Raw genomic sequence first — 72,089 nt, forward strand, 5'->3', positions numbered from 1 at the left:
TGATAATACATAAATATCCAGGAGTCTCTCAAATTTCTCTGTGTTCCCACCTAGGAGTGTAAATATGTTCAGTATAAATATTTATGATCTTATTTTCCACAGACTCTGTAGTGATTTCAATTTTTGCATTCCTTGGTATATGAAGTTACATGTTTTCTTTCATGTTTTTGACAAGATTGGGGTATATTTAATCAACTTTACTTATTCTTTTAAAGAACCAACTATTTTAAGGTCTTTTTTGCTGACTCCTGCTTTTTTTATTGACACCTAACAGACTTAAATTATTTTTCTTTGCATCATGCTATACTTGTTGAATTGTTATTTCCTGAGCCTTTGTTGTTTTTAAGAGATCTTTTCTTTTTTTTTTTCTTTTTCATAGCTGACTATGATTCTGCCTTCAAGGTCTGGAAATGTATCTTCTGATCTATTCAAGCAATTTTGTCAGTTTTGACATAATTTTAATTTCCTAGTTATCTGTTTCAATCTGTTTCTTAATATTTATTTCCTCTATTCTTCATTCAGCATTTCCATCATTTTCCTGTGCTCCTCTACTTTTTTAAAAAATCTATGTCTCCTCTAATTTTGCTCAGCAATTCCCTTATTCTGGTTTCATTTCTTTTTTCATCTGAAGTTATTTCTGATCTGATTTCCTCAATAATCTCGTGGATTTGTTTCTTTACTTCAGTTCCTATTGTTCCAGAAATTTCATGTGTGTGTCTCCTATTTTTCTCTATCTCATTGTCTAGTGCGCTTGTTCAGTGTGAGCTGGAGGTCTGAGATTGCATTTTGCTTCTGTTTGTTCCCATTTTCTATTTCAAAAAAGTTTTATTTTGTTTTCTCTGCTGATCCATGGAAGATATTTTTACCAGGTAGCATTATCACTCATTTCAAGGCATCTCCTCTAGGATATCTTCCATAGGTAGGATGTTTTTGGTTTGTGTCTATCCTACCTTCCCAGTTCTTTAGTAATGAAATGTTGGTATCTGTTTGGTCAGCCCACTGTTCTGTGATGCTGGTCTGTGGTGAGATTATTAAGCCAGAGCTTCACAGTATTATTACAAAAGTGAGAACAACTAATTACAATAGATATGACATGCTAGCTAAAGTAGTATAACTAATAGTAAAAATAGCATAAAGCATAGTTTAGAAATTGACCAACTATGGTAACTTTTAATTTTCTGACTTAAACTACAGTAGCAAAATCTAAAGTTATATAACAAAATTTATCATAAATTAAGATCTTGTGTACAAAATTTTTCCCTTTGGTTTAGTGGATTTATCGTGTCATAAAGAAATTTACAATGGGGAGTAGGTAAAAGAGATAACGGAAAAAGTAGAAGCAAGAATAGAGGACAAAGAATGATGATGCATGCTTTGAAAAATTAGAGAATAGGGTAGAAGAGAAAGAACGAAGGAGTAAGCAAGAGATTATCTGAACTTGGTCTCAGGTTTTGGGAATGGGATTAGATTTTTGTGACTAGAGTTCCCCCTGGTGATTAAGAAAAGATAAGAAAAAAAGGAGAATGAAAAAAAGTGAGAAAGGAGGTGGCCCTAACCACCTGCTGCTATTTCATGTGTCTTGGTCTCTAAGCACAACACAGTTTAACCTAAATGACAACCTGTTGGCTCATACTGTTACTGTTACTTAAGAATTTTCCAATTGCAAGTCCAGCGTGCACATTATGTGCGCCCTAGTCGGTGTCTTACTGTGTGGCGGACCTACCTGGTGGTTGCCTGGTTCTGCTGATTTAGGTAGGAAGAGTCAGTCTCCTAGACTTTTCCCATTGGCCAGTAGCCAGGTACTACTGCAGGACTCTTACAACCAGGCTGTTAGCCTGATCTCACTGATGGATTCTTTTTAAATTTCTAATGTACAGATATTAAATTTATAGTGTTATAAATAAATTTGATTTCCCTCAAGGCCCATTTCCTTCTCTTCTGATCAATTGTCCTTCAAGGCTAGCAACATTATTATTCAGAAAATAGTGACAAAGAATATATGTACATGTTCAATATCCATACAATTTTCTTTATATACTACTGATCTACACTTGATTCAATATATGAATATAGAAACCATGAATATAGATTATGATTTATAAGCAAACTTTTACTGGACATCATAAAAGGAGAGTCCTTTCTGTGCATAAAATGATGACAATAATAATACAGAGGAACGTGCTGATTTCAGATTGTGAGAAACTCAGGAATAAAATAGGAATACATATCTACAGAAGAATGAAAATGAATGATTATTAAAATATGAAACAAAATATCAACTATGACAACTAACTATATAAAGGACATATTATTCTGTTACAGTTATAAATATTTTATGATTGTTAAGGGTACAAGAAAATATTCATAGGCTAGTGCTATGATGAGTAGCTAAGATCTTCCTGAAAATTGAGCACATCATTGTGAAAGCCTTACACACCTTTAGATCACTTCTCTATGTAATTTCCTTTTTGGAACTATAACTTATAAAATAATCATAAGACTAAACATACATTTATATACAATGATTTTCATTAAGGCACATTTTATAATCATGAATAACCACATAGATAAAACATCAAATTACACATACGTTGTTGCAGTTATTTGACAGTGCTTTATCCAGTCGCTATAGCAGTATTTTGAAAGAATTACTAACAAAATAGAAGTATGTTCTTGATATAATACTAGACAAAATAACATAAATTATATCTGTAACATGGTAATGACTTGGGTACATGTATTTAATATTGTAAGTGTGTATGTTTATCACTATATATTCTTAGTCATTTCTGAGTGTCGTGATTTTTAGTGAGTTTTCTACTATTTGCTTCTACATTTTACAATTTTTCTACTGTATTCTGATAAATTATTTAGATCCTACTAATTTCAATTTTTAATCTGTAAATGGGATGACAATCACTGAATATCCATCATTGTTTTACAGATAAGTAAGGAAGGATTAGTGCAAAGGTGAACAAAGTTGGAGTAAAACTGTGCAAAGATCACAGCCTTTATGAAACAGAACCGAGACATCTAGAAAACAATAACATCAGAAAGAAAGAGAGCAATAGCTCTTGAAATGAAGGAGTCAACAGGAAAATATAGAAATCACAAGAGAAAATGTAACAACTGCAGACAATATTGAGAAAAGAACATCTGGAACATTACACCTGGCTTCCAGAGAGGAGGGGGATGTATTTGTATAACATAAGCTTGGAGAATTTCTATAGCCCCATTGAAATCATGAAATTCTAGATCCTGAAAAACTTACTGTTATCTTAAACTGTAAACATAGTATGGAGTTGTACCTTCAAAATAATTTGTTCTGCATTGAAAGATAACTTTGGAGAATTTCACTGCAGAATTATACTATATCAGTAGTTACCATTCTGAAAATAAATTTGTTTTTTTTAGGCTGAGCTCAAAGAATCAGTCAGAGAACCATCAGGGTTTCTGATGTCACCCACATAATGTGGGTTAAGGTGAGACAGTTATAGAGAGATTAAAGTGTATTAATAGTCCCTGTGAAAAGTTTAAAAACTGATAAATTCATGTTGTGGAGAACATCATAGTCTCACCTTCTGTTGTGATAGCTGTAATGGTCACATATGGCTTTCTAAGTAGGCTAGGTCTGAAAGTGCTGGAATTAACTCCAGCAGGCATTGCATAACATCCCCACCATCTGACTACTTACACAACAGAACTCAGTGGTTGGTTTGCTTTTGCTATCTGCCAACATAATCCTGAGATTTGGCCTTTTGCCACATTCTGGAATGAATGAACAGAGGGACCTCTGAAGCAACTAGGGTCTTAGAAAACCCACAGCACTGAAAACTACTCAGGTATACACGGTGCTTGGGTGTACAGAAGGATAGAAGACTAAAAGCAACTACAGTGCATAGAATGCAGATCCAGAAACTTCTCCACTGTATATCATTGCGCAGGATAAAGGATTCAGAATTCTAACAGCAAAAAGTGGATATGGAAAATCAGTAGGTCCCTGCTGCAACTCACTAATCTTCCGCCATTACAATATCACAGATCCATAAAGAAACAATGCAGTTAAATATCTTAATGCAGAGAAATTTTGGGATTCATTTATTTTTTCCTTTGAGTTCTACATTTTAAAAATTTTTGTGCCTTTCTTTTACTCTGTGCTTTCTTTTTCCTTCCTTTTTTTATTCTTTTACTGTTTTATTCTGCCACTTTACCTAATTGATTTTATTTTTAATTGAATTTTATCTCAAATTGTCATCTTCCTTATAAATTTTCTTTTTCCTTTCAATTTCTATTTTTTTTTGCTTCTCCTCCTTGACAGTTATATTATTTTAATACGAACCTACTAATTATTAGTTATTTAATTTACTTTAGGCTATTTTTTGCTGATTTACATTGTCATTTGTTCTTTTTTGTTAGATATTTAATGTAAGTTAATATTTGGTTTGTAATTATGTCTATATTATTAATTGCTAAATTCATTTGTATTATTAAAATAGATATAGTTCTAATTGTTATTGATTTTTAGATACATCAATACTCGTTTTCTATTTGATTCTATTAATATTGCTAATTACTTTTCTATTGTTAATTGTAAGATAATCATTGATTTTTACAATATCTGAGCTGACTTTGTGTCAACATTGCTACAAATCCTTTTCTCCTGAGTATAGGTAGGGACTAAATCCTCAGAAGAAGGACACAATAGAAGATCCTAAAATACTGTTTTGACTAAGTTGTAAAATGGGACAAAAACCAAGCATTATTAAACCAAAGGATACAATACAGTGGAATGGAATTAAACTGAAGAAATTTTGAAAGAAATGATACATCTTTGCATCCTAAGTTATTTCTAACTTGCATCACAGGTACAACACAAAGAAAAGAAATGAAAAAAACTAGAATTCTTCAAAAGCAAATATTCTCCAAAAACTAATTTAATGGGCACTGATATAGAGAAAGTTATAGCCAAATTACTGAAAACCAAGGTCTTAGGGATAAAATCAGAAACATAATGAAATTCACAAGATACTTAGTGCACATAAAGAGTAAAATAAACTTATAAATGATTCAGTTAATAATTTTTCAGTGAATTTAAAGAAAAACAGTCAACAAAATTATTGATTTAAATAAAGTAACACAAAATATGAAAAGGAGATTTAGAGAATTTGAAATCATACAAAGAAACAAAGCATTAATTCAGGTTGTGAAAACTTCAGTGGAAATCATGGGGACTAAATTTTGGCCAGAATGCTGGAATTTGAGAGCAATTGTTAGGTCATAGACAAGAAATGACATACTCAAAGACATCAAAAAACAAGAAATCAATTTAGAGGCTACATTCAACATATGCTGAATGACTTAAAAAGCCTCATAATTACAGAAATAAAAGTTAAATTTAAAGATAACTAAAAAGGTATAAAAAGCATATTTTTGGAAATCATGCCATTATCTTTTTCCAAATCTAGTGATAGGATACAGTCTTCAAGTATAAGAGTTATATAGAATTCCAAATAATCTCAAACTGAAATGCAAATCTTCATGACACATCATAATAAAAACTCAAGAAATGTAGTAAAAAGAGGTAATACTAACAGCTATTGGACAACAAAAGCAAGTAAACTTCAAAGGCAAGTGTATCAGAATTACAGTGAATTTCTGAGCACACGGTTTAAAACCCAGAAGCACATGGCAGGTCTTAAATCCCTTAAAATTGTTTACTCAGACTTCTCTGTTCTGCAAAATTATTCTTTAAAACGGGAGAAGTAAATAATTTCCATGACAATAAAACTATAAATTATGGACACAGCAGTATTGCAGAAAATCATAAGAGAATGAAACAAAGAGAGGAAAGCCACCAGCACCAAAAACCCAGAAGAAAGTAACAACTAATTGAGAAATTAGGTAAACAAAAAGAAACATGAACTGGTCAACACAGGAAAATAATTCAAAGACAGGATTTAGTAAAAATTTACAATAATGAGTTTCCATGTAAATGGCCTTAACTCTCAATCAAAATACACAGACTGGCAGAATCCATGAAAAATTATTGAACTGTATGTTGCTTGCCATAAGCAGACATCATTTCAATGAAAATGCATAACCTGAAAGTGAGAAGGTAGAAAATGATACTGTATGCAATTAGAGCCAGGTAGCAGGACTAGCTATCTCACTTTCAGCAACAGTAGACTTCATGATAAAATGAATCAGAATAAACAAGTATAACAGCTATATTCGGGTAAAGGGGAAGAGTTAAACAGGAAAAGAGAACAATGTCAAGTATATATACATCAAATGTTGATGCACCCAAATTTGTAACATTAAAAACTACTAAACACAAAAGGACAGATAGAAACCAATAAAACTCTAATGGGGACATCAATGTACCAGTCCCATAAATAAAACAGTCATAAAAGTTTATAAAATCAGAGCAAATATTTTTTAAAAATTATAATATGCTAATACAAGCTGCTGCAAAGTATTTAATACAACAATCAGAGAATGTGTATTTTTCTCAGTAGCATATGAATCTTCCAAAATATAGACCATCATTTAGGTCATAGAGCATGCTTCAATAAATACAAAAGAATTGAAATAATCTTATGAATATTATTGAATAAAAATGCAAATCAGTAGACTTCATGGTACAGCAACACATATCACATATACTATGCAAGCCCAATGAAAATAAAAATACATTACTGAATATTCAGTGTACCGAGAAACTGATTTTTTGTAGAATCAAATAGCAATGGAACCATGTCATATGAAAACAAAAGAGCCCAAATGAAAGCAGTCCTAAGTGGAATTTTGTACCTATCCATGCACACATACAAAGAATAAAGTAATCTCAAATAAATAAAGAAACACCTCAAGATTCAAAAAACAAGAACAATCTCCATCAGGAAGTAGTAAAACTAAAGAAATGATAAAAATCAAAGTTGTAGCCAGGACGATGACTCACACATTAAAGCCAGCACTTGGAAAGCTGAGTCTGGATCAGTCACCAGAAATCTGAGGCCATCTTCAACTAAACATAGAGGACAAGGCCAGTTTGAAGTAAATACCGAGTTCAAGGCAAGCGTCAACTACATAGTGAAACTATGTCTGAAAACAAAACAAAGCAAAGCAAAACAAAAGAAACAGTACACAAGTTAAAATATATAGGAGAAATAAAACAATGTGAAACATCTATAAATCAAAGAAACATTTCTTAGAAAATGCATGCAGTATAAGATTGATGAAACCTTTTCTGAATTTACCAAAGAAAGAAAGAAAAAAAATCAGTGCAATTAGAAATGAAAAAGTGAAATCACAACAAATTGTGTCAAAATGTAGAGGATTAAGAGACATTATTTTGAAAACATGTATTCCATTAACATGAATAAACTAGAAATAAAATTCCCAGACATACATGAATTTAAAAAAATTGAACCAACAAGGTATAAAAATTCTTACCACACCAATAACAAGCAATAACTGTAATATCAAAAAGCCTATCAATTTATAAAAGTCTAGCACCAGATTGGTTCATTACAGAATTCTATGAAAACTTTGTGGAAGATATACTGTCAATATTTCTCAGACTAATAAATCCGGTAAGGAATGTTGCCAAACTCATTTTTAAAAACCATCATTACACTGATACTGGAGCCTGAACAAGACTGAATAAAAGAGAATATTATAGGCCAATAAAGGTAGTGATCATAGACTGAAGCATTTTCAATAAGAAAGGCAACAAATCACTAAAAACATCATACATCTTGAACAAGATTGCAAAATCCTAGGGAAAAAAGAATGATGCAGTAAATGTGAATCACATAACAAATTTCACGAATGAAAGGAATAAAATCACATGATAATCTCAAAAGATGATAAAAAGTCTTTGAAAAAAATCCAACATACACTCATGATGTTTGACATAGCTCAAAATGGATAGAGGAAAATGATCTCAAACTCATAAATGCATTTAAGACAAACCATGACCAACACCACACTAAATGGGGAAAAGTAAAATCATATCTTCTAAAATTAGGAACAGTCCACAGATAAATCTTCTCACTACTTGTGTTGAATATCTTACTAATAATTTTAGGTGGAGCATTCATTCAAGAGAAATAAATAAAAGGGATATGAATGGGAATGGAAGAAATGAAACTACTTATATTTACAGATGACATAATGTTTTAAATAAAAACCCACTACATCAGAATTTCTGTAAAACTTCACACACAGACACACACACACACACACACAAAATCAATGTTCATATATTCATATAAATAGAAAAGAAAGGAGAGAGAGAGAGACACAGAGAGACAGGGGGAGAGAAAATGAATTATACATTGGTTGTCAAAGTCAATTTGTTCCAAATTCATGTTTGAATGACAAAAAGTTTGAGAATATATCATATTATCCCATAGTAAATAATGGAAAACTATACAATTGGTTCTAATGCCCCAAAATTATACTTATAAATTCATTTTTCTGAGACTTTTACAACTTTCACGATGCCTTGTTTCTTAAAGTTTATCATGGTTATCACAGTCTTCTTCTTAACTTTGCTGCTATTATGACTATCTTCCTTTGTTCTCGTGGTAATGGTATTTTATGTAGTAAAAAACAAAACAAAACAAAAATTCCAGAAAGAAATCGAAGAGGACATCAGTAAGTGGAAACACATCACCTGCTCCTGTGTAGACAGAACCAATATTGTCAAAATTGTCATACTCCAAAAACTATTATACAGGTTCAGCTCAACCCCAATCAAAATACTAAAGGCATATTTCACAGATCTAAAGAAAAGCATACTTCACAGATCTAAAGAAAGCAATTTTAAAATTCATCAGGACCTGGAAGAGAACAACAAAAGTAACTTTGGGCAATAAGAACAAAGCAGGAGTTATAGCAATACCTGACTTCATGCTTCACAACAAAACAGTAGTGATACAAATGGCCTGCATAGGACTGGAATCAAAACAGACACATGGGTCAGCGAAACAGAATTGAGGGCACATAAACTCCACCAGACACATTCAACTATTTCATATTTGATAAAAGTGCCAAAAGCACATGTTGCAGGGAAGAGAGTCTATTATAACAAACAATTTGGGGAAAACTGGCTGTTACATGAAGAAGGGCACTGGAAACTTATTTTTTAACCATACACTACATTAAAATGGATCAAAGATCTAAGCATTAAAACAGAAACAGGAAAGCCTCTGGAAGGTAAAGAAGGTAAAACAAATGAAGATGTAGGTATAGGAAAGGATTTTCTAAACAGAACTCAATTGCACCAAGAATCAACAAATAGTAATTTACTGGACTAGAAAGTTTCTACACAGAAAAAGACAGTCTACAGAATGGGAAAATTTATGCAAGCTGCTCCTCAGACAGAAGACTAATGTGTAGAATATAAAAAATAAATAAAAAATTAAACCATCTATAACTAAAGACTATTCTGGAAATGAAAAGAAATGAACAAACACTTCACTGAGAAGAAAATTCAAATGGTCAATAGATATAAGAAAAAAATGTTCAGTATTTTTGGCCATTAGAAAATGCAATTAAAACAATGCTAATATGCCATCTTATTCTGGAAAAAATGGCAATTATTAGACAATAAAGCAATCACAAATGGTGACAGGACTGTGGTTAAAAAAAAAAAAAAAAGAACCTTCCTTCACTGTTGGTGGGAATGCACATTACCATAAACATTATTGGAATCAGTATAAAGAAAATAATAGAAATTAGAAATTCCATGGGATCTCACTATCCTTGTTTTAGATATCTCCCCCAAAGACTTTAAGTCATGATGCTATAGTGATACTTGCAAACTGACATTTGTAGCAACACTATTCATAATAGCTAAATCCTAGTAATAGCCTGTATATTCATTGACAGATGATTGAATGAATGTTATCAGTGCATCAAATGAAGTGCTACTCAGCGATAAATAATGACAGAATTGAGACATTTGTAGCAAAATGGATGCACCTGGAAAATAGAATGTTCAGGAAATTAAATGAGATTCACAAGTTTAAATATAATACAGAATCTTTTATTAGACTGAGGGAAAGTAAAGCAACAAAAGTGATACAGAACGAATAGAAGGGAACAAAGGGATGTATCTTGTCCAGTAGGTAAGTGTTCCAAGGGAACAAGAACATGAGGTGAAGAAGAGAAAGGGAAATAAGGACAAAGACATACTATGCACAGGAACTTAAGAAGGAATAATGTAAACACTATACCATTACCATGAGACCAAAGGAAGCTAGTCATAATTTCCCCAATAAGTAAACACTCTATGCCATAATATGAGCTAAGACAAATAATGTCAACAAGTATGAAAAACAGGATAGGGGACTCAGTGTGGGAAATGGAGGGAGAGGGTATTTGATTAAAAAAAAAACCAAAACAAAACAAGTTTTAATATGGAAAGGTAACCACTACCAAGATGATCGTAAATTATATGAACTTGAAATACCTACTAATTCTTACAAAAAGAACAACAAAGAAAAATCATGATGAATACTGTAATGATGTAACGCAAGCACTATATGTTGTCTTGGTGAGAGTGGCAGTTAGACTGAAGCCTTTTCCCCTTGTGTCCTCAGTGAAAAGCAGTTTATTCACACTTGGCTCCTACAGGTTATTTTCAAGTCAGATAATGGCTCCACTATAAAGAGCTTTAAATACTTAACAGAGTTTATTTGAACTTTACTGTTTGAGTAATGGGAAGTTCAAGCTTGGAGCCATTTGACAACTGAGGTATCAATATATAAATCACAGAAAGTTACGAAAAAAGACAGAAAATAAAAGATCTTTTAAACCACTGAAAACAACATATCTAAAAGTATATCTTGACTTAGCATAAATATCTCACATAATTTATGTTTTTTAGTCTTGTCATTCAATCTGTATTTATAACTAAGTTTACAAAATATTATAAATAAATAAAATTAATACGTGCAAAATAGAAGGGGAGTGGAGGGAAGAGATAAAAAGAAGTGATATATATTATGTGCATATATCAATTCCCTACAGTGACAATAATCACTATGTACTACAAACATACTAGTAGAAATCAAATTTTAAAAATAAAGGAAAAATCCTATTCACAATGACATGCAAAAAATGAAATACTTGAAAATTTGCTAAACTAAGGAAGCAAACAACTTCTACAATGAAAACTGTAATATTGTGAAAGAGAAAGAAGAGAACATTAGAAAATGTAAAGAAAATCTGTTTCCCTGCAATGGTACAATTAATATTGTAAAAATGACCATACTATCAAAAATGATATAAAGATTTCATTAAAAATCAATCAATATAACAACAGCATTACTCGCAATCTTGCCAAAACATTCCTAAACTTTATATGAAACTGTTATAAAACCAAAATAGCCAGAGCAGTCTTGAATGATGAGAACAAAGAGGCAAATAATAATCCCAGAATGAAGTAATAATACAAAACTATAACAATGTAAAGAACATGCAACTGTCAGAGAAACTAACATATTAAGCGATAGAACACAATAGGGGATGCAGAAACAACCCCAATCATTTTCATTCATCTGCATTTAACCAAAACACTTCACAGTTAAAATGGTGGTGAGAAAATAATGGTGGAAAACCTTATTATCCACTTGCAAAATAATAACTTCAGACCCATATCTTTCACTCTGTATTAAGGTCAAATAAAAATGAATGAACAACCTACAGATAAAGACAGAAATACCGAATCTGCTGGAATTAAAATAAGTAAAAATCGTAAAGAGATAGGCATAAGCAAGCATTTTCGAACAGAATCCTGATTGTCCAAGAATCACCAGTAATTAATTAATAAGTGGGATTGCATCAAACTAAAAGTTTTTGAAACCCAAAGGAATCAATGAACAGAGTGAAGAGTCAAACACATGATGTGAAAAATATTTCCAATGACTCAGAAAAGACACTAATATTTAGATTATGTAAAGAACTCTGAAAAATTAAACATCCTCCCAAAATATATAGCCAATTAAATGATCAATTAAAATGAATAGACACTTATCAAAAGAAGAAGCACAAATTGCCAATATGTACTTGAAAAAAAAATGTTAAGCACTTTTGGCCATTAGAAAAATGCAAATTGCACATTGATAGTCCATATTTCTCCAGATATAATGACTATCATAGAGAACACAAAAAACAACAAATGCTGATGTGCTTACGGGGAAAAGAACTGTTTTATATTCTAAACAATATAAATTTGTACAATAACTTCAGAAATCAGTATATTCTTCAAAAACTAAAATAGAAATTCCTCTTAACCCTGGTATGATTTTCTGGGTATGTTTTGGAAAGATACAATACATTTTATTATGTATGGGGCTGGCGATTTAGCTTAGCGGCATAAGTGCCTGCCTTGCAAGCAGGCAGTCGTGAGTTCAATCCCTGGTAACGATTAAAAAAAATTTATTATGTATACAGCAACAGAATTCATAAATCTTGGAAGGAATCTATTTGCCTATCAAGGTATGAATGTATAGAAAAGATGTGATATGTATAATAGAAGCAGTTCTCTTTAGTAATAAATTAATTTGAATAAATTCTGAAAAAAATAGATGGAAGTTTAGACCATAACCATAAATGAAATTAATCAGGCATAGACAGTTGAAAACTACAAAACTTAAAAAAAAAAAAAAACTCATTCTTTGAAGAAAAAGGTTAAACCTGGAGTCAGCAATTTAATGCATTTGGTAATAAAATTCTCACTCATGCTCCTCCTCATTTATAGTTTGATGTGATTTCTTATTATTATTTGTTATTATTATTTACCTATATTTACGACTCAAAACTGTACACAAAAAATTCTCAATTTCCAGTTTCTTGAATATCAGAAAATCTAAGGATCAGGAAGGAAAAGTTTCAGTTATCATTGGAACTTAGAAATAATGATTCTCAATATACATAGCTTTGAATCTCTGAAATTTCCAGCATTTCCTATTTTTTCCTCAGTATCAGGACCACTTTCCTTGTAGTCATCTTTGTTTCACTCCTCAATTTAGTTAATTAAATAAAACAAACACAGGAGAAAATAATTTATTCTTTATTCAGAAAGTTAGAGGAAATTTTAGGATTGATGCTACCTTTGTTCATTTATACATTTATTTAATATTAATTCAGTAGAAATATATTAAAATGTTTGCCTGAAAGTTATTTTCAAGCGAATATGATCAATCCAATGTTAACTGAATTATCTTCCATACCTGAAAAATGTAATAGCCTTTTAACAACTAAAAATATTCTCTAAAGCTCATTAAAATAAAACTTTTCTACCTTTACTGACAAAGAAAGGGAATTTACTTTTTGTGGGGCCTTTGCATTAATTAACATCAGAATTCAGTACCAACAATATCCCTCACAAAAAGAAAAAGGTGAGGAATCAAATTAATGCAGATATTGTCAGATTACCTTAACCCAGAGAACACCATTAAATTGAAAAAAAAATTTGCATATTGGAAGAGAGAAAGGGGGAGGCATGGAGAAAGAGGAGAGAGAGGGAGAAAAATGGAGAGAGTGGAGAGAGGGGAAAGAGGGGAGAGAAGGGGGAGGGGGGGAGAGGGGGGAAAGGGGGAGATGGGAGACAGGAGAGAGAGAGAGAGAGAGAGAGAGAGAGAGAGAGAGACAGAGAGAGAGAGAGAGAGACAGAGAGAATAAATGTAAAAGTCAATAAAATAAAAAATCGTCTTTGGAACAGAAAGAACATGAGAGTGAACAGGAAACAAAAGACAGTGGGAACCAGGCCTGGTGGCACAAGCCTGTAATCTCAGCACTCAAGAGGCTGAGGCTGGAGGATCCCCATGTGTTTAAGGGCAGCCTAGGCTACATAGTACATGCAAAGCCAGCTCATTCCAATTACAAAGTGAGATACTGTCTCAAAAACCAAACAGCAATACCAAAAAGACAATGGGGAGTCAATGAGTGACATAGAATTTACCTAAATGTGTTTAATAATTAAAATGGTGATGTGGATTTTGTTTGTTGATACTGAAATATCACTATTCTACAGATGATATTGAGTGGGAAAAGATTCTAAAACATGAAAATATTATGTATAACATGATATTATTTAAACAAATTTTCATATGATCATCAATGCATAGAATTGCATAGAATTTGTCTTGAAGGGTGTTTCATTAAAATGCTGTGTTTATACCTGTAGTTTGAATCGGGTTTATTTAGGCTTTCTTATTTTCATTATACTGTTTGAATTATCACAATACATGTTTATTTCTTTTTACAAAATATTTTTTAAGAGCAGCAGAGCATCTGTAATGTTATCTGCTTGGTATAAATCTTCCACCACTGTGTCAGACGGCAACCTTAGAGAAAATCAACTTTCTGCTGGGTCTGGACATTTCAAATTGCTGGCTCTTTTTGTCCTTAAATTTACTAGAATTTTATTTCAGTTAAATTTCAGCAATCGTGTGTCACTCTGTCTTAAAATTTTGTGAGTTCATAATATTTTATTTTTTATTAGCATTTAATAAATTCACAAGAGTACGTTAAGCACTGCTTATCTGGATGCCGTTTTAAATTCAAAGTTTCCATGGAAGTTATTGAAATCTATTTATTTTCTTATGAGGTATAGGATGGAATAATTGTGGATATAGTGCTAGAAAAAAAGGAATGTAATCACTTTTTTATTTATTTAAAGAAAAAAAGAAAGAAAAGCAAGACAAATCAGAAAAAAAGAAGTAATATAAAATTTTAAAGAAAAATACTAACATTAAGAAATTACTAGTTGATAAATTACATGTTGTCTTCTTAGGAATAGTTGTTCAAGTTACAAATTCACAGCATAAAAGGTGGACACTCAAACACTGACAGTGCAAGCCATTCTGTTCAATGATCTAATAGAAACCTAGTAATATGGTCATCTATCTTACACACTTGAACATCCATATAGTTATATCCTTTAGAGCACTTTCCTTCCCTTTCATTTTTACAATATCTGTAATGTATTTCTGAACTTATTATCTTTTCACTTTTTAAAAATTAGGCTTTTACGCTAGAATGTGTCTGTTAAAATTATGTTGCCATTTACTGAACCAGGAGTCATTTAATATCACTTGCTTGTTTCACGCAAACAATAGTTCTGTGTTTTAAGCAGGTAACGTGCTCTGTGAGAAGAACCACAATGATCTTACCCATGTTTCTACAGACATTCTTATGTAAGAGATTGTGTTTTTAGATCAGAATAATACTATAGATCACTTACTTAAATATTTATGTAGCACATTATATGACTCCAGGACAAGGAGTGACAAGTGGTTAGAAAAATGCATATTTTGTAGAACAATCTTAGGGTGTTACAGACAACCCATTCCCAATTCTCTAATCTGGCTAATTACTACTGACTATAACATCTTGCACCTGAACACAATTAGAGTGCTCTGATATAAAATTAATCTTGACAGGTAAAACGCAGTCAAGAACAGGAAAGAATGTTCTAAAGAGATTTTTATTATTTTTCAAATTAATGATGAAGGAGAGGGACTGGCAAAAAATACAAGTGAAAGATTTCACAAAATGATACATAATATTTGTTTAATTTACTAATGAAAAACAGTACTGTAATTTGATTTTTCACTTAATACTGATTGTACTTTTCAAAGATACAGAACACACAGTATTAACTCAATACTATAAAGTAATTGCTCATCACATCACAAATGAAAAATTTAGTTTAGATCATGAAACCTGTATTCTATATGATCAAAATGACATTATGTAATAGTATGCTATTTGTGGGGGGAAATAAATGTTTAGTTTAATAAAAGTTAATAAGATAACTATAATAAATGGTATATAAGCTGCATACTACTGTTAAGAAATTACACAAAACAAGGCTCAATTTAAAAAAATCTCAAATTCAAAATTTCATCAAATAGCCAATACTTCAAAACGCAATTACAGATATTATTACACTTTTAATGCATAGTAAACTTTGGGAATTTAACTAAATTCTAAGAATGTCAGTGACTTGTCCTGAAGGAAAAAGACTTGGCATTGAAGGAAAAAGATGCAAGAGAGAGCAACAATGGGATATTAGAATAAAACATAGAGAAAACAGTAATAAGCCTGTATCCAAGATTTTCCAGATATTGACACTTACCCAGGGCTTTTGTCACTGTAGAGGCTTGTGGAAAAGATGTTTAGTTTTTGACAATTGATTTTGTTCTCATGATATGAACAGTTTACAGAATATTATCATTGAAAGGAAATTCACAGAAAAACTCAGCCAATTTAGTTTAATGAAGTAATTGGCACTGCCTTTGAGCCCTCAACCCAATGTGAATTCTGGAAAAAAAAATCAAAGCCATCTTTCTCCCATTAATTTAAACAGGACATAAACAATTAATTCCAAATGCTTCTCCTACTAAAGTACTAATGAGCTACTGAATTATATGAGTTTACTTTAGATGCTATGAGATAAACATTAAAGATAACCACAATAAAAATGGATAAAAAACTGACTACATAACCACATTTTAATGTTGAAGAGGAAAAGTGTGTGTGAAACACTGACATTATGCAAAGATTATTTTGTAGATTGTCTCAAAGTATGATTTCTCAGCAAGTCAATATGAGGGACAGTATGCCAATACTCCCTCTTACATGTCTTTCAATAACATTCAGTTTCCCAGATGTGATCATTAGTCCTGATTTTTCAAATTTGTTGCATTAAAAATGTGTAGTAGATTAGTAAAACATATCCCTGTGTATATATGGGTTGATATATAGAGGCATGATGTTGGATACTATATGTATTTCCTAGTCCATTCCTCTCTGGCACACTTCCCTACTCTGCTTCCTCATCACTATGAATAAAATGTCATTGCTCCACTACATCCTTCCACTGAGAATTTTCTCCCTTAGAGACTGCTGACCATGTACTTAATCTCATAAAACCATGTGCTGAATTAAACCTTCCTTCCTTTAAATTTTGGGTATTATGTACTGTGTTTCAGTGTTAGAAAAGCTGACTCAGATCTAAACAGCAAATATTTACTTGCATTTGACTTTTACTTGCAAGCTGAAACCTCACACTGCGGGACACCTGAGTGCTGAGAGTGACAAACAAAGGCAATTTTCATTCTTTTTGTCACTTTAACCTAAGTAATATTTGCAATTCATTGTCCTTTATATTAGTTTGATGCTTTTATTAATTAACAGCTGATGAATTATTCTGTTCCTTTAGCAATTTCTCATCATTATTATAGAATTAAACAAGCTTATCCACACTAATACTTTTGTTTTTATAAAGTTAACATTTCAATAACACATTAACCTGTTAATAAATGAACTGGTGCTGAAACTGTTATTTATCATTGAAATCTGTAACTTGTGCAGTAGAAGAAAAATATATTGACTTGTGATTGATATTCACTAAAATCTCTATAAAAAACAAATACATACCTTTTTTGAAATACATATAATTTCTGGCATTGTAAGGTTGAATCAGAAAAGGAATGGTTTCTCAATGTGGCATATTAAAAGAGAAGAAATAGTCTGACCAAATACATACCTTTCTTTTTCATCCTCTCATCATGCATTATCCCTCAATTTTCCCTTTCTGTTTGCTTTTCTATTTTCCTCATTTTCCATTTTATTTTAGGTGTGTAATGTTCGATAGACCATGTTACTAATTCCTCTGTACAGTGATTTAAGCTTTTAGAACAGAAAATACTACATAAATCCAATAACAAATAAATAATAAATAAGAGAAATAATTGGCTATATGTACATGAGTTTAAATAGATCTATGGTGCATAGTGATGATGTTGGAAATAAATCAGTAATGTGGTATAACTTTTAAAGCTCACCCTGTACTAGAGGGCATAAATAAACATGGAGATCTAATGCAACAATCTTAATATAGCACCATCACCAGTGGCATGCTATTCACTGTAATGCAACAATCTAAAGACATGTTGTGAATAAGTCTATAGGAAAAAGTTCATAGTTAAAGGGTGATATTCACTGGCCAAGTATCCTAAAATTATTCCTACACATTTTGTATGAAAAATAGTGGGATACTCCAATGCAAAGCATATCATCTTGTTGAGATTGAAATCTTTGGGTATGCCTTTCAATAGAAAAAGTAATTAGACAATTTAACATGAGTTGAACATTAGCTGTGTACCAAAACTTTACATTCATTATTACGTTTAACTTTCACAATGTTCTTACAGGGTATATATTATACTCTCCTCAGAATAAATGGTAAAATTGAGGTACTGGGAGGAAAATTGACTTACATATATTCATCTGAGTTGAAAGCAACTTAACCCAAATTTAATTTCCACGGTGTCTAATTGCAAAACTTATGTTTTTTTTTTTTTTCACTCCACCATGATTCATTAATACTATACTTTGTTTCTAAACTAGTACAGAATTTGCCATTACTGAAGAAATTTGTCACTAATGGTTGGATAAAACTAATGAAAATGCCATCTTACATAAAAGCATGGAAACACCTGCAAAAATGTCAATGTTTTTAAGAACTATTGAAATGATCAAAATATCAACAATGATCCAGAAGTATTTATTTAAGGAAAATAGCTAAATGCCATTCAAATCAGTGAGTTTTATGGTACTTCAACTTTTTCTGTGCTTACCTATGTTTCCCCAGCTATGCTTTAACTTAAAAAAAATTAACAGACTCACAAGTAATGTAGCTGGGTGATCTGAAATTCACCAGGCAAAGGAGGAATCCAAGTGTATCTGGAGTTTGTTAGAAGCCTTATCCCAAAACAATTATTTCATTTGACCTGTCTGGCCTCTATTTGAAAAGCTATATTCTCAAGGCTCAACTTTATTTGACCTGACTCAAAGTTCATTTTGGTCAAATGCCCCTATCCCTAGAATGTCAAAAACAGTCAGTAACAGCTGATTAACATTTCAGTTGCCTGAGATGGCAAGATTAGTTGGAAGTAACAAAAGAATGACCATGCAATTTGAAAGGAAATAAAAGAATACAATATCACTGGGAATTTGAAAATCAGTAGTTCCAGCAATCTAGAAAGTTACATGAAAGCTAAGGGCTGTGGACAACTCCAGGAAACACAAAACAAGGTCCCAGTGTTTCAGGATTGGTTTATATCTTTCCTCTGGGAAGACAGAGAGCATGTCATCCAAATTATATAGAGCTCCTTTGCAAAGAGAGGTGACTTATTAATCTAAGACACTTAAGAAAATATCCATTCAATCATTATTTGACAGCAGAGACAACCAATGAAAAGCTTAATTGATGACACATGACAATAAATGCTGACTTTACAGAATCCAGGAGGCTAAACTAACCATAACAACAAATCCTGGAGAAGGAGCTAATAAAAGTTAGTTTCCACATGATGTATTCTAAACACATGGTTTCAAAAATCAGTTATAAGAAGCTGAAGGAAATAAACTATGGCATCTATAAAAGTGGAAAAAAAAAACAGTCAGTATAATTATCCCTGAGAAAACCCAGACATCGAGACATGCTAAGAAACTGCTACAAATCAATTATCTTTAGTGTGTTGATAGATTAAATAACGGTCAACTTGTAAAATCCAGCCAAATTGAATTAGAATGCTGTTGGAGGTAGAAGGTCCACTGAGAATTGTTGCCAAAAACATAAAAAGAGAACTGGAGGGGAAGAAGGTGTGCTGTTGATTCTTCTGGGAGAGCTTTTATTAAGCTGTTTTTCCTGACATGAACTTAGCTATTATCATCAAGGAGCTCTGGTCCTTGATGTCACTGAGGATGGCTGCAGTTCTTTTTGGGAGAGCGCTTGTCCCTGTCTTGAGCACCGTCATATCCTGGCTCCAGTGCATATCCCTCAGGTTGATTGTACAGATCCTTCATCCACATGGCTTATACTTTCTAGCTTCCACCAGTGAATTTTAGACCTTCCCATTGCAGAATCTTGAACAGATTTCTATGAGACATTGTCATGGGTACTAGGCCTCCATTTGGACTCATAAAGGACATTGCCATGGGCTGTAGGTCTTCAACTGAAATCATGGAGGACATCACATAGGATCCAGGCCCTCGACTGGATTCTTTGGGACTCCAGTGTATGGACAGATTCCTGCACAGTTTTGCATTTGTCTCTTTGGGTGAATGTTATAAAATAATCCTATACAATTTGTGTCCTGTATTAAGTTTTTTCACTTGAAAATCCTGAATACCACAATGTGTATAAAAATCTGAATGAAACTATGAACAAAAATTTTAAAAAACTGAAAAATTATTCAATAAAGAATTTTAATTAATTAGAAGTTAGAAACAAAAAAAGTTAGAAGTTAGAAACAAAAAAACAGCAGAATTGTCAGAATAAAGCAGCAATAATTAAATCAAAAGTTTATTTCAGAATTAACCAATAGATATGAACTCAGTACAACACATCAAAAAGAAAAATACATATTCTTGTCAAGTATACATGGAGTATTCTGTACACAAGGTCACAAATCACATCTAAAACAAACTGAACAAAACAAGTAATTTTAAAAATCGTGATGTTCAACTACATTAAGAAGGAACTATAAATCAGTAACAGAAGAAAATATTGGAAATTCACAAACCCAAAAAAGAAATAAATGTAACAAATATTCAATACGATGAACAAATCATAGAGAAATTAGAAAATACTTTCAGATTAATATGAATAAAATATTTCAGGTGAATAAAACTAAAGCAATAACAAATGCTAGAGACATTATGAGGGAAAAGGAGCATTTCTATAGTGTTGATGGGAGTCTAAATTAATAAAACCAACATGAAAATCAATGAGGAGATATCTCAAAAATCAATGAGGAGATATCTCAAAAATCTAGTAGTATGAATTTAATTTAACCCAAGCATTTCCTTTCTAGTTATTATCCCCACTACATTCATACCCATGTTTATAGCAGCAAAATTCATAACAGATAAATTTTAGAAGCTGCCTATATGTCTCTCAACAAATGAATGGGTAGAAAGGACGTGATAATTACACACAATGCATTACTACTCAGACATAAATAAAGTTGAGTCATTTGTAAGAAAATGAATGCAATTGACAAAATAATCAAACACATGAGCTTAAACATTGCATTGTTTCTCATACCCAAAGTATAAATAAAAAGCAAAATAAATTTTAGATAAAAGAAAAATCACTACATAGAACTTTCTCAATAAGGGAATCAAAGGATGGAAGGAATGGGGATTGAAGAAAGGGATAGGAGATTAAATTAATATGCTTCATGTACATATACCAACTCCACATGTGGAGTGTAAATGTTATGTATTATACACATGTACAAATAAAAATGGTGTTTAGCTATGTAGATAATAAAAAGATCAGTGGTTGCCAGAGCGTCTGAGAGAGAAGAATACAGAGAAGATTTTCTGCATGATACCAAAATGGCATGTAGATTTGATTCAATATACATGAGTTGTCACTATACAAATCGATAAAATTAACAAAAACAGGTGAAAAAATTTAAACAAAATATTAAAAAAGTATAAGATGCAGCTTAACAGTGCTTAGGAGGAAATTAGTAGATATTTTAAAAGCTAGAATTTAATATAAAACATCAAGAAAATAACTTAAATTTCAACTGCATGAATTGGTAAAATAAGAAAAGCAAAAATTCAATGACAATATACAGATTAAGTTCAATAAATGAGATATGAAATAATAAAACATTTGAGTAAATTAATGAAACCAAAAGTAGTTCATCATAACAACCAACAAAGTTGACAAAACTTTAGCAGGATAGACCAAAAAATAAGAGAATACTTAAATTAGGAAAATTAGCAAAAAAGGAAACCTTGTTACTTATTATAATTTTAAACTATTGGCAGGGGAATAATATGTGCAATGGGGTTTCAATAACATATACAGTATACATGAAGTGGAAAAAACTTTAGAAAGATTCAAACTACCAAAAATGACTTAGTAAGAGTTCAGAATGTCAAAACAGCTTTACTAATGAATTTCCCCAAATATGAAAATAATTATTTTCACTAACCCTGCAAACAGATTTCCAAAATTATGATTGAAGAAATGTACGCCCATCTCATTACATTAATCACTATCCTGTTATCAAAAGTAAAGATTCCAAAAGGAAAAATAATACACAGAAAATATACTTCACCAGCATCCTTCACAAATTATTAGCAAAACAAATACAACAAATAGCAAAAATTTTAAAAGTTTGCACCACAAATAAGTGGAATTTCTCTAAGAAACGCAATGTTGGTTTAACACAAAATTTTACCAATGCAGTGTGTGACTGTAATTGCGATATGTCAGCTTGACTTGAATAAGACCCACCTATTAGATTAGATGTGTGGATGACTGACATATAGATTGCATACCAAGGGGAGAAGAGTCAGATATGTGTAGCATCAACCAATAATACTGTAGCCTAGAGTAAAGGAAAAGAAGAAATAAATACGCCTTTTTCCTTCAGAGGAGCTGCAGTCTTCATCACTGTATGGAAATTCATCTATAGTTCCTTAAAGTCAATACAAACTCTTCTGCCTTCTAAGCAGAACCTATAGCTTTCATGTGCAGATTCACACCAGACTGCAACGACATGCCGGGCTTTTGAGTTTCAACAGGCTCTTACAATTTTCCAGTGTGCAGATTTCCATGTTGCATTTTCTACTTCTTATCTGGCAGGGGGCCATTGGAACTCTTCTTTTTCTCATCCTATAAGTCTACATAGTAAATCCTATATATAATTGTAAGTTAATTTACTATTAAATCTATTTATTTAATAGTGAATCCTAAAATATGCACAGTACATTATGTTAATGAAATAAGAAACAAATGCCACTTGACAATCTCAATGTACAGAGAAAATATACTAATAAAATCAAAAATTCTTTCATGATTAAAAAAATACACAAATTAGTAATAGAAGAGAATATTTGCAATCAGATAAAAATCACCTACAAAACACAGAGCTAACATAACTTTTAGCACTTATAGTGTTATTGTTATCCCCCTAGAATCTCACAAATAAAATGTTATTACCTTAATCCAAATATTTTTGACACTGTAGTGGAGAATCCATTCAAAGTAATTTGGGAAAAAAATAAAAGATAGAAAGAATTAACATTATCTCTAGTTAAATTGACATGATATCATATTTAGAAAACTAAATGAACTACCATCAAAATAAAGATAAATAAAAATTTTAGAACTAGTAAATGAATTGCATTATTCTGAAGGATAAAAACAATATTAAAATCAATTTCTTTTATCCGCATTAACAAGGAACAACTCAAAAATAAATTTAAAGACAATTACATTTATGGGAACAATGGAAAATACAAAACATTTAGGGATAATTTTAACAAAGGAAGCAAGAGACATACATACTGTAAATCCAAGTATCATGAAAAGAAGTCAAAGATCTTCATACACGAAAAGAAATATTGTGCTGAAGGATTTAAAGCCTATATTGTAAAGTTGGCAATATTGTTCAAATTGATCTGTAGATTCAATGTTAGCTTTACCAATGCCACAGCTATGTTAATGCAGAAATCAAAAAGCTGATCCTAATATTGATATAGCAATGTAAGAAGCCCTAAATAATTTAAAGATCTTAAAAAAGTGAACAAATTTTTAGATCTTGCACTTATGAATTTAAAAGTTAGTAAATCACTGAAATATTAGGACATAAGTACAAATTGATAGAATACTGTAAATTAAAATCCAGAAATACATTCATTTTCATGATGATTATTTTGGACACGGGTACCAATAATTCAATATGGAAAGAATACTTATTTTAAGTAAAGATGCTAGGACAACAGGTTATCCACATGCAAAAGAACATAGATGGACCTCTACTTTACATCAGGAATAAGAACAGCTGTAAAGTTTTCAAATACTAAATGTAGGATATAAAACTGAAAAAAAATCATTGTAAAAATCATAGAAGTAAGACATGACATGGTCTTAAATTAGGCAATAATTACACAGATGTAACAATGCAACCACAAGAAAAATAGAAAAATAAGTTTAGTCAACTTTACATTATTTTTGTGATCCAGAAAACAACATAATGATAATCAAAAAATGGCATCATGACCACAATGCTTGCAAATCATATGATAATCAACTAGCATCAAAAATGTAGAAAACTTAAAGATCCTGTTGTAAAAAGAAAAAAATAACCCAAATTGAAAATGTAGGCATTCTAATAGCTTCTGTAAAAAACATGCAGTTATCTAATACTGTATTAAAAGTTGCCTAACATCATTAATCACTAGATAAACAAATAAGGTGTAACTTAAGAAACATTAGGATAGCTATAATCAAAGGAGGAGGCAATTACAAACATTGATGATGATGATAAGAATTCAAATCACTATATACTGCTGGTAGTATTGTAAAAATATCCATTCATTGTGCAAACTTGTTTAGCAGTTTCTGAGAAAATTAACACAATATTACAGTGTAATCTTGAAAACCCATTCATAATTATATACCCAAGAGAATTGCAAAATATGTTCACAAAGTATTTTATATGTAACTATCCAGAGTTCCCTAAGTCTCTCACTTATGAACATTCAAGTTGCAAAATTTCACAGATAACAGACCTTGCATTATGAACATTAAGAGATGCCAATAAGAAGTGGAAATAGCTCATGTCTGCCTTATCATTTTAAGATAACTGTAAAAGTAAAAATAGTTTATAATTGTGATGCACTGTACCATCATTTTATAGTACTGGTAAAACAAAAAGTTTATAGTATTTTGTGCATGTGTGCATTGGTTTTCATGCTTTATATTGCATATTTGTGTAAAAGTTGTATAAAATTCACTTTGTTTTACTTAGAAATGTATCTGACTATGAACATTCTCCTTGAACTCCTTTGTGAGTTGGCGACTTACTGTAGCATTACGTAAGAGTCAAAGGTGGAAATTAACTGAATGCTCATCAACAAATTGATAAACAAACCAAATATGAATCTTAGTTACTTTCTCATCACTGAAACAAAATACCTGGCATTCCCAGATTAAAGGAAGAAATATTTATTTTGACTCACAGTTTGTGGAGGCACCAGTACTTGGCCGGCTCCAAAGCAGATGGCATAGCAGAGGGATATGGCAGAAGAGGCTTGCTCGTGGCATGGCAGATGAAACAGGTAGAGGGGTCAAGAAAGAAGGAAAAGAAACAGACTTTTCAAGATCACACCTCCAGTGACCACCTCCTCCAATTAGGCTTCACTTCCCAAGTCACATTTAGATATGAAATCATCAGCAGACTAATCCATGATGATTATCACAACCCAGTGATGCAGTCATCTACCAAAAACCTCACCTATGAGCACTTGAGGCTTTTGTGGAAAATCCAGATATAACCTATTACAATATGATACATCCAAACAAAAGAAAAAGCATTACTTGATAATGAAACAGAAGTACTGCTATACACTAAAACACAGATTAACCAAGAAAACATTAGGATGACTAAAATCTTCCAAATACAAAGGCAACATGTCGGTGTCACTCCCGGCCGGCAGGAAGGACACACAACAAAGTCTGGCAGTGGACAACCTTTTCTTTTATTTTCCTTCTCCGTACAGCCTGCCCCGGGAATCCTCCCGGCCGAAGCCTCTGTTGGTCCGCTCCCCGCGGCTCCTTGCGTGCTTCTCCCTACAGTCTGTCCCGAAGCCTCTACCGGTCCGCTCTCCGCGGCTCCTTGCGTGCTTCTCCCTACAGTCTGTCCCGAAGCCTCTACCGGTCCGCTCTCCGCGGCTCCTTGCGTGCTTCTTCTGCTTCTTTTTTCGTGGCGGGAGAGGCACTCACTTTTATAGGGTTACAGTGGCCAATCAGTTCAAAGCGCGCGATGCGGGCTGATTGGCTAACATCAGTTGTTGCTAGGCAGACTATCTTACAGGGCGGGTTGTGAAGCAGGAGATCTTACAGGGCGGGTTGTTTACCAAGCAGGAAGCAGGAGATCTTACAGGGCGGGTTGTTTACCAAGCAAGAAGCAGGAGATCTTACAGGGCGGGTTGTTTACCAAGCAGGAAGCAGGAGATAAGCGCCATCTTAGCACACTCGATGGGAGGGGTAATCTAGCTCAGGCTTTGCTCTTTCCTACAGGCCTCACATCCGCCAAGTAAGGCGACCGGGCTCGGCCACGGCTCCCAACAGCAATACAATATATGATTCTATTTATTTAAAATGAGCAGATATGATAAATACATTTTTCAGAGAATGGCTGAAGTGGGGAATGTAGAGTAACTGCAAATGGGTATAGGCTTCTTTCTGGTATGATGAAAATATTTTAAAATTAGCGGTGATGATTGCACAATTCTGAATGTAATAAAAATCCACTTAATTATCAAAATTTAAGATACTTAGTTTAATGTTATATTAATTATATCTCACTAGAACTTCTATAGATAAGGAAATAAGAACTTACCAATCCTGATTAACTTTAAAACTCTCAAGATAAAAATGCAACTAACAGAAATAGGATTCAGCAGCAAGGTGAAGGAGTGATAAGAGCATTTTGTGAGAATAGAATATGAGATAGTCACCACAATGCACTGTATTAAAGTCATCAGAAGTGTGTGTGTGTGTGTGTGTGTGTGTGTGTGTGTGTGTTTTCAAGGTAAAGTCAAGAGTCTACATCAAAGCATAAATTTAGAATAACTCCATTTACAATAATAAAAAAATGAAGTTGAAGTCAGAATGTCTTACCAAGGTTTTTTCCCCTTGCAGTGTAGCATTTTATTCAGGAGGCAAAAGAAAGAAAAAGAGGCTCCTGAGATCCAGCCATGATGGGACTTAGGCAGCTTAATCTTCTGTCCTCTTGGTAAGGGCCCCTGGTGTAAGCCAGGAGGATAACCAGCAGCTCCCATAAGCCCAATGGTGCATGTGCTGAGAATCAAACACCCTCCCTCCACCACATAGATACTGGGGATAGATGTCTCAGCATCTCTTGGGAGGATGACTGTATGCAATATAGACAATACGGGATTTCCCTCTATCTGATGTTTGAAGGCAAAGGTTTTTTTCACTGTTTTGTTTTGCTATGTCTCTTTTGCTCTATCCAATACTCTCAATTGGTTTTATAATGTTCTGTTTTTGGTTTGATTTTGCTATACCTAATTGACTGGACAGCTATTGTAAAGATAACGAGATATATCATAGTACATATTACTACCATCCCAGTATCCTACTGTGAAATCTTGTACCAATTTCACTACATTGTCTCAATTGGTTTTGTTCTGTCTTGTTCTGTTGTATTTTTACTACTTTCAAAATAAAAATTTTAAAAATGTATTAAACAAAATAGAAAGAAAAAGAGCACTAGCTATCCCACACTGAGTTCTTCTAGTAAGGATCAATGGAAAGAAAATAAGTTTTAAATGGATAGAAGATACTGTATTATATTTAGGGGCCTGGGTATCTTATGTCCCTGAGATTGGATATTCTAAAAGTATATATATATATATATATATATATATATATATATATATACCAAAATTAAAATAAACAGAGCAATCAAGAAAGGAGAATAAAAAGTGTTAGTTGCATCAACATGGTATAGATAATTAAATTTTAAATAATGTTCAGAAAGAGAAAGCAAGGAACTTTCTGTAAGCATAACATTAGATGTACACAATATTTTATTGTTGATATTGTCATTCATTATTTGGTTCACTAACTGATTCTTTCATTCCTCAAACTTTAGTATTTAAGAAGCTAATGCAATTAGCTTTAATTGCTTGGAGAGGAGGGAAAGAGGAACTTTAAATAATTAAGATTGTTATGACTATGTAACCATGTAAATCAATGAAATCATTACATATTGCAAAAGTTTATTAATAAAAATTAAGAACACAAATAAAAATGTTCCCAAAGAACCAAAGATAAGTGTATATCCATATATTCACAAAACTGTTGGTCTTAATTTTAAATGCCACAAAGTTCTGAAAATATACATGTTGGAAATCTGAAAGCAACTTTTCTCTAACTTTGAGAAAGTACAAGGCGGCATACGTCATAATATGACAAATTATGAGCTTGATTGTTTATTTCTGGCAAGAGTCTAAAATGAAATATCAAACAAAAATTTTGAGAGCCCATAGAAAAGAAAGATGTGGTTGTCCAGAGCCAATATTAATTCACCAAAATCATGTCATGCCAAGCTTATACAAATATTGCACAATTTTGCCCATCCCCGAAGTAGAAAATCACTTGTTAGAATTTTTGTGCGTTTAATGATTTTTTTAAAAATTACATATCATTACATAGCTGATGTATTGCTAATTAGTTGCTCAGTATTTTATGATTTTATTTAATGTTTTAGTATTCATGCAATATATATATATATATATATATATATTTGATTCCTTTTATATATCAAGTACTATGAACTGAGCATAAAATCACAAATTATCTATTTAACTTGAATATATCCATAATCAAGTTTAATAAATATATGAAACTTAATACTTGATATTTTATTATACACATAAGTACTAATTCATTACTTTCCCCTATTGATATTTTAGAAAATCATTTATATTATTAATGTCATGAGTTTTGCTTATTTCTCTAGAGCAATTTCTAAGAAATGTGACTATAAATTGAAGAGATATAAATATTTTATTTAATTTTTTCTGTATCAGTACAAGTTTGCAATTCATACTCTTTACATTCCTTGCACAGAGTTGTGCTGATACATACTACATCTTAAATGTTTTTCCATACCATTCCCCCATTTGTTGATCCTCATTCCATTTGAGAAGAATGTATCTCTCTACTTCCTGTTACCTATCTTATTTTTCCACTTTGTATAAGAGATATTATACTTAAGCTTATGTGTCTGATTTTTTGCTTAGTATTATGCTCTCAAGGTGCATACATTTTCCTACAAATGACTCCACTTTGTCTTTCATTATAGAAGAGTGTGAAATTCACACATTTCCAATGTGTGAAAATGCCACATTTTCTTTATCTGTTCATATTTTGATGGACATATAGACTTCTTCCAAACTTTAACTACTATGAATTTTGCTGCAATAAATATGTAAATGTATGCATCAATGTAAAATGAAGCCTTTAAACATTTTAGAGGGATATTAAAAGGGGAATAGCTAGAGTGATTCGAAATTCCCTATGAATTCTATATATTCTAATTAAATGCGCAATATCTAGGGATGGAGGAAGTGTGGAAGGAGGAAAGGGGAAAGGCAAATAAAATGGACAAATGTGAGTGATATTTATATGTACCAAGTCTTCATGATGATTGAATTAATTATGTTTCACAGCTATGTACTAATGAAAACCAAAAGATTAGGCTGAAATAGGAATGAAAATTGAAAAAAACAGTAACAATCTCATAAAATAGGAACACTAATAGAAATAATTTTCGTGAGGACTTAGTTTCAAATGCCTAGTATTAAAGGAATAGATGTGACTTTTGCAACGAGCTTATTCATTATATTCTATCACCAATTTTTAACTAAGAGAAATAATAATTGTCGATCATAATAAACCTCTCCCTCAAAAAAACTGTCTTCTAGAATTATCTCTCTGCCTACTAGGAAAATTGATAAATTACAATTTACTCTCTGGCATCAGTAATTCTTTCCATAACTATGCAGTTTAATTTGTTCCTTGGCTCATATTTTAATATTTTTGCATCTTACACTGCCATCATGTTTATTTTTTCCAAATGAGTTAAATATACCTAGTCTTTTTCTAGCAAAACAACGTTATTTTTCTATTTGATTTGTTTATCTTCCTTTTAACAAATTCCATTTCAAATTTTCAAACTCAGTCTTCTCTCAAACAATATAAACTAAAAAGTAGGGGAAATGTGATTTGCATTCTCAGCCCCAGTGCATAAGACTGTCATCTACAGGATGTGGCTCGATGAAGGTTTACTGAATGATAGAGAGATTTCTGGAGAAGATAAAGTAAAGCTAAAGATTGGTTCTTGAACATAAGAATTTAGAATAAGTTATAAATTGAAAATAAACATACTTTAATCCCATTAAGAAGAAAATTTTATTCAGTAAATTTAGTTTACAGTCTTGCTTGTTATACACATGAATTAAAATTGCAAACATACTTCAAATATACAACCAGGGCCACATAAATCTGATATTAAGTTCTGAATTGACTCACAATTATTTTTTGGTAATCGATACCAATCAGAAGGTGTTTTATTCTAGAACATTGAAAGAATTTTGTATTGGTCCAATCCTATTTAGAATTTCATTTAATTATTTTGATGCAACTGTATATAATAATGATATATTTATCCAGTTTGAAAATTATCAAAACAGAAGAAAATCTGATATTCAAGTTACTGATAGTGCATTTTATATAAGGCATTGGTGATTTATATACATTATCAGTGATTTTACTTAATTTTCATAATGTCATTTTATAGATGAAGACATTGAATCTCAGAGAAATAGTTATTTGTTCAAGGCAAACAATAAATAATGCAAATAATACAGACAAGAATCAAGTCTCCTTTGATCAGATATTACACATTATATAACAAAGGATGGCAAAGTGACAAAATTTCACCTCAAAAATGCTATAAAAGATGCAAATTCAATAAGAACGAGCACAAAGTACTCCTAGGTTTATTAAATCAACTGAACAAAATTCCAAGCAAAAGAAAAATCACAGATAAAATATTAAATCAGCCAAGTAACTGGATACAAAATGAGTAGCTGATGACCATCCTCATACAGTTCAAACCAATAACCTCTAGCCAGATCTGCATCCTGGGTTTCCTCAGCAAACAGCCACAGAAGTGAGTACAAAATGATTGAGCTAATGATGGATGAGATTAACTTTCCAGAGTAGAAATAATCCTGGAGGAATCAGCTGCTTAAGTGAGAAATAAGGATGGCTCAGCAACCGTAGCTCCATGGAAAACCCACAACTAGTGTGACCTCCTAAAACATTGTGTGGTTTTACCCTTGAAGTGACTTCTTCCTTACAGAATAAACCTAGAAATGAAAATCAGTGCACCATTTTGCTAGGGAGATTTAATTAGGCACTGTTTGAGGAAACAGTTGATTGTGTGGGACTGATTCACAGAAGACCTATACTTCAATTTCAATCCAGTACTGAAGTGCTACTTAACTACAGAGACTGGGTGAGAGACAGGGACAGGAGATAAATATGGAGGGGCAAGGGCTAGACAAAGTTCCTCAGAGGAGTTCAAGCACAGTCCAGGAAGGACAATGAGTTTGAAGATCATAATATAAGGGTATAATCCATGGATGTGGATGTCAGAAGTAGCTTGATCTGAAGATGATTTCGACTTCTGATTTGCAACATATATACATAGGAAATGAGAGTCTGAATGCTTTCCCACAAATACCAATGTGAGCAGGGATGTAATTTAGTTTACAATGGTCTGGGGTTTACAGATAGAGTAACCCCTTTTTCCACAGGGGTGTAACTTCACTGGATTCCAAAGAATGCAAACTTTTCTCTTAGATATATGTATAGAAAATGATTTTATATGCATTTTCTCCTTTTATTTTTTGTAGCATTTCTTCTCTATGAAAGTTTTCTTTGAAACCTATTGTCTCTAACTTACTTTCCATTATTACTCACCTCTTTTTCTGTATTAGTGAAGTACTGGGGAATATTTTAAACACGTTTTCAATGATATGTTGAAATACAGTTGTTCCTTTAATGTTTATATCAACACTAATGTTTCTTTCCTCACAAAGCAATGTTAGTACTTTGAGTATGTTAAGTAGGTGGTTACATCCTCAGATACACCCACAGATTAGGGAACATGACAAAGACAAACCCACTTACAAAATATTACACAGTAGTGGTACAGATACTCACAGCAACTGATCTGTCAATTTCAACACACCATAAGAATCATGAGGAAAAAGGCAATAAGGCGTTTCATAAAGTTCATAACTCCTAAAATTTGACACCATGATTATTGACAAACTTTTAAAAACTGATAATTCAAATAGATATTTTATTATTTTGATAAACAGTTGAATAAAACAGATTACACAGGAAATGAAATACACTACTAAAGAGATGACAGTTCTGTAAAAAGACCAAGAAGAATCTCTAAAATGTCATGTTGAAATATTAAAATTATAGCACAAATGACATTTTCTGCAATGGGTAACATGAGTCAGGAGAAAGAATATCAGAGTTTGAATACAAGATGGATTTTCTAGGGCATCTAGACAATAATAAAGAAAAGCAATAAGAAGCAAAAGATGATCAAAGTCTCATTAGCAAATGTAAAAGACTGAGTTTACGAATCACTTGTCTGTGGGTTTGGGCATGTTGACACACACCTGTAATCTTAGCACTTGTGAGGTAGAGGCAGTAAGTTTGCTGCAAGTTCAAGGCCAGTCTGCACTACATAGTGAATGCAAGTGCTACCTGTACTACAAAATGCGACCTGTCTCAAAACAAAACAAAAGTAATAACAAAATAAAAACATTGATCTCAAACAGATTTGGAAAATATAGTAGAAAATAAATAGAGTAAACATTTATTCATTGAAATTGTATTAAAATACTTACCAAATCTGGGGACTGTGGCAGATAACTGGGCAATGGGTCAATTAGAATCCTAAATAATCATGAGCAGCAAAGACGCTCCCCATGACATAACATAATCATATGTCAAAAATTTAGCAAAAGGAAAGAACATTAAAAAATTCAGGAGAAATGCCAAATCATTTATATTGGCCAACCCAGAATGACTTCAGATTTCTCAACGGAATTCTAAAAGCCAGGAGAGGTTAGTATGCTGAATGTCAGGCCTCTAAAAGAAAATGTATATCAACCTGGATTACTGTATCTCATAAGTTTTTCTATCAAAATCAAAGAATTAATAAAGACTTTCTGAGATAACTATGGACTAAAACAAATTTACTTATCACTAAGTGAACATTGCAGAAAGCATTTTAAAGTGATCCTAAAAACAGAAAAAGAAGCCAAACACAGCCAAGCAAGCTAGGGAAGAATAAATCTCTTGGGTACAATAGATAAAAAATAATTAAAATTAGGAATGATGCAAACAGTAGAAAACTAGCATAATTACAGATATTAGTATATATTTTAATAATAATACTTAATGTAAATGGTCTTCATTCTCCAAATGAAAGATATATATTGGCAGGTTGAAAAAAGTACCATGACCCAATCACAAATTGCCATCAAGAAACACTTTTCACAGAAAAGACATACATATTCTGAAAGTGAAAAGTAAGTGACACTTACATCCAATAAAATAGACTTCAAAATAAACCTAAAATTACAAAAGGTCACCACACATTTATTGATAAATGAAATAATTCACTCAGAAGGGATAATATTTGTAAATATATATGTATGAGATCAGTACATTCAAATTAAAAAAAAAAAACAATATATTACTAAAGGTTCAAATAGTGTTCAGTAAAATCATAATTGGAAACTTCAAAATTTCATTCTCAAAAATTTTACATATCTTCCTAAAAGAGCTTAAAACATCATCCTACAATAATACATCCATATTCATGTATATGTCAGGGTAATTTGTAATAGTAAATCCTGTAATTCACAACAACAGACAATTTTATATACATAAACAAATTACTAGATAAAGAAAATGTGGTGCCTATATATAATGGAATGCTACTCAGCTATATAGAGAATGAAATTAAGGCATATGTAGGAAAATGGATGCATCTGGTAAATATAATGAGTAAATTAAATTGACACACAAGTTTAAATACCAAATGATATCTCTTATTTGAGTAAGGCAAGTTACAAACAAAAAAGCATCATAAAAGATGGATAGAAGGAGAAAGGGACATTGGTCTTCTGCAAATGAGAAAGGTTGTAGGAGAACAAGGGTGAGTGGAGATTGTGAAGGGAGGATGAACAAGTTGAATAAATATATGCCGTGCATCAGAATCTAATAAGTTCAGTGAATGTAACACTAAATTCTATAAATATGAACTAAGATTAGTAATATCAACAAAATGAAAATGGGGTAAGGGGATTTATAAGTGAGGGGGAAGTGGGAGGGAAGGGGAAAATGATTAACAAGGGAAACAAGTGATATAATATACATCTGTACACTCCAAAAGATGATTGTAAATTGCAAGTTGTACAAATATATGTTACTAAAAATAAATTTTAAATATATGTATATAAACCAGGCAAAAAAAAAAAGAAAAATCAGCAAGTGTCACTATAGATCATATCAGATTTGTAGACAAATATTTGAAGAATGTTTCATCTAACAACATTAGAGAACATACTCCTTTCCCTAACCCACAGAATTTTCTCCAAAATAGTCCATATTCCAAATAGGCCATAAAGCAGATATTAATAAATACAGGTATATAGAAATAATATTTTTGAACATGATAAAATGAAGCTGAAAATCAATAGCCTAAGAAACTACAAAATTCTTTACATACTCAAATATATGAAGATTGAATAAAACACTGAGTAATAAATGGATCTGTAAATATAATAAGAAACTTAAAAAATCTTTAGAAGGAAATGATAATACAAATATAACCACATACAAATCTGTGGAACCCAAGAAAGTAGTCTAACCAACTAGCTTTACGGATTTGAGAGCCTAGATTTTAAAAATAAGTAACTCCAAATAAAAAAGCTATTAATGAATCCCAAGTTTCTAAAAAAAAAAAAAAAAAAAAAAAAAAAAAAAAAAAAAAAAAAAAACAAGAAATAACTGAACTTCAGTTCAATACAAAGGAAGGAATAATGCAGCTCGAAATTTGAATTAATGCAATTCACACAAAAACAACAATGGAAAGGATCAATGAATCACAATTATTTCTCTTCAAAATGATAAATGGTGTTCACAAACACTTAGTCAATCTTATAAAAAGAAAAAGAAGACTTAAATTTTTAAAAAGGACAAAAAGCAATATTTAAGAAGCTACTTGTTATGATTTGTGTCTGGAGGTGTCCTGCAAAGCTTCATGGATTCATGGGAGCAGATTTTCTCAAAAGTAAATGAAAATAGAATCTGCAATTGAAAGATTAAGGGTTTGGGGATTAAAGGTAATGATTGTTGGATCAGTTCATTGATTGGATTGGCATCACCATGATTCCAGCAGATAAAACTGGCAGAAAGAGGCTTGTTCTCCTGTTTTTGCTCTTGCTGCTTTGCTGTCTTCCAGTGCCATGAACTGTGGCTTTTTTGCCATATGTCGCCCTGCCATATAGCCACCTTATTATGGACTAAAATATCTAAAATCTCTGAGCTAAATAAACCTTTACACCTCTGTCTTTGGATGTCAGATACTTTTTCTCAGCAATGAAAAAAGTAACTAACGCAACACCCTAGAATCAAAAGGATTATTAGAAATTATTGTGAAACTGTATTTCAATAAATTTGGGGACATAAAACTATAAAAATTATCAAAATCCTATTTCCACCAAAACTGAACCAAGAATATATTTAAAAACTAAACACATCAGTATCAAGCAATGAGATTTATATAACAATAAAACCGTCCCAAGCAAGAAAATCAAATCCAAGACCCAATGGGTTTACTGCTGAGTTTTACCAGACCATTAATAAATTAACACCAATGCTCCTCACAAACTGCCGTGAGGTAGACAAAAATTTTTTCTCCATTTTTTATGAATGTATATTACTCATGTCAAAACTGGATAAAAATTCAATTTAAAAGAAAATTACAGACTATAATGACCATGATGTAAAATTCTCAATAACATTCTTGAAAAAAATATATCATGCACCATGACAAAGTGGCTTGCATCCCAGGGATACAAGGATGTGCAACCATAAAAGTAAATATATGGAATGTGTCATGTGGATAAAGCTAGTGGTAAAAATATCTACATAATAATTTCAGTAGATGTATCAACTTCCCAATGGATTTCAATATCCCTTCCTGAAAAAAAATTTATAAAAACATCCATAGAAGATTTTTTTTCTCAAATTCATAAAAATAGTATATCTTAAACCCATAGCAAGCATTATGCAGAATGGGACAACATTCAATTATTTTCTTTAAAATACAGAATGACACAAGGCTGTTCATTTCATCACTCCTGTTCATTATAGTACTTAAAATTTCAACTAAACTACCTATGGAATTTAAATAGAAATGCCATAAACATAAGAAATAAATAAAATTATCTTTATTTACTAACAAAATGCTATTGCATATAGAAGAGCCTGAACAATTTACCAGAAGACTCTTAGATCTGACAAACAGATTTAGGAAACTAGAAGGCTCCAAAATCAATATACAGAAAGCAATACTTTTCCTGTACAACAATAATAAATGAACTGAGAAAAAATTCAGGAATAATTTTATTTAAAATTGCTTCAAATAATAATAGGAATTGACTTAACCAGAAGAGTAAAGACATATGCAATGGAAAATTAAATTGAAGGAAATATTACAAAGTGGGACAACTTTTGAATTGCTCTGCAGTGATTTAAACAAACATCTTACTAAAAGCAATTCACAAATTCAATGTGATGTCTATTAAAGTATCAACAATAATCTCCATGCAATTTTAAAAATCTTAAAATTATGTAGAACTGCAAATGACTCATTATGTGCTAAGAAATCATAATAAAAATAGTAATGCTAGAAGCATCAAAGTAATCGATTTCAAATTTCACAGCAAATTTGTAACAAAAATAGGATAGTAATGGAAAAAAAAAGAATTCCAAGATCAAAGGAGTAAAATAGAGAATACATTTTTTAAAAAACACACATAAGTACAACTGTCTGATTCATGAAGGAGTCAAAACACACATTGAATAAGCAGCATTCAAAAAAGTATATCCATATGTAGTAGACTGCAAATAATTCACTGTCAATCATCCTGTATAAAATCAAGGAGAATCCAACATTTGAACATAAAAACAAAAGTTTGGGTCTTCTAGTAGAGGAAAACACAAAGGAAACACTTGAAAGTAGAGACAAAGTCAATAACTTCATGAACAGGACTCAAATAACAAAAGAAATCATAGGGCCAAAAAATGCAACTATGTCAAATTAAAAATTTTCTCTGCCAAAAAGAGAAACATTCAACAGTGTTAAGGGAAAGCTTACAGAAAAGGAGCTAATCTATGCAGGCTACTCTTTGGAAAGAGGACTACTATCTAAACATACACAGTGATATCTCAGTTATCTAACAACTTTAAGATCGAGTTTTCAACAGCAGAGTTTGAAAAAAAATCTGCTTGGTGTTCATAACTTTAATTAATAGCCAAAATGAAAATCCAAATTGAAAAAATCCTGTATGAGCTGAAAGTGTGTCAAAAGTCATTTCTCACTACAAACACAAAAGTGTGATACTTAGTCTAAGTGACACTCTCATCCTGACAACAAATAGTGTTTATTGTTGCACATTAAATAACACATCACTGTGCTTCAGATTGGGTGCTTTATTTGCATAAAGTATTATAATTATGGCTCCAAACAAACTTTGTGATAATAGAACTAAAGCTAAGAGGAAAACTGTGAGAATCACTGTAAAATTAAAGAAAAAAGCATTGCAAATGTTGTTAAAGTCCTGGAAAAATAAATGAATATACAAGTGTAATTTTGGAGCCGCAAAACCAGTTACTTGGTTTTCATTGCTTCTATTGGGAAAAACGTGTTCTCAATTTTTTTTGTTGTTGTTGTTTGAACATGAATTTGGAATGAATTCAGTATGACAATCAAGTTACCACACAAAATTTAACAACAAATTATTAAGGATCCCAATTAACATATAAGCAAATGAATTGAACAGATACTTTAAAAAGAAGTAGAAATTCACAAATTATATGAAAAAATATTAATAATCTATGATCATAGAGAAATACAGTTCAAAGCTACACTGAGATTCCTTCTCATCCAATCAAAATAATTATCAAGAAAAATAAATAAATGCATGCTTACATATATAATGTATTCATAAATATATGTATGTTCATGATGATGCAGGGAAATAAAGTGAGACACTTCTACAGAATGGATGGGAATATAAATTTGTGTAGTCCCTGGAAATAAGTATGGATGTTTCTTCAAAAACTGAAGGTAGAACTATTATATGGTACAGATATGTACTGCTGTCATACATATCTGATAGAAGTGAAATCAACATCTTCTAGGTATCCTTGCATACACATGTTTAATGTGGTAGAATTCACAATAGACAGCATGTGAATGCAGCCTAGGTGCCAACCAACAGATGAATAAATCTGCAAATATAATATATAACACAGCGCAGTATTATTCAAACATTAAAAAAAAACAAAATTTATAAATAACCAAAAAAAAAGACACAAAATAAACAAGACAATCTAGAATAGGAGCAAATTCAGATGCAAAAATCTCAGATTTATTTTTACTATGAAACTGTAGTAATAGAAACAGAATTGTATTAGCATAAAATTGTATACCAGAGAAATATATACCAATAGAACTGAATACAAGATACAGAAACAACTTCATGTAAATTCTACCATTTGAGCTTTGAAAAAAGGCAAAAAATACACTAGTGAAATAATGGTTTATTTACCTAATAAAGATGTGAAAAATGGTAGTGCACCTGAATAACAATAAAATTAAATTCATGTCTCTTAACCTGTACTAAAATGAAAATGGATCAAAAACTGAGATAGAGTAGGCAAAAGTTTTTCAGATTCTCCAATATCTCTTCCATCTGTTAGACATATTCTTTGTGGTGTAGAAGCTATTTAAATTTATATGAACTAATTTCCTAATTATTGGTGTTATTTATTATGAAACTGTAGTAATGTTTACAAAGTTCTTAGTTATACTATGTCTTTAGAGTTTTACCTATTTTGTCTTCCTGCAGAGTAAGCACTTCTGTTTTAATATATAGGCTGTTGATTCACTTTGCTTTTAGGTTCTGTATAGTTTGAGGTAGGTGAATCTATATTCAATTTTTTGCATTTGAATAACTACTTTTACCAAAATCATTTATTATGTTGATTCATCAAGTTTGGTTACAACTATACATATCATCTTTTTCTAATGAAAATATTTACTTTAGCATAATGGTAGCTAGCTGTGTGTCCCAGTAGCTGCACTGGGGGAATGCAGGATGTGGTATTGGTATTTGTTCACATTGTAGATGAATGTCAAGGTATATGGACAAGTGTCAAAATAGCAACAGGAGAGTTTTTACCCACTTTACTCTCCATGTTAAATTTTGTGCATTCATATTTTGCTTTATTAAATATTTTCTTTTGATTTTTCTTGTATAATTAGCCCAGATCAGTGCAATGTTCTATGAAAATCTGTTTTCACAACATTGGAAGGAGGTTGAAATTAAATCATTAAGTAATTTGTTTACCAATGTTGATGTGGATCATGTAAGCCAAAGAAGTTTCAACAGTGAGATGAACAAAGAATTGACACAGAGAATTAAAGAATGAAAACTTTGATATAGATAAAGAAAAAACAGTAGTATAAATAACGCAAAGTCAAAATGCTAAAAAATAGTAGCTTATACCTGAATAGTCAAAATGCTACAAAATGGTAGCATATACGTGAAGGATCCAATGTTAGGATTAGGTTGGAAGATGTTGCTAAATTTTTACCAGGGATAAAACCTGACAGAATGCCAACACTGCAGTTTAATTTTGGAAAATGCTTGTAACAGATGTTATGCTGAAAGATGTTGGGAAATATACTGGTAATGAAAAATAATTAAAACATCCTATGTGCACCAATATTAATACTCAAAAATTATATCCATCATAACACCTAATCTGAACTAAAACCCTTTATATGTCTGTTCATATAGCAGGATTTTATTATTCTAATTGTCATAATCTAAAGGATTTATGAAGAAGTGACAGATGTGGCATTGAAAGTTTTAGAACAATGACACTCAAGAGATTTGATTTCCTTCAAAATTGCCTATGTTTTGATGACAAAAAGACATGCCAGGAAAGATAAAAATGTGATAATCAGAGAGCTATTCACTATATTTGACAGCGTTTCAAACTGCCAAGCAATTTATACATTATCTGAATTCATGACAATTGACAATTTGCATCATGTCACAACTGTTGTAGTTTTTGGGCAATATATGGCAAATAAATCCTCCAAATATGGTACAAAAATATATACCCTGGTAGATGTGAACACATTTTACACCTTGAATTTAGAAAATTTATCCTGGAACTCAACCAGCACATCTTTATATGTGCAGTAATAAACCATATAAGGTTGTACATATATTATTTGTGTCTATTACATAAAGTAACCAAATTGTCACATTTAACAACTGATTCAATAGTTACCCATCATTTCTAAATTTACCAAAAGAACACCAGGTGACTACTACAGGAACTAGTCACAAGGACAATCTGGAGATTACTGAAAAAACGTGGCAAATTTATATAGAGAAGTGTATAGTACCATATTTGGAATTCTGAAAGATGTAACACTGGCCTCATGTAAGGCAAAGAAAATCAAAGTAGTATTGATACTGTCAACATTACACTATGATGATAAAATTTATCATAAATACAAGCATGGTGGTACATGCCTATAATTCTAGCACTCAGAAGGCTGAGGCTGAGGCTGGAGGACCCTGTAAGGTCAACATCAGTCTGTGCTACATAGTGAATCCAAGACTGATCTGCACTACATAATGAGACCCTTTCCACCAAACAAAGATAGTGAATCCTCAACACAAATGAGACCAGAAGTTGTCACAATTCAACAAAAGTAAAGGAGGAATAGATGCTGTGGACAAGTAATGTAGCAACTATGATGTCTCTCAAAACACAAAATGTTGGTCAATAATTGTGTTTTACTCAATCCTAAATTTTTCAGATATAAATAGTATCACAGTTTACAGATAAAGTAACAAGCACAAAATATCGTGCATATATTTTCTTAGAAAAATGGGAATAGAATGTATAAAAGATCATTATGTCAGGGGAAGAACAATGTGTATTTACCCAAAGTACTGTGCAAAAGAATTCTGGAGCAGACCATTGAACAGCCAAGTGAAACACCATAAATATTTCCTAAAAAAAGTGAGAGCAACAAGTATATCCTATAAAAAAGACAGGGAAACAAAATACTTCTAATATTACAGTAAGTAATACTTGTGTATGAAACATTCTGTTTTCACGTGTGAAGACTGTCTTAGGTGTCATATTGAAATAAAGATAACCTTCACTGTGGACATTCATTTGTATTTTCACTGTTGTTCATATAAGAATTTATTTCTGTGGTTATTTTTTAGATTTTACAAACAACAATGTTTAAAATCATGATAATTCTTAAAAATGCTTAATATATAATGAAGTGAAATATTTTATTTTACTTGCAGTTTATTTTCCTGCTAAGAACACATTGTATAATACAGTAACAAAATAAAAAAAAAAAACAGAAAGACTAGTGAGATATAAATTATGTTCTAGAAAAGACAGGAAAGCAAAACATTTGCTATCACTATAAGTAATAATTAGATATGAAACATTATTCTCATTTTTGAAGACTGACTTAGGTGCCATAATTGAAGCAAAGAATATATTTGTTGTGGAACTTTATTTGTATTTTAATTGAAGTTCATGTAAGAATTTATTTCTGATTTTTTTAAAATTTGTAAAAAAACAATTGATATTAAAAATATCAGTGTTTTTTTATAAACATTCAATACTTATTAAAATTGAGTAATTTATTTTGAATTCCTATTTTTCTGGGGAGTACACATGATAAAATATAATAAAACTCAGAAAGTTAACATAAATATTCATTAATAGAAATACTATCCCAGATAAATATTGGGATATACACACATTTTAAGGAAGTTTAACCTGAAGCACTCCTTAAAGAAGCTATTTTTCTTGAAGCTTGTGTTTTTGCCCATTTAATATCTAGTACATATAAATAATCACTCAAAATTAGAACCCTCAGAACAAGACTCTAACAAAAACCATGAGCAAATGTAATGAACACACACTTCTTCAAAAAGAAGTCAAAAAGGCCAATATATGCATGAAAAAAAAATGTTGAATATAATGGGCCCTGAAATGAATGCAAATTGAAACAATACTGAGGTCTCATTTTATTTCAGAAAACATGACCATCATCAAAAATTCAAATAATAATAAATGCTAATGAGGCTTCTTGGAAGAAGAAACCTGTCTACACTGTTGATGTCAATGTAAGTAACATAACTACTACTCAGAACTGTATCAGTTCTTTCAAACATTAAAACTAGAAGTTGCATTTAACCCAGTTAATCCTCTTTTATCTTCTCCAAAGAGTAAAATTCACCATACTATAGTAATACATGAATACTCATGTTTGTGGAAGTAAAATTCATAATGCTAAATCTTATAAATGGCCTATATGCCTATCAATAGATGAGTTACTAAAGAAATTGTGATATTTAAAAACAATGGAGTAATACTGTATAAAACAGAAAGAAAAACTTGATTCATTTGTAGAAAGATGGATTCACAACTAGATAGTAATGTTAAGTGAAAAAAGTAAGAAACATTGGCTTAAATATTGCATGTTTTTTCTTATATGAGAAACCCAAAATATAAAGAGACAATAAAATTTTAACTATAGGAATTAGAGGGACACGTTTTTTGCAAAATTGAAGGAAACCAAAAGATGGAGGGCAGAAAGAGGATGAACAAATAATTAATAAGTGTTATGTATATGTACCAAGTCCCCACAAGGAATGCAATCATTTGAATATGAAAATATATTAGTAAAATTTTAAGAAAACAAATCAAAATTTAAAACAGATTTAGATTAAACAGAAACACTGAATCTGCTGGAGGAAAATGACAGAATTCCTGAAGACATAAACATAGACAAAAAATCCCCAAACAGAAATCTAATGGCATGAAAACTAATTTGAAAAATCAATAGATGTGATTATATTAAATAAAAAAAATACATGGGAATTAATTAACATTCTTTTAAATTAAATAAGAAATCAAACAATGTCTACAGTTAAATGAAAATAAAGATACAATATACTGGAACCTGTAGGATGCAATGAAGGTAGACCTAAGTGGGAAATATACAGCTAAGTATAACATCAAGAAAACAGAATAAGCACAAATAACAAACCTATGGAAACTGTAAACTTATAGATAAAGAACAGCTAGTGAAATCATAGTTCACAGAAAGGAGTAATTATGAAGAACAGAATAGAAATTAACACTATTGAGATTAAGGAAACAATACAAAGAATTAATGAACTGAAGAGTTGGTTCGTTGAACATGGTTAATATACTCCTAGAAAAAGCTTACCAAGAAAACTCAGATTCATGTCATGAGGAATAAACATGTTTATATTACTATCCATCTCACAGAAATTCAGAAAATTATCAGCAACTACTGTGAAAATCTTTACTCACATAAGATGAAAAACACAGAAGAAATGAACATATTCCTAGAAACTTATGAATTACCAAAGCTGAATCAAGAAGATATCAAAATTGTATCAATTACTAAAATTGAAAGTGTATTGAAAACTTACCAACAAAGTGAAACCCAGGAACTGATGGTTTTACATCTGAATTCTAAAAGAAATTTGGAGAGGATTTAACACCAGTATTCCTCAAACTCTTCAATGAAACTGAAAGGGAAGCAATTCTCCATTTCTGGAGGCAATAAAAAACCAGAGAAAGACCAAACAAAAAGGAGAACTACAGGTCAATCTCGCTGATGAGCACAGATACAAAAATTCTCAATAAAATACTATCAAACGGAACGCAGCAAATCAACAAGAAGATTATACAACATGACCAAGTGGGATTCATTCCTGGAATGCAGGGATGGTTCAACATATGAGAATCAATAAACATAATATACCACATCAACAGAGCCTAAAAAGAAACCACCTGATCATCTCAATAGATGCAGAAAAAGCTTTTGATAAAGTTCAACACTCATTCATGATAAAAAATCTGAAGAAAATTGGAGTAGATGATCTCTAGCTCAATCTGATAAAAGCTATCTATAACAAAACAACAGCTATTATTTTCAGAAACAGAGAAAAATTGAAATCTTTCACTCCAAAATCAGGAATTAAATAACGTGTTCTGCTATCACCACTTCTATTCAGTATAGATCTGGAAACATTAGCCAAAGCAATTAGACAACAGAGATTTAAAAGTTATGAGGATGGAAAGGAAAACGTTAACTTATCATTATTCACAGATATTGTACTCTGCATAGAACATTCCAAAAACTCCACAAAAGACTACTAAATAGGTAAATTCAACAGCATAACTGGTTACAAAGTCAACACTCAAAAATCAATAGCTTTTTGTACACAAACAACAAACTCACTAAGAGAGAAATTACAGAAATAACACCTTTAACAATGACATCCGAAAAAAGAAATAGTTAGGAATCCAAAGATGCAAAAAATCCATATGTTGAAAACTACAGTAGTCTCAAAAAAGAGACTGAAGATGGTATCAGAAAATGGAAAGATATCTCTTGCTCATGGATAGGAAGAACCAACATTGTGAAAATAACCATACTGCCAAAACTGTTACATACATTTAATGTAATTTTGATGAAAATATCACTAGCACATGTCACAGATCTACAGAAAACATTCCTAAAGTTCATTTGGAAACTGGAGAGTCTTAGAGTAGCAAAGGAAATACTGGGCAACAAAGGCATGTAGTATCACAATTCCAGGCTTGAAATTATACTACAAAGCTACTGTGATAATATCTGCATGGTCCTGAATTTTTTTTTTTTTAAAAACAGACCTCAGGATCAGTTGATTGAAATAGAAGATACAGACACAACTACAAAGACACTTAGTCACCTTATTTTTGACAAAGGAACCAAACATGAGCATGGGAAGAAAGATAACTTTTTTTAATTAATAGCACTGGAAGAATCAGGAAGAACATGTTAAAGACTGAAACTAGACGCATGCCTATCAACATGTTCTAAACTAAAGTCAAAATGGATCGAAGATCTGGATATTAAAACAGAAAAAACCTAAATTTACTGGGATACATGATATGTAGAAATCCTGAAGACATATGGATAGGCACCGAGGTCATAAATAAAAGGCAAACTGCATGGGAAAGGCTTCAAAGAATCAAAGACTGAGATCTCATCTTATTAAAAAGCTTTTCCTGATAAAAACAAGTCATCGACAAAGTGAAAAGACAATCTATAGAATGTGAAAAATAAATGTTTCTCAGAAAAAGGACATCTATCTAAAACATATAAAAATTGAAGAAATCAGGCTCCCCAAATTCAAAATCTCAATATAGAAATGGGTAACTGATGTGAACACACATATCACAGATGAAGAAATACAAATGGAAAATAGATATATGAATAAATGTGCAACATCACTGGTCATTTGAGAAATGCAAATTAAAAATAGAACACTGAAATTTCATCTCACTTCAGAAAGAATAATTGTCTTCAAGAAATTAAATACTCACAAATGCTAGTAGGGTTTTCAGGAAAAAAGAGGATCTTCTATTCTGTTGGTTGGAGTGCAGACTAGTATAAACACTCTGGAAATAAGTGTAGACATTTCTCACAAAACTAACTTTGATGATCCCATTCAGTTCAGCTATTCCTCTTCTGAATATTTTTGTAGAAGACTTGAAAATATCAAGCAACTGCAATAAATGTACACCCATGTTAGTAGCAGAAAAAATTGTAATAGCTAATTCTTGGTAACAACACAGGTGCCCATCAATCAAGGAATGGATAAAAACATGTGATATTTTTATACAATGGGGAATTACTAAGCTATAAAGAAGAATCACATTGAGACTTTTATAGGTAAATTGGATGCAACTTGAGACCATACTCGAAAGTGAAATAAATCAGTCTCATATTGTGTAAATAATGTATTTTCCCTAGTACAAAAAGCTGAAAGAGTAAATAAGATCCAAAATGCCCAATTGATTTTATTAAAATAAAATGACAAGAAATTGCTCAAAAGGAAAAAAAAAAACTGGGGTAAGGGAAAGAATATATAAATATACTGCTAATCTCTATTAATTCATCAAAAAGAATAGTTTTGCTTTCATTGTTCAGTTTTTTGATCAATTTTATTCCTATATCTTATAATCTAAACAATTAAGTTATTTTTTATTTTAGTTTATTTTGGTACCGGGTATCAAACTCATGACCTTGTACTTGGTAGGCAGTCACTTGTGCTGCTGAGCTAAATCCCTGGAAGAACAACTACTTTGAAGATAACAACATGCAATATATTAACCAATGCTAGTCTCATGTAATTTTGTTATTAAATTCTGTATCATAGATTTTATGTTTTGTTTTTAAAAGAAAAAACTGGATACTAAACTCTTCATAAATAATACATCTTTTTTATGGGTATGTGAGTTTTGGAAACGATAATTTTCCTATAAAACATTTAAATATAAGAATGAATAACCTATGAGTCTTATTTTATATGTATATACATTTAAATTTCTCTATAATCATTACAATGTTTGCATGGCATGACTCACCAATCTAGTCTTTGAGAATTGATCTTGGTCTGATTCATAAAGATAAACTTTTATGATGACACACACAATCATGCTATTGATAAGTGAAAAAATATATTTCTAACCTAAATGGTGCATAAAATACAATAGGAATATGAGTTACTGCTTATCAAAATTAGTAATCATATTTCAGAGATTAAAAACATTATTTAGATTTGTATATTTTAGCACATATCCATAATGTAAGCCCTATGGGAGGCTCAGTAAGAATAAGCACAAATAGGAGAACATCCTAGGCAACTTAGTGAAACCTTGTTTTAAAATTTAACCTTGTCATGAAATTTTAAAAAGTCCAGGGGTAGAGCTGTATACAAAGGCTCCAGTTTCAGTTCTCTCTCTCTCTCTCTCTCTCTCTCTCTCTCTCTCACACACACACACACACACACACACACACACACACACACACACACAGTAATACATTAGCCTGAAAATTATTCACAAAACAATACTTACCAAAGGTAGAATTAAATTTTTCATGATTGCTGTTATGGTTGATGCATTGTGTCAACTTGAGAAGTTTAGAAATTTAACTAAGAGACTCAGAAGGGATCAAGGATTCTTACTTTGTAAATATTCTCAGCCTGTATAAGAGGAGGCCACAGAGGTAATATGAGTGCTGCACCTACCCTTAAGGGAGGGAGTAGTCTGCTTACAATATAAGGGAGGATGAGAGGCTTGTTCATCCCTTTTGCTCTGGGTGCTTTGGATGGCTGTTGCCTTGAAGTGTTTCCTTAGTGCCATGCTATTCTGCCTTGGAGGCAGCTGATTATGGACTGAAACCTCCACAAAGAGTAAGCTAAATGAACTTTTCCTTCCTTCACTTGGGATGTAAGGTATTTTGTCCTAGCAATGAGACAAAAGTAACCAAGACATTAACTGATTAAGAGTATATGTAATATAAACATAAGCATTTTCATAGGAAACTAAAAAAGGACAAAGTAATGTGTAGTAAATGAAGTATGACTTTTTAAAAAATTTTATCAGGAAATGTTTGAAATACATAATGATTACGTTTATTGTAGGAAATTTGTGCATGTACATGACACATTTCAATTATTTTCCCCTTCTCTTACCTCACCCATTTTTCCAGTATCAGATTGAGGTTCCATATAAGTGTCTATAGAGTTAGTTAAACAGAATGTCAGAGCTGAGGATTTAGCTCAGCAGCTCAAGTGCTTGCCTGATAAGGTCATAAGCTCAATCCCTGGTACAAAAAAAAAAAAAAAAAACAAGTAAATAAAACCAGGATATCATCCAAACTAACAGGCCAGAAAAAATGTATAAGAAAAGTGTGATTTCTTCTATCAACTACCTAGTATGAAAATCAGATTTTCCAGTTCTGTATGCTTTATCAGGTGCTTACCTTTTCATGACTCAGCTTCCATATCAATAAATTGATGATTATACATATAGTACTCGGTGATATAGTTCAAGAATTTAATGAGACTATGATTATAAAGAATTTGGCACAACACCTGACACATAAAATTATATATATATATATATATATATATATATATATATATTCGCTATATATTCGCATCACTCCAAAAACAATTCTATGATGTTAATACTATACTTGTCATTATTTTACAAATAAAATTAGGAAAACAGCTACTGTATTAAAAAAAAACTTGCTGAAGTCATTTAACAAGTAAGTAATACAAGCAAGATCAGATCTAAGCAAGTCTGATTCAGGAATAAATGTCTTGAACCATTATACTAGACTGATGGCTATGTACAGATGAGTACTTGAATTTTATGTACTTTTAGTATAAAATATATCCAAATGAGGTTTACATACTTTTCTCAAAATTGTTAAATATTAAAGTGAAATTTTTTTAGAAGTTTATAAATTTTCATTTTTTTATTCATGTTTGCACTACATAATGATTTACATTCTTTCTGGAGAGTTGGTACAGATACATAATACATTTTAACACTTTCCTTCACCTACTGCTTAATTTTTGTTCCCTTTTCCTTTTGCAAAAGTCCTGTATATCTATTTTCTTGTCTTTTATGTTGCTCTTTATTTGTATTTGAATTTATTATATAAGAGAAATCATGAGATATTTAAGCTCATGTATCTGATTTATTACACTTAACATTATATTGTCAAAAAGTTTTAGGATCTGGGGCTTTAGCTCACCGGCATAAGCAACTGGCTTACAAGCAGGCAGTCGGGAGTTTGATCACCAGTACCAATGAAAAAAAAATTTAAATTTTAAAACAATAATGTAGCTTGAAATTAAATAGCATAAATGCACAGATTGAGAAAATATAAACTAATACTAGCTAAAGAAAAAAGCTAAATTTTTCCACATATTTTACAAAATAATCTGATTCTTTTTTATGTACAATTTTGGATTACATCTGTGTAATGCTCAAACAATGAAGCTGTTCCTTTCTGCCCTCATTTTCCTTTATTTATACTTCATGAGTATTCTCAAAGTTAATTAATGAATCTGACCTCAGTTTTTGTACTTTATTTAGAATTATCGTGTTCCATCTCAGGCTCTGCCATTTCAGAAGATTATTTTATAAACATTTTGTGACATTTTGCTGTAGGCATCTTACACCATTTGACTTCAGATGCTCACTTTAATCAAAGAGTAACTAGCTCTTTAGTGTGATCTTGCATACTAGTGCTAAAATTTTAAAATTTAATGTACTGAGTGTCATGTTTAGTCAGTTATTTCTTAGATTCTCTGTTATAATAGCCTGCAGCATACTACATAATTATTTTATTAGTTCTGAAATATTTTATTTTAAACTTTCATGTATAAGTCCAGGATTCTACTTGATTTTACATGGGTTCACTTTACTGTTAAAAAGAACACTCCCAAAGGAGTCACATCACCTATCAAATGACCACTTAAGAAGGAAATAATAAAGATACCACAAAAGCATCTTCTAAGCAAAAATACTTGCATTGCAATTTATACACCTAACAGTGATTAATTGCTTCCTGTTTATCTTCAGACTGAAAACCTGAGGCAGATGATTTTCTTTTTTCCTCTATACATATTTTATGTTAACTATTAATTTGTCTAAGCATCTAATACTCAATTTCTGCACTTCCAGTTTCACTCTACTTGCATTATTTCTTAACAACTACAATTCTGCCTCTATCCTTCCATATGTGCCTCTATCATTCTCTCACAAAATCTAATAATAGCTCTTACAGATAGTTACTATGACATTGTGGGGTTTAGGAATATTCTGTTTGTCCCATGGTCTTTTTTTTTTTTTAAGTAGGGACTCGAACTCATGACCTTGTGCTTGCCAGGCAGGAACTGTGCTGCTGAGGTATATCTCTGGCCATATTCGGTTTGTTTTGTTTTGTTTTGTTTTGCTTGTTAGTTTGTTTGGATTCTGTTTCTTTGTTTTTTTGTGTTAAGACAAAGTTTCTCTTTGTAGTTCAGGCTGGCCTCAAACTTGTGGGGCTCCTTCTGCTTCAGCCTCCCAATACCTAAGATTACTGGCATGTAGCTCTTTCTGCTTTCAACTCACGTGCCCCCTAACCAGAAAAGTTTTATTTATCTTTTTAAATAAACTTGTTCCTATTTTGCCATCACACCTTTCCTCTCTAATTTATGTTTTCATTCCTGTGACAATGCATGTACTTGAATCAGTCTCCAAATACTGTCTTCCTCATGCATCTGGAAGTAAATGCCTAAAGATTTTCTTTGTCATTAAAAAATATAAGCACCTAGAATATAGTATGGTTTTGTAACTATTTGTTGAATAAATGAGGAGTAAATCAGTGAATAAATATTCTTCTATTTTCACAGAAATACTGAACAATATATTTAATTGTGTACATACTCATTCATGTTCAGAATGGAAATTGATCCCAGTAACACGTTTGCCTCAAAATTTGCCAAGACTAGAAGGCAAAGTTAACCCATGGGTGGTTGCTATACAACTATGAGCCACGAGAGCAATGCATTGAGCATAGTGTCAAAAATATAATTTGGAGTTTAATAAACTCTTGTTGGCTTACTGACTTAGAAAACTATGAGGAATTACTTGAATATTGTACAAAATGTGGTAAATGAAGAAAATATGTAGAACAAATTCTTCTGTCCTGAAGTAGATTAAAACAAATAAAAATGGAAAAATTTCAAACTTGGCCAGACTTGGAATTTAAAAGGACTGAGGCAAGGAATAACATTGGCAGAAACTACTTTGTTTTCCATGTACTTGGATTTCAGCAATTTAGATTTGACTTAAGTAAAAAGTACATTGAGGAATTGAGATTCTGAGATGTGATCTCTTCCTATGTATATATTATTAGAGTACTTTGCCCAAAGTTGGAATTTTAAAAGAGATATCAAAAACAGTAACAAATTTGACTAAAATATATTAAAATGTGATCTAAAAAATAACTGAAACTCCTCTTCATAGAGAAAAAAAAGAGCTATGGTAGTTGCATGATTAATTGCAGGTTTTTCATTTTGTTTTTATAGCAAAATAACAGTTCCCTATTACTACTATGGCAAAGAACAAGCTGTTCTTGTCAGCAAGTTGGCCAGCTTTTCCAGCAAGAAAAATTTCCTGAAAATAAGAATTTATGATTACAGAAATGAGTGATTTATGAGGTTAGTATCAGGGCTGGCATGGATACTGGGGAGACAAAATCAGCTCTCAAGTCCATTATAACTCTGGATGTCTATAAATAATGGAAAGTTAGCTAAAGTATTTATTGAATTGAATCTCATAATAAACACCATTCTCTAAAGAAAATCGTGTCATTTAAAATGTCTAGATATTGCCTCTAACTTCAGTCAGTAGAATACAATATTTACTTTGTCCTGACAGAGATAGAAAAGTCACACTTAAGTATGAGTTATTATAAAATGCAAAGGTATTGCACTGAAACATTGAAATAATATTGACTATGAGCTTAAAATATTCAGCTCCAATTAAAACCATTCATATTACTTGAGAAACAGTGATTATGATCAAGAAATCAAATAGTAAGAAATGCTGGAGAGGCTGCAAGAAGAAGGAATCCTTATACATTATTAGGGGGCATGTACACTAGTATAACTTATTGAAACTAATTTGGAGGTTCCTCAAAAACACTAAAAATAGAAATTTTATTGGACCTGATTTTCCCAAAAGAGTTAAATGCATCATTCTACAGTGATACATGCATGTTTATTGCACCACAACTTGCAGCAGTTAAATACTGGAATCAGCCAATATTTCTATCAACAGATGAATGGATAAATGAATTTGATACTTATACACAATTAGAGTAATTCTCTCCATCAATGAAGAGCAAACTTGAGTCATTTGTAGAAAAATGGATGCATAATGGTAAGTGAAGTAAAATCAGACATACAAGGTTAATGACAGTATTGCTCAGTTTCTTGTATATGAAAAACTCAAAACATAAATAAAGAGCAACATGAAAGATGGATAGTATGAAATAAGGAAGTAGATATTTTGCAAAAGTGAAGGAAAGAGATGGAGGAAGGGAGAAGTTTAGGGACGGAAAGAGAATGACAAAAGAATTAAATTGTGCAATTTATATGTACCAATTGTGCATGAGGAATGTAATCATTATCTAATGTAAACATGCACTAAAAATAAAAATAAAGACTGAAAAAAAGGATGGGCTGTTTTTACAATTTATTCATGGTACCAATATAAAAGATAATATGTATTGTTATGTCTGCAAAACATATTAATTCAACAAGGTGACATTATTGGCACAATATGCCTCAGGAGAAACAGGAATTGACTATAATGCCAAAGAAAATAAAAAGGAAAAAGTAAAATTACAAATCATCTCTCTCATAGAGCATTTATAGATGTTGTCTGGCCATCCTTGACTCACTGGTTCAATTACATATTGTCTGTTTCAGTAAACACTGAAAGTTTATCTTTATATACTACAGACATCACGTACCACTTACTATTCATATTTTAATATAATTAAGATGTTGTTTTCTTTCAGTGCATATTATAAAATGCAATTATTTAAGTTGTAAAATTCATTATAGTGCAGAAACAATATGTATATAAAATATTTATATTTACATATATAATATAGAGAGAACATAGTATTTTTTTCTTCATGATTTCAGACTCAGTAAGCTAATATATGTATAGCGAAACAGAAAAAAATTCAATGGACCAATATCAAAACACTTCTGAAACGCTGGTAATCCAAAAAGATCAGTGCTGGGGGAATCACACGCTGTTGTGTCAACTTGAGTAAGATACCTTCCAACTGATTGGACTGTCATAGTTAAAGGTAGGTACTGAAGACAGAAGACCCACGCTGGGTGTTAGTGGTACCAGCCAAGATATTTGAAGCCTGAGTGAAATGAAAATTGGAACCAAGAAAAAAAAAATGTGCCTTTCTTTTCTTAGAAGTTACTCCAGGCTTCACTATTGCCTTGGGACACCATTCTCTGGGCTTCCAGCACACGTTCTTCAGGCTCCCAACTTAGACTCTGCAGTCCTTCAACACAGACACTTGAGCTACCAATGGGACTCTGCAGTGAGTTCCAGGTATTCCAAATTTGACTGGATCATTTGGCTTAACAGCACGCAGGCAGCACTTTTGCATTCTTTTACACCTACCTATAGGTGATAATTGTAATCCTTTCATGTAAAAAATTATATACATATATATGTATTACATTATAATATATGGTATCTGCTATTGTAGTGATCTATGAGTAATACAAATGCATTTAGTTTTTCAATATATTTCTATTCATACATTATATAATGAGCCCATATAAATGAATCTTTATAATCCTGTATTTGGAGGTTTCTTCTTGCCTACATTTGATCATTTGGCTGAAATATTTTATCTTGCTGAGAGTAAAGAGACTGAACTGCTTGTTGAGCGAAAATGAAAACACATTTTGAAAACTAACTCTTAGTCTAAACTCTATCAGCAATAGAGCAGACGCATTTGTAATATAAAATTTCCTCTGAAAAACAAAAATTCTCAGGAACATGTGGGTGTATTTTCTTGGCTCATTTACTTCTAAATAAGATTCAAAGTATAAATTTTCAGTGAGTGTGGTTTGTGGATGATAATTTTGTAAGAATTTTGAAATGTAAGGTAAATTATCAAGATTTTAGTCTCTCTTTTTCTCTAAAAAAAATTCCTTTGACCTTCAGCTCCCTAATTTGGGGATTTACTATTTTAAGGAACTTATGTAATTTCATGAAAATTTGTAAATCATATCTCAGAGCCTAGGCCCTGTCAGATACTTTATCTGCAACAAATTGGACTCAAGTCAAAGTGCCAATAGACAATGGGAATGAACCTCTAACCTTCTATCATTAAAACAACCCTGAAAGCAGTCTGTGATAATCTAAATTTCTGGCACTTTCCACAGGGAAAAGAAACAGCCCTGTGAACCTATTACCATAGTACATATAGTGTTCTTAGGGCCTGAAAATATAAATGTGGTTTCTAACATCATTAACCTTAAATGAGTAATTGGTATGTCTTTAGCAATATTAAAGTAAATGATATAAAGCCATGGAGCCCTATCACCCATATGTTTGGAGAGAAAATTTTTAACAAAGAAAGACTCAAAGATTTTTCTAATTTATTTATTGCTATATTCAATCCCTACTAAACTTTGTTGTAAACAAAGAAACGTCAAGGCAAACCAAAGCTTCTCCAAGATACTCACTTTCATATATAAAGTTATACACACACACTTTTGAAAAGATAAATTTAGTTCAGTCAATTTTGGAAATAAAGTTTCACTAGATCAAAGACAAATTGCTCTAGGAAGCTAACGTTATATATCAAAGTACATTGAAAAATTAGGAAATAATGTGGAAAACACCAGGTTATTAATTTTATAAATGTATAATTTAGCAAGATTTCCCTGTTTCTAACTATATGTTCTAACTTAGTATTGGATAGACCTAGATGCTCTGATTATCTTTACACAGGTTGTACTCTGGCATTTGAATACTCAGGAGTTAGACCCATACTGTGCAATCACCCTCTCATGTATTCTGAACACTATGAGTAATTTATGAACCTACATATAAAATCAAGTACAATACATGCAAGAAAGGGTTGTGCAAAGCTCCAAAATTGAAACAAGTAGCTCTAGTAAATATAGTATAATTCCAAACATCAATATCATGTTTGCACTGATCTACCAATGCTACAGCAATGTATCTGGTAATTCATGAAGGTTTTGGAGCTGAAAGAGGGTAGAAAACCCTTGGTGTCTCATTTTCCATTCTCAAGTCATTGTAATTCCTTCACTTTGCTATTTTATACTCAATAAACAATCTTATGATCTAAAAACATGAGACTAGCAGTAAAAAAAATATGAGCATTGTGAAAGTACTGACTATGTGGAGCACAAGATGAAACTACCAAAATTATTTTACAATTTGTTCTCAATTATTCATTTTAAGATTTCCTTCTAAAATTGATCTAAAGACAATTTCAAGTGAAAATTGCTCCAATTTTAAGGAGAAACATCCCTAGAATATCTCAGAATGCTCCCCTGAATATTGTGGTCAAGAGTTCCTTATTTGGACCCTTTTAACCTTGGCTCTATGCACGTCATTTCAATTCAACATTATCACTTGGCTCCATCAGTGGCAGGTCAGTTTATACTTCCTGATCTGATCCCTTTGAATTCTTTAGATCTGTTTTTCTTTTTAACCTCTAGATCCCATTTATCCTATCTTATTCTCTGTTATTTGCACTTTAATTTCTTTTTATTATAACCACTAAAAGTATTTACAGTATTCCCTTCTTATATTCTCAGAACTCAATGTGCTCTTCTCATTATATTTGTTAGACTCAAATCCTGGCAACTGTTTTCATATGAGTTGTGGTTTATCACTTTAGACATTGTATCACCAACTCAGTGACTTGCCTCATAATTTGGTTGATCAAATTGGGAACTCCATGGATGATAAATATAATCAGCATTTCTATTCAACTATCTTTATTGAAAATAGAAAACACAAGTCTATAGAAACAGAATAATAAAAACATAACCTGCCTCATACTTAGACTTTATAACATGGCAGATAAGTCAGAGTATGTTACTGAATTTTTGGGTTTATATCTTCCACAAATTATATTTTTAAATATAATATTCAGAAATAACACACTAAACTCATGAGTTCTGAGCTCATTCTGATGTGAGTTCAATCATGATCCTGGTACAAATGGTCTACATAGCATCAAAAGTTGAGACAGACTGCTCACTTCTTTGATAATATTAAATAAAATACTTTCTTAGCACACATTACTTTGCTTCCCTCCAAATTTGTTATATTTTTGGTACCATTAGACATTTTGTGTACTTAAAACTGGCTAAGATAAAACATATGTTATCTCCTCATTCTACTGCGGTTTCCCAAATCCAAAAGGTTATAAAACATACTTTTTAATGATGTAAATCACACACACACACACACACACACACACAAACTATTCATTATTTGGATAATTCTATCTTCAAGAGAAGAGAGCTGACCTCTCCTTAGATTTTTGCTCTTTTTGCATTTATTCCACAATTCAAATGCTCTGTTAATATCTTTTCATACTATCTTAATCACAATTTTTCCTAGTGCTACTGTTTCTACTGTTAAATAATGCAGTGACATCTATTTCAGATTTTTTTCAAAATAGTATTCTAGTAATTTTCTCATTCTCATTATAATTTAAGTATGCCTAATTGTCCCTGAGACTGTAATTATATGACACATGGAACTTAAAATATTTTCACCATTTCAGTCAACTCTGTCAACTATTGGTAAATCTGTGATCATTTGGTTAAATATCTGATGTCACACACAAAAATGTCTACTTGATTGAATTTTCTTTGTAGCTTTATTAAGCAGTTAATTTTCCTATATCTATGGGAAAACGTTATTCCTTTTCTCCTTTCCCTTCTCATCAACCTGAAATGATGAATCATGGTACTAAAATTATTCCAAAAGCAAATGATTCTCGCATTCTGTAATTGTCACACACTCTCTGTCAGTCTTCTCTGTTTTCTCTGTCTCTCTTTCTCCTTTTTTCTCCTCCTCTTCTTCTTTGTCTTTCTCTTTCTCTTCCTCTGGTTCTTCTCCTCTTCCTTTTCCATCTCCTCCTCCTGTGCCTCCTCTCCCTCCTCTTCCTTCTTCTTCTCTGTTCAATAGTTGTTTTTTATTTACTGATCCTATCCTTAAAAGTGGTTAACAAATACTCATCTAGTTTATCCAGGCTTTAATTCCATCTGATAGTTTTCTTCCAAATACTGACATACATCATCTAAGAATTTCATCATCCTTTTAGGAACTGATTATACTTACTGTTAGACAATATGTGAGTGACAGTAGTGTGATATAAAATTTTATTACCAATGATCTGTTTGTTTTGGTGACTTATTTATAATATTTAAACAAAATTTTCATTTTAAAATAATTTTAGATTTATAAAAAATTGCAGAAGCAATACAGAGAATTCCTATTTACTCTTTATACAGTGTCATAAATTATTAGCATGTGATGTTGCATAGTCCATTTGTCACAAGTAAGAAAATAACTGATACATTACTATTAGCTAAGTTTATGACTATTGAAAATTTACTGGTTTTTATCAGCAATCATTTTTGTTTGAGTATGCTACATTATACTTATCAATCATGTCACTTAAATTTTAATTGTTCTGTGACAGTTTCTCAGACATTGTTTTTTATTCTCCATGGTTTTGGCTGTTTTTCGGAATTCTTGCTTGATACTTTGGAGAAACTCCAATAATTTGTATTCTTTTTATCTGATGCTTTTCTCAAAGTTAGAATGAGGCTATAAGTTTTTGAAGTAAGATCACAAAATGAACTGACATTTTCATCTCATCTCACAAGGAATACCAATGATCGACATATCTCATCACTGAAAATCATCTTTAATAACCTGACTTAGATAACTAGTTAAGCTTTATCCACTATAAAACAACTTTTTCTCTCTCATTCTAGTCTTTGGGATTAAATCACTAAATCAAGTTCCCACTAGAGGGATTATAATTAAGTTGCATATCTTAGAAGCGAAAATATCAATATGAATTTTAATTAGGAGAGTTGTCTCTTCTTTACTTATCCATTCACATGTTTATTTATTTATTAATTTAATAATTCCAATGTAACTTATGCACTTTTTATTTAAAACTGGGAGTTGTCACATAACACTGATATTTATTTCGTTGAAAGTATATTCTTAGCTTTGGCCATTGCGGGCAATTTTTTAGGTCGATTCCCATGTTTCTTTCACATACTTATATTATTATGCTTTTAGGATATCCTTAATATATGGCATGGAGATGCTATGGGCTCATTTATATGTCTTTTTTATTGGCCACAGGAGAAATCATTTCTCTCAGGAGTGCTGCTTCCTTTAATAGAGATTAGCGTTAAAAAGCAAAAATGTATCTACTATTCCTCTGTTCTCTTCCTCAGATACCCTCTGGCCCAGGCCTGTCTAACTCTCCAAAACCAGAAGTTTGTGTTATTTCTACCTTAGCTGCATTTACATTTTATTGGAAAGGTGTATCACCCACAGCCTTCACTTCAGCATCCATGTAATCAATTGATGGGTAGTTTTACAAAAAAGGCAGTAACAAAAGCCTTGAAATATAAAAGAGGACTTAAAATAGAAAAGCAACATGTTCCTGGGCTAAAATCCAATTTATAAGGAAAAAGTTAGAATTAATTTAAACAAACATTCTTCAAAAAAGAGTTCTCATTACTTCATGAAATATTATTTCTCAGGGTGTTTTCAATCATAGCAGATTAGTGCTTGTTATAGTTCAAAGGATGTTCACCAGGATCTGAAAGTACTTGAACATAGTGTGTGTTAGGGGAGGATGTTGAAATACCCAAACATAGAAAGGTAATTTGAAGATGAAAGTCACCGAATCCCACTATTAGGAGTGTTTAGAGAAAGAATCAGAATTATCTATCAATTACAACATTGCTTACAGCTTAGGTCTAACAAACACACCATCTTTGGAAAGTGTCTACCTACCTGATATAAGACACCAAGTATATCAGTAGCAGATAGCCCGCTATGTACAGCACGCACCTGAGCAGTCATCTCCCAGTACTCACCTGTCCTCGTTCTGTTACTAAAAAAAATGGAGCCCCACAAGTGACATATTTGGAGGAAAATGTTCTCCTCAGACTAGAGTGATATGGAAGGCATGGGCTATATAATTACTCAGACTTTAGAGACTGAGTTATGACCTATGAACCTTAAGAACAGAAAGTGACAGTTTTGTGTTCGGATGAGGTATGAGGCATATGTATGCCCTGGGTGTGACTTCTGTAATCCAAAGTTTGAGAAGAGATGCTGCAGCAGTTCCAGGGTAGGAACACTCTCACTGCCACTCAAACACAGCCAAACTGTACTCAGAGGCTTTCCACTTCCTGCCTGTTCTATAAATGCAACAGAATTTAGTGTCCATATGCAGTCCATCCCACCATCCACCAAAGGCTGCTGAACTCAGTGGCTGTGTTTTCATTGGCTCCTAGACACTGCTGAGATTCAAACAGAACACTTTACATCACTGAGCCATAGGCATCACTGCATGTGTGAGTTTGATGGAGACTTGATAAGAAATGGAGACTCTATAAGAGACTTCATAAGATTTTGTGATGGCCTCAGTACTTGAGATGAGAGACAAGGTCAGTGGGTATTACACAGTGTGTTCATCCAGAGTGGCATGGAAGCAGTTGATGCAAACAGCTTCAGTGATGGTCAGGGTCAGAGGGACAGGCATCAAAGTAGCCTCTACAGAGATCAGCAGAGGACTAAGTAGTTGACCAGTTCTCCTCTGCCTCAGTCTTTTTCAGAGAAATTAAAGGTGTCTGATCAAAGAACAAAGACAAATCCTCTGGCTAGTCATGTTCATGGAAGCACAGCTGAAACCCAACAGAGCTCTGCCTACAGAGGGAAGGAGAAGTAGTTTGGAAGTCCAAAATATCAATTAGAGTACTTCACTGAAAGATAGCTATAAGAAACAATCTTGCCATCATGTAATAAAGGAGGGAGAGCACATTGATTGAATTCAGACTGAAGTATAATTAAGACTGAAAGAAATCTGTATTTTCATGTCATATCATGTTTATGTGTGGGATTTTTTTAAATTTTTTCTTTTGTTTTTGCCCTTTCATTTGATGTGTGTGTGTGTGTGTGTGTGTGTGTGTGTGTGTGTGTGTGCTGTAATATGTGAAACAAAGGGTAAGAAATAGTGATTTATTTCAAATAATATCCTTCATGGTCATATCACGTAACCCTCATCAAAAATAGTAGTTCAAAGGATTTGAACTAGATTCAAATACAAGATTCAAATACAAACTTTTTAATAAGTGTGTGATTTGGATATCTCTCTCAATATAGCTTTATCAATCTCCAATATACATTCATTCCTCTTCTTTCTTTTCCCTGTTGTTATGTGTAACCTCCAGATTGACTCTTTCATCTTATCCATTCCAGATATAAAATTAACAACACTAAAGTCTTACTATTTGTTCCATTTGCTGCTATATCTTTTCTTTTTCACTTCTTTCTGAGGTATTTTCTTCCTTTTATTTTTTCTCTTTCCCTCTACATTGTACCCTACTTGTCATCAGAGTATTCCATTGTCTACCTGAATATTGAAATAAAAGTTTGAAACTATTTTAAACTTTTAAATCATGAAGCTGATATGTGATTGATTTTGTAGGTGCTGCTATAGTTAATTGTTATATTCTTGCAATTATATGGCTTATCTTATTATACTGACTAGATTGTAAAAGAGTATAAACACCAAAAGACAATTAAAACCAGTCACATCACTGGGAAACACGCACTAAATAAATGGTTCTCCACAGTAGCAATAGTTTTCTCCCCTAACTGATTTTAAACCATAAGCACAGAAAAAAAACAGTATATGTATGCATATAAGCACTCAAAACTGAGGTGTTTAACAGATTTGCATAAATCAAAGAAGAAACAAGTAAGCAAAGCCAGATAGTCAATGAACTCAAAGAGGATGTAAAAGAACAGGCAAAGTATTTAAGAGATAAAATGTTTAATGAGATCAAAGAAAACACAAACAGTTGATTAAAGTAAACCAGAAAATGTAGGTATCAATGACCACTTTAGTAAAGATTTCGAGATTATGAAAGGAAATGTAGCACAAATGCACGATTCAAAAACCTTCAGTTGAATTTTAGATCAGCTAAAAGGACCAATTTGAGGGGCAAATATTACCACTAGAAGACAAGTTTAATGTTGCATCTCCTCAAAGATAACTAAAAAATAAGACATCATGAAAGCTGGATCTAACATCTGCTAGATGATTCAAGAAACAAGCAAGCGAGTAAACTAAAGTGTTAAAAGAAACAATTTAGACACACGAGCTTAAATGTTTCATGTTGTCTCTTACACAAGAAAGTCAAATATAGATAAAGAGCAAAATAAAAGATATAAATTAAAGATTTCCAAACATGAAAGGTAGAAAGATGTGAAAGAGAGAAAGGAGGAGGGGATGAAAAAGAGAAGTCTGATATATATATATATGACTTAAGGAAAACTTAGATGACACCACCAAAAAGTATAAAAATTTATTCATTGAAATCATAGCTGAAGATTTCCCAGACGTAAGGTAAGGATTTAATACTCGAGTAAATGATATATAGAGAACCTCAGCAACCACAGACAGAAAACAACTTTCTCACAACATATTTAGTTCAAAACTTCAGAAGCTCAGCCCAAACAGAGAATAAAAAAATATTAGACAATAGTCAAGTAACTTATAATAGCAAGCTTGTCAGAATAATAGTTTTATTTAAAAAGTTCTTAAATTATAATAAATCTTACAGGAAAGTTTGTCAAGTATGAAAAGAAAATAATTATTAGCCCATACTTTTAAATCCTGAAAAATTATCCTTAAAAATTAATGGAGTAAAATTGTCTATGACAGAGAGTACCTAAAGAAATTGATGAGCACCAAACTAAAATTTAGAACTTAAAGGAAAACGATGGAGAGAGCAAGACCGTTATCACCAAAGAGCTCAATAAATAAATAAGTTACATAAGACTGAAACAATCATTAAGAGAAAATAAAAATAAGAAAGGAGTCAACACTGAAAAAAATAACGCAACAACAATTCAACAAATAAAGTAGCAATACTCAATGCTAATGGCATTAACAGTTGAATCAAAAGACCCAAATGGTAGAGTAAAAAGAATACAAATAAATCACAGTTTTTTGTTTCCTTCAACAGCACCTAATTTACTCTAAAATATGAAAACTGAAAGTAAAAAAGATGGGAAAAGATACTTCATTTAACTGGAGAGATAAAACAAGCAAGAGTAGTTATTCTATTCTTAGACTTTGGGAAGTCAAGCGAAAAATGATCAGAAGAGACAAAGAAGGTAACAATATTTTGGTAAATGAAATAACAATTCAAAAGAAAGGGAACAACTGAAACATATTTATGCAACAATGGTACACCAAATTTCACAAAATAAGTACTTCCAAACATAAAAAGCCAGATAAATATCAATGGATACTGGAAGTCTTAAATAGCTCATTCTCACAAATACATAGATCCACAAGACAAAAATTAGAAAACAAAATCAATGTCAAACTACACAATGGAACAAAGGTTCATCACAGATATATACAGTCTTTTATAGAAATGTTATCTTCGTAGCACACAGCAATTTCTCTAAAATGGAACATATTTTCAGCTAAAAACTACGCTTAAATGAATAGAAAATAAATGAAATAATCTTCTACATAGTATTAAATGATATCAGAATAAAATTAGAATTCAGCAACAAAAGAAACTACAGAAAATATGTGAACATATGGAAATTAAATAAACTCTTGAGTAACCATTGTATTATATAAGAAATGAAGGAAGAAACTCTAAAGTTCCTACAGTCAAATTATAATGCAATTCCAGTATACTAAAACTCCTGACACAATGAAAGCATTTCTAAAAGGAAACACTTGGTTATATATGATTACCTTAAAAGAATAGAGCAATCTCAAACAAATGACCTAAAGATGAATCTAAAGGTCATAGATGATGAAGACTAAGTCAAGTTTAAAAGTTGTAAAAGGAAATAAATTATAAAGATCAAAGCAGAAATTACTGAATTTGAGGCAAAATATATAAAAGATCACTCAATCAAAGAGTTGCTTTTTTGAAAAAAAATACAAGATTCATAAACTTCTAGACAAACTTAGCAAGAATAGAAAAGACCCATATGATTGCACTTGGAAATTAAAAAGATGAAATCACTACAGACATCGCTTAATCTGGACACTATGTTGAAAACTTGGATTTCAATAAACATAATTAGAAAAGAAACGAATACCTAGAAATATGTGTTTTAATAAAATTGAACTAAAAAAATATAAAAACACTGAATATATCAATGAAAAGATTAAAACTGAGGAAGTATTAAAAACTCTACAAATGAAGAGCTCAGAATCTAGTAGATTGACTACTGATTTTTCCCAGAAATCCCAGAAAGAGTTACTGCTTATATTCCAGAAATTCATCCATGAAATTGAAAGTAAAGGAGTACTCCAAAATTTATTCTCAGAAGCTATTAGCACTCTCAACTCAAAGTCAGGCAAGGACTAAGAGAGAGAGAGAGAGAGAGAGAGAGAGAGAGAGAGAACAAAACTAGAGACCAATATCATAAATGAGCATAGATGCAAAAATTCCAAGGAAGATAGTTGCAAACAGAATACAAAAAGTAATTAATATGTCGTATGTAATTACCAGGTTGGCTTCATCACAGGGGTGCAAAAACTGTTTGAAATATGTAAGCCAATAAATGTAATGCTTCAAGGTTAAAAAAATATGATCTCAGTAAATTCAGTGTTTTTAAAATTCATGAAAAATAGGTGTCTTGCTTAGTTTTCTTTCATTGCCATGACAAAATATCTGATAATATTTAGCTCACTGTTTGTGATAGTTTCAGTCCATAATCATTTGACTGCAATGCAAGGTGGCATGAAACATGGACAATACTTCCAGATGGCAGAAGACAGCATAGCAACAAGAGTGAAAGTGGGGAGAATAAGCTTCATCTCCTCAAATACTGTACACAGTCTACCTCTCCTCCAGGGTAGGTGCAGTATTTCACAAAATCTCCTAGACCTCCTATGGCACAGGGTGTGGATGTTTAATAAATTAAGAACCCTGGCTCCCTACTGAGCCTCTTAGTTAAACTTCTAAACTTCTCAAGATGCCACAATGTTTCAACCATAACAATCTGCCCCTTGTTAACTTGGAGACCAGATACGTTTCTTTAAACTTGTTTCCAGACCCAAGATATTCTTATTCATATCTTTTTACAAGGTGAACATTAAAACATGGGTTTAACAAACCTTAAAAAACAGTATTAAGTCTATCAACATTATATTACATTAGAACCGTACCATTCTAGCAATGGCACACAAAGAATCATTCATATCCCATTATTGGAAAGGCACTTAGTGCCTCTGCAAGAATTGTCATAGTACTAACAGTTTCAGTCTTGCTGAAAAGTCCAAATCCCAAGTCTTCTCCTAGATGTAAGACAACTCTAGCTGCAAGCCTCTGTAAAAATGAAAACAAAGTTTTAAAACTTTCAATATTCAAGGGCACAAGACAAATACTAGCATTACAAAGGGTATAAAAATGAGCCTAAAAAGAAATAGGACCAATGCAAATCCAAAATCCAGTGTGGAAACATTAAGTCCTGGAACCAGTAGATAACTGACAAAAGAAGAAACCATAATTAAATTATACAGAAGCAATAGAACACATCAAAGAACTCTGCAAATTCCATGTGGCTGAAGGTAACTCCAAGCCAGCATCAGGAAGACAAAGTGAAACTGAAAATTTTCGTCTCATAGAGAGCGGCATTGTGATTTAATCAGTAGTAATCAGCACCTGAATGGAAAATATGAAATATTGTTTCTAAGGTTGCTTTCTACAGTCAAGTGTTGATTAGTGACCTCACTTCAGTACCCACCACCACAAATGCCAAAGTGAGCTGGTAAGGATACCACTGTACAGTGGGATTTGCAAATGACCTGTATCCCAGAGAAGCTCTTTGGCTCCAAGCCAGGCTCTGTATGGTCAAGGTCCAACGTGGATATCATGGGAGACAGACAGAGATAGGAAAATAGGCTGGAGAGAGTCCCACTGATGTACTGGAGCTGGTGAACATGGAGCCAGCCCTACACTCAGAGGCCAGGTTGGGCCTGAGTTACACAGGATTGGAAAATCATATTAGTTCTCTGTTTCCACTGTATACAGATGTCTGTGTCAGTGCCATTCTGGAAGCTGACTGTCACCTCAGACTTCGAGCATAAGCACAGTCACAAGTCACATCTTGTATGTAGCTGTGCTCTTTTATAGGCTATTAAAAACAGCTATACAGCCAAAATAATAGTAATCTCTCTCTCTCTCTCTCTCTCACTCTCTCTCTCTCTCTCTCTCTCTCTCTCTGCTATTTTCTTACTTAATTTCATTTTTTTTCTAATTTGTATTCCATTAGTTTACCTTTTTTTTTCTTTCTTTATGACTGTGTGTATGTTTTTCTTGCTCTTGCCTATTTCTTACAATCTAGTTTATAGAGTTTAAGAAAATTCCCCTTTGTCTTTTTGTTCAATTTTTATCCATAACTTTTACAGGACGTAATTTTCCTGTTTCATATCCTTTCTCTATTTTTCTTCCATTTTCTTTTCTATTTTATTGTCTCTGTTTCGTTTTCCCCTAGTATTTATAAAGTAATGCCTCAGTGCAGGAATGCTTCCTTTCAAAAACAGTTCACAAACACAGGTGTTCAGCAAAATTTTGCTTCTATTTTGAGAACTCTATGTCAGGTGACATTGAACATTGTGTGGAAATTTGATTCAATTTGTGACCAATTTTGTTCTAAACCAAAATCATAGAACAAATTAATTTCATTATCTGAGATAAGAGTGTTTCAGACACAGAATTCTTTCTCATCCTCATTTCTCAGTAATAATTTTGAACCTAGTCTTCCCTGTTATCTTCATCTAAATGTATAACATACTTCTACTACAATTAGAATCCTTTGCTTTCCTCTTTGTTCCTTCCCATACCACATAGCAGAAAACATTAAATAAAACTTTCTTTTTTTTTCCTCCCCTGGCATTACCTAGTCACCAACTCCAGGGGATTAGATAATGAATTACAGAAAACTACTATTGAATGTTTTCCTCTATTATTAGAGGATACATAATTATTGTATTTAGGGAATATTAGCTGTGGGCCAATACTTGCACTCTTAGAATAATTACGTGATAAGTGTGGATCTATTTTCTAGATGAAAGAGAGATATAAAATTTGGTCTCATGATGTGTTCTTAACTTGCCTTGATAAATATCTCTATAACTATTTGGCTTGATATTGTTGTAGATAGTTAGCTCAAATAAGAATACTCCTGCCTTAGTGGACAATTTTGTGCCAGTGTGTCTATATGGCAAGTCTAATACCACACTCAGGGAGAGAAAGAGCAACAGTTCCTAATCTAAGAATTTCAACTTGATTGTACTCTAAAAGAATGTCTTCAACATGGCCAAAAGAAGTCTTGAGTCTGAGTTAATTTCAGTATTATGGCAGAAGGATCAGAAGAGTTATTGGGGTTAAGCACTCAGACTTTTTGGTATAGAAGTTAAATATGAATCACGTATGCACTGTCTTATTGGAATATTTCATCTGTGTTCCCATTGGATGTCACATGGGTTTGAGTTTTATTTCTTTTATTTCTTGATTTATGTAATAATGTGGAGGTATGTTCTTTTAAGGGATTTGACTTTATTATGCTTTTACTATTATGTATTGTTTCTTCCACTGGCTCTGATTTAATTGGTGTCTAAGTTCTCTCCTTCATCCTCAACCCCTTTTTTCTTTACCTCAAATTCTCAAAGCAATACTATTACCATATTCCTTTGTTCTTCTTCCAAATACATAAACTCCTCTTCCCAAGTTTTGATTTCCCATATATAGCTCTCCCACACTCACATCTATGTTTTCTATAAACACTTGATCCTCTCTATCCTAAATCTTTGAGTCTTCTGTATGTTACCTGGCCTATTATCCTCCATGTCATCAGGTTCTGACATCTCTGTGGATTTCTTTAATCACAAAGTAAACCTCCTTTAAACCATATTTCATCCTAAACCCCACCAATATCTTCTGAAATCTCTCCATACTAGCACTTAACCTCAACTAAAATGCTCCATTAAAAATCAGAAACCACATCAAACTTCTTCACATCTATCACTATATCCCTGTTCAAGTTTCTGCATTAGTGTTTTGTAATCGTTATCCAATCACTTTCCATGTTCCTCCTTCTGTTTCACCTACATAATTAATGAAAAATTACAAATAATCAATGCTCATAATGTGCACAGAGGATAGACATGTGGGAAACTGAAACTGCAAGGATTATCATATAAAAGTGTTGTAGGGTTGAATCTGTTTATGCTATTATGGCCAAAAGTAATTATTTTGACAAACCATAGGGAAATTTCAAATCACTCAAAGTAGGTAAATAATGGTGTAATATTAACATTATACATATAAAGCTGACAATTAATCAGGGGGAGGCAATATCCTACAAAATTATCCATTTAAAACATAAAATCTTATTTTTATACCCCTCAATCATCAGTATTCACTCTTCCCTATAAAAAGGAAAGGGGAAAATACAAGGGTATATTGAAAAAATATTATGAGAACAGAAATCAATAAAACTGAGACTAACAAAATATATAAAATTCAGTGAATCTAAGAGCTGGTTCTTTAAAGAGCAGATAAAATAAACACTAATTTACACTTAACAAGAAAAAGAGAAAAACATCAATGCATTTACAAATGAAAAAAAAAAAGATGAAATCACACAAACACTATTAACTTCCAGAAGATATTAACTTTTCTTTTAATTATAGTAAAACACATCAGCAAAAATTTAAGAAATTGGCAGATTCTTGCATGCATACAGATAACTAAAGTTAACTAAAGAAGTAATAAATATGCCTAACAACCCAACAGCAAGCAATAAAATTGGCAAAGTAATAAGAAGCTTACCAACTAAAAAAAGCTCTGTACCTCATGAACTCACTACTGAATTCTACAAACTTTTGATATTATTATAGCACCAATACTCCTCAAACTCTTCAAAGAAATTAAAATTAAATGCTCTCGAGTGCATTTTTGGAAGCCAGTAATGCCCTGAGTCCCAAAGCTGCAAAGACTCAAATAAAAGAATTAGAGACCAATTTCTTGAATGCACATATATGCAAAAATACTAAAAAAAAAAAAAAAACTCAACAATGTATTATCAGGGTAATAGATTAGCTTATCCTTCACCTGAGATTATTTTTCACTTTTTTATGTTGGGAACATTCAAAATCACACCTACTAGCTATTTTGAAATAAAAATAATCATCTTGGAGAGTTGAAAGTGTGCACAGTGATCTCCATCCAGCAGTGCAGCCTCAGCAGACTACTCAGAACCTGATAGGACCACAGCCAGCATCATCCATCACTGGAGGAACCCTGGAAAGTTCACTCTGGGCCTGGATAGGCCCCACCCAGTGAACCCTGAGTGGCCTGGAGCAGCCTGAGCTCCATTTTGTGAGCTGAATGCATATGTAGTGAACTGCATCCAGAAGTACAGCCTCAGGATTCTGCTCAGAGCTTGGTGGGACCCAGCCCAGGATCCTCCATCATGGAGAAAGACCCAGCTTAGAATTCAGGAATGGTGCGGAGTAAGGAATAATAAGCAAGTGGAGATAGGCCCTGTTGACCCAAGAACGAACTGCGCTGAGAGAAACCAACTGGGAATGCAATCCTGGTGCTATAACAGGAACAGAAAAGCCTCAATGTGGAAGCTGGAGCCCGCTACATTGGAAGCCACGATTTGGGTTTCCCACCACCACAGCTGCATCTACATCGGCTCAGCAGGGACTCATGGAAGCTCTGAGAATGGGAATCGGTGAACAGAGTTGAAAGCAGGACAGGCGGGGAGCTATGCATTGACTTGCGGTGAGTGAGAGAAACTGCGTCTCTTCCATGGTTTAGGAGACTCCAACAGAGGACATTCTGGGACTGGGCAGACTTGTGGGAACAGGGCGCTGCAGTGACTTCAGCCACATAGCCCCCTGTCAAGCAGGATTGGTGAGAAGTGCCTAGCCTACGTGATGCTGCTGGCTGAGCCCCAGTAAGCTAGCACAACCAAGATCCCAGCACCTGAAGGTGACCTGGAGGGGTGGGCCCCACACAAGCTGCCTGGTCTGCAACTTCCTGGTGTGCTACGGTGGGCGGGAACACCTAGCCAGTGCAATACAATCAGACTGTGGCTGACAGGGAAGGAAGCTGGGCATCCTATATACGCTTGCATATATAAGGAACAAAGAATATGGGAAGAGGCAACAAGAAAGGGTCCTCAGCACCCAATCCTGAGAAAGAGGCAATAGCAGACACAGCACCAATAGATATAAAGTGCTATCTCCAGAGCCTCATAGACAAGTTCAGAAATGAAGTTATTAATGACCTGAAGCTAGACATAAGCAGAATAGTTAGAGAAATGCTAAGCACCACCCAAGGAAAAACAGATGGTGGAATAGAAGAACAGAAAAAGAAGGGAGAATTGTTTGATGGAGAAAATAGAAAAAACATAGAATACGTGAAGTGGGTTCAAAGAGATTACCAGGAAACTAAAAACTCTATCGAAAACTGGCATAACAGCTTGAAAGAAACTAAGGACAGATTATCTAAACTGGAGGGCAGATTTGTAATATGGGAGAATGAAATGAAAAACTTCTTAAAAATAACAAAGAAACAAACAGCAATAATACAAAGACTAGAAGATGATAAGAGGATCCATAACTTAAGAATTAAGAACATAAAAGGGACACAAACAAATGAACTACAAAAGCTATTCACAGAAATAATCCAGGAGAATTTTCCTAATTTAGCAAAAGGTAAAGATACTCAATTGTATGAAGCATACAGGACTCCAGCCACCTACAACCCAAACAGAGGAACACCCAGGCATATAATAATTAAAATCCAGAAATCCAATACAAGAACAGAATATTAAAAGCCATCAGAGACAAGAAACAGATCACTTACAAAGGAAACCCCATTAGAATTACAGCAGATTTCTCGGTACAAACCATCAAATCACGAAGAGTGTGGGGGGAAATAATTCAAGCTTTGAAAGATAATAATCTCCAGCCTAGATTGATATTTCCTGCACAACTATCCCTGGAAATTGATGGAAAAACAAGGTGCTTCCAGGATAAAGAGGAAGTAGGGGAATATGCAACCACCAATTCAACTCTACAGAGAATACTGCAGGATATTCTTAAAAAGAAAAATATGAAGAATCCAGAAATAGTGGCAGAGAGGCCACAATGAGTGGAGCAGAAAACAAAATGAAGAAGACAAACTGACAACTAATGACAGAAAAAGAGCTCAACAGAAATGAGGCAGAGAAGATTGGATGATAGGAAGAGCTATTTTGGAGAAAATGACATCTTAATAGGTAATACTGATTTAGTATCATCTTGTTTTGAAGTCTCATCATGCTTTTGTTCTTCTGTCTCCATTGGTCTAAACAGGTTGTATCTTATTGGATTTTATTATGTATGATAGTTAAGCAAAAACTTTTATAGACAAGGATATTATACAGAAACCATTGTTCATTTTCTGTTAGCTGATCTAAATACCCTGTAATACTGTCATTCTCTTAAATGGTTTTACATTGTTTTGATCTATTTGATGCTACAGTATAAGAAGTTTTACTCAAAGATTTCAAGGAAAAAGACAATATGGTAACTACTTTTATGTCGGGATTATCTTGTGGTGAAACACTATTTTGCTTAAATGGTTATGTTTTGATCTGTGCTGTTTTGCTGTTATGCCCTCTTTTATCTCAATCTCCACTTTATTATTTACTTTTTTATTTTTATCCTTTTAATTAAGGGAAAAATAAATTTAAAAAATAGCAGGATATATTATAGTAACCCACTTTGACTTTCCGTTATCTTGATTTAAAGCCCTGTATTGCTCTCACCATCTTGTTTTGACTGATGTCCCTCTATTCTGTTTTGCTTGATAGTACCAGGTTCGAAAGTTTAGGCAACAGCTGTGAAGATAGTGGGATTCATTATGACACCCATTCTGGTTGACTATTATCTACTTTTGAAGATCTATAATGTCTCCAATGTTTTGGCTTTGTTGGTTTTGTTCTTTACTGTTTTGTTCAATTTTATTATAACTGATGATATAGGCAATTCTATTCGAGATAGCAGGAGGCATTATGGTAACCATTGTTGATCACCTTGTATTATGATTTTACATTATCTATTATGTCCACCCTTTTGATTTGACTGACTCTATTCTGTTATGTCACATTTGGTTCTACTCTCTTCCAAAAAAGTAATAAGAACTGTGGGAGCAACAAAACCCAAAATGTGTAATTGTCATTGTACAAAAGAGTGGAAAAGAAAGTGCCCTAAATGATATAATTGCATGTATATTTAAGTATATAAAATAGATAATGATATCACTGAGTTTTGTTGGATCATTGAACAGAACTATTTGCAGTCTCACTGTCGGAATGTCCTCTTTATAAGCTTTAATTTTGTAACTTGAACAATTATTTCTAAGATGACAATATGCAATCCATTAATTAGTGATTTCCTACCGTTTATTTTTTTCTGTAAATCTGTATAACTTGTACCCTTTCTCTGCTTTTTTTTTTCTTTTTCTCCTTAAATAAAATAAAAAAAAAGATCCTCAGGAAGGTCCCTTTGGACCTAGTTTGCCCAGTACAGTGACCCCAAAGTGGCCCCGAGCCACCTGTACTCCTCCTTGTGAGATGAAAACATGTGTAGTTATCTCCATCCAGGTGTGCAGGCTCAGGACATTTCTCGGAGTACAGTAGGGTGCTTCCCAGCAACCTTCATCACCAGTAGACTCTCAGACAGTTCTCTCTGGCAATAGTTGGGACTCATCCAGTGATCTCCAAGTGGCCCAGAGCACCCTGCACTCTGCCTCATGAGCAGAAATCCATCAAAGCATTCTCTATCTAGTTGTGAAGCCTCTGCAAAACTCTCAGAGAATGGTAGGGCCCCACTAGCATTCCCCATCACTGGAGGACTCTAGTGAAGGTCCCTCTGGGCCTAGTTAGGCCCTGCCAAGCATCCTGAAGTGGCTAGGAGTCACCTGGTAAGGCCTAACCAGTGACATCTACTCCACTGGGGAAACTCCTTGATCAACCCAAGAAATAACTGAGACCTTGCCTTCAGCTCCCCTAAGAGAATATAGGAAAATGACAAAATGAAAGAGTAATATGGAATCTCAAAACTCCAGCCCATCCCAAGTAAGACCAAGAATTATGGACATATGGGGCTGGGGATTTAGCTCAGCGGCATAAGTGC

The sequence above is a fragment of the Cavia porcellus genome, unplaced genomic scaffold (genome assembly GCF_034190915.1).
Source record: "Cavia porcellus strain 051 isolate PalLab524CR breed Dunkin Hartley unplaced genomic scaffold, mCavPor4.1 scaffold_3, whole genome shotgun sequence".
NCBI lineage: Eukaryota > Metazoa > Chordata > Mammalia > Rodentia > Caviidae > Cavia > Cavia porcellus.